Source organism: Bubalus kerabau, unplaced genomic scaffold, assembly GCF_029407905.1.
Source record: "Bubalus kerabau isolate K-KA32 ecotype Philippines breed swamp buffalo unplaced genomic scaffold, PCC_UOA_SB_1v2 scaffold_25, whole genome shotgun sequence".
NCBI classification, from domain to species: domain Eukaryota; kingdom Metazoa; phylum Chordata; class Mammalia; order Artiodactyla; family Bovidae; genus Bubalus; species Bubalus kerabau.
In genome coordinates this window covers 2,093,490-2,165,578 of record NW_026577879.1, presented here as the reverse complement: position 1 = coordinate 2,165,578, position 72,089 = coordinate 2,093,490, and positions in this window count along the sequence as shown.

Below are 72,089 nucleotides of genomic sequence, written 5' to 3'. Positions count from 1 at the left end.
GTTCAACTGGCTGACAGGTGCTAATGAAGCGGCTGACAGGTGCTGATCAATTGGCTGACAGGTGCTGATCAACTAGCTGACAGGTGCTAATCAAGTGGCTAATAGGCCGTGATCAAGCTGCTGACAGGTGATTTTCAGGCGGCTGACTGGTGCTTATCGCGCGGCTGCATTGGCGCTTTTCAATCGGCTGAGTGGGCAGTGGTCAAGCAGCTGACAGGCACTAATCAAGCGGCTGACAGGTGCTGATAAAGTCGTTGACAGGTGCTGATCAAGCGACTGATAGTCGCTGATCAAGTGAATGACAGTACTTCTCAAGTGTCTGTCAGGCGCACATCACACGGCTGAGTAGGCGCTGATCGCGGGGCTGAGTAGACACAGATCAAGAGGCTGAGGCGATGATCCTGCGGCTGAGTAAATGATGATCGCGTGGCTGATTAGGTGCTGGTCAAGTGGCTGCCAGGTACTTCTCAAGCGGCTGAAAGGCACTGATCAAGTGGATGACCAGGAGCTGAATGAGCAGCAGAGCAGGAAATGATCAAGCGGCTGAGTGGTGCTGATCAACAGCCTGAGAGGTTCTGATCAAGCGGCTGAGTAGGCGCTGATCATGCAGCTGATAAGGCGATGATCAAGCGGCTGATAGTCGTTGATCAAGTGGATGTCAGGCACAGATCGCATGGCTGAGTAGGCGCTGGTCATGGGGCTGAGTAGGCACAGATCAAGAGGCTGAGGCGATGATCGCGTGGCTGAGTAAATGATCATCGTGTGGCTGATTAGGTGCTGATCAAGAGGCTGACAGGTACTTGTCAAGCGGCTGACAAGCACTGATCGGGCGGCTGTGTAGGCACTGACTGCGGGGCTCAGTAGGCACAGATCAACTGGCTGAAAGATGCTATTCGCGCGGCTCAGTCGGTGCTTTTCAATCGGCTGAGTGGAAAGTGGTCAAGCACTGATCAAGCTGCTGACAGGTGCTTAACAAGCGGCTGACAATTGCTGATCAACTGGCTGACAGGGACTAATCAAGCCACTGATAGGTGCTGATCAAGCGGCTGACAGGTGCTTGTTAACTGGCTGACAGGTGCTAATCAAGCGGCTGATAGGCGCACATCAAGCTGCTGACAGGTGCTGATCAAGTGGCTGACAGTTACTTGTCAAGCGGCTGACAAGCACTGATCGGGCAGCTGTGTAGGCACTGACTGCGGGGCTCAGTAGGCCCAGATCAACTGGCTGAAAGATGGTCTTCACGCGGTTGAGTCTTTGCTTTTCAATCGGCTGAGTGGAAAGTGGTCAAGCGCTGATCAAGCTGCTGACAGGTGCATAACAAGCGGCTGACAATTGCTGATCCAGTGGCTGACAGGGGCTAATCAAGCAGCTGATAGGTGCTGATAAAGCTGCTGACAGGTGCTGATCAAGCGGTTGACAGGTTCTGAAACAGCGGCTAACAGGTGCTGATAATGTGGCTGACAGTTAATGATCAAGCTGCTTATAGGGGCTGCCCTAGCGCCTGACAGTTGCTGATAAAGTGGCTGACAGGTGCAAATGAAGTGGGTGACAGGTGCTGATCAACTGGCTGACAGGTACTGATCAAGTGGCTGATAGGCCCTGATCAAGCTGCTGACAGGTGCTGATTAAGCGGCTGACAGGTGCTAATCAACTGGCTGACAGGGGCTAATCAAGCGGCTGATAGGCGCTGATCAAGCGGCTAACAGGTGCTGATCAACTGGCTGAGAAGTGTTAATTAAGCAGCTGATAGGTGCTGATCAAGCTGCTGAAAGTAGCTGATCAAGCGGCTGACAGGTGCTGATCCAGTGGCTTACAGGTGCTGATCAACTGGCTTAGAGGTGCTGATCAACTGGCTGACAGGTACTTCTCAAGCGGCTGACAGGCACGGACCGGGCGGCTGAGTAGGCGTTCATTGCGGGGCTCAGTAGGCGCAGATCAACTGGGTGAGAGATGCAATTCGCGCGGCTGAGTAGGCACTCTTCAACCTCCAGACAGTTGCTGATCAAGCGGATGACTGACTCTGATAAAGAGGCTGACAGACTATGATCACGTGGCTGTGGAGGGGCTGATTCGCGGCTGAGTAGGCGCTGATCGCGCAGCTGAGAAGGCAATGATCCAGAAGCTGACAGGCGCTGATGAAGCGGCTGGCAGGTGCTGTTTAATCGGCTTACAGGTGCTGATCAAGAGCCTTACAGGTGCTGATCAACTGGCTGACAGGTGCTAATCAAGTGGCTGACAGTTGCTGATCAACTGGCTGACAGTTCCTAATGAAGCGGCTGACAGGTGTTGATCAACATGATGACAGGTGCTAATCAAGCAGCTGATAGGTGCTGATAAAGCTGCTGACAGGTGCTGATCAAGCGGTTGGCAGGTTCTGATACAGCGGCTAACAGGTGCTGATAATGTGGCTGACATTTAATGATCAAGCTGCTTATAGGCGCTGCCCTGGCACCTGACAGTTGCTGATAAAGTGCTGAAAGGTGCAAATGAAGTGGCTGACAGGTGCTGGTCAACTGGCTGACAGGTACTGATCAAGTGGCTGATAGGCCCTGATCATCTTGCTGACAGATGCTTCTCAAGTGGCTGACAGGCGCTTATCGCGTGGATGCGTATGCGTTTATCAATCATCTGAGTGGGCACTGGTCAAGGGGCTGACAGGCACTGATCTAGTGTTTGACCAGGCGCTGAATGACCATCAGAGCAGGAAATGATCAAGCCGCTGAGAGGCGCAGATCAGTCGCCTGAGGGTCACGGATCCTGTGGCTGAGTAGGCTCTGATTACGCAGCTAAGCGGGCACTGATCAAGCTGTTGAGAGTTGCTGATATATTGGCTGACAGGTGCTGATAAAGTGGCTGACAGGTACTGATCAAGCTGCTGACACGCGTTTATCAAGCGGCTGACAGGTGCTGATCAAGTGGCTGACAGGTACTTCTCAAGAGGCTGACACTCACTGATCGGGCGGCTGAGTAGGCGCTGATCGTGGGGCTCAGTAGGAGCACATCAACTGGCTGAGAGATGCTATTTGCGCGGCTGAATAGGCACTGTTCAACCGGCTGACAGGTGCTGATCAAGCAGCTGACAGACACTGAACTCGCGGCTGATTATGCACTGATCGCGCAGCTCAGTAAGTGTTGATCAACCGGTTTACAGGTGCTTGTAAAGCGGCTGACAGGCGCTTATCGCTCGGCTGCGTAGGCGCTTTTCAATCTGCTGAGTGGGCAGTGGTCAAGCGGCTGACTGACACTGATCAAGTGGTTGACCAGGCGCTGAATGAACACCAGAGCAGGAAATGATCAAGCGCCTGACAGGAGAAGATCAACCGGCTGAGCGTCACTGACCGCGTGGCTGAGTGCGCTCTGTTCATGCAGCAAAGTGGGTGCTGATCTAGCGGTTGACAGGTGATAATCAATAGTCAGACAGGTGTTAATCCAGCAGCTGATACAAACTGATCAACCTGCTGACAGGTGCTGATCAAGCGGATGACAGGTGCTGATCAACTGGCTGACAGGTGCTAATGAAGCGACTCTCAGGTGCTGATCAACTGGCTGACAGGTGCTAATCAAGTGGCTGATAGGCCCTGATCAATCTGCTGACAGGTGCTGATCAACTGGCTGACAGGTGCTGATCAAGCAGCTGATACTCGCTGCTCAAGCTGCTGACAGGTGCTGAATATCTGGCTGACAGGTGCTAATCAAGCGTCTGATAGGCAATGATCAATGTGCTGACAGGTGCTGATCAACTGGCTGACTGGTGTTAAACAAGCAGCTGATAGGTGCTGATTGCTCAGCTGAGAATGCAATGATCAAGCAGCTGACAGGCACTGATCAATCGGTAGGCAGGTGCTGATCAACTGGCTGACAAGTGCTAATCAAGTAGCTGATAGGCGATGATCAAGCTGCTGACAGGTTCTGATCAAGAGGCTGACAGGTGCTAATCACACGGCTGATAGGCGATGATCAAGGTGCTGACAGGTGCTGTTCAACTGGCTGACAGGTGCTAATCAAGTGGCTAATAGGCCCTGATCAAGCTGCTGACAGGTGATTTTCAGGCGGCTGACTGGTGCTTATCGCGCGGCTGCATTGGCGCTTTTCAATCGGCTGAGTGGGCAGTGGTCAAGCAGCTGACAGGCACTAATCAAGCGGCTGACAGGTGCTGATAAAGTCGTTGACAGGTGCTGATCAAGCGACTGAGAGTCGCTGATAAAGTGGCTGACAGTACTTCTCAAGTGTCTGTCAGGCGCACATCACACGGCTGAGTAGGCGCTGATCGCGGGGCTGAGTAGACACAGATCAAGCGGCTGAGGCGATGATCGTGCGGCTGAGTAAATGATGATCGCGTGGCTGATTAGGTGCTGGTCAAGTGGCTGCCAGGTACTTCTCAAGCAGCTGAAAGGCACTGATCGGGCGGCTGAGTAGGCGTTGATTGCACGTCTCAGTAGGTGCAGATCAACTGGCTGAGAGATGCAATTCGCACGGCTGAGTAGGCACTCTTCAACTTGCTGACAGGTGCTGATCAAGCGGATGAACGACTCTGATAAAGAGGCTGACAGTCTAAAATCACGCGGCTGTGTAGGGGCTGATTCGCGGCTGAGTAGGCGCTGATCCCGCAGCTGAAAAGGCAATGATCAAGCAGCTAACAGGCACTGATGAAACAGCTAGCAGGCGCTGTTTAAGCGGCTTACAGGTGCTGATCAAGCAGCTGACAAGTGCTGATCAACTAGCTGACAGGTGGTAATCAAGCGGCTGACAGTTGCTGATCAACTGGCTGACAGTTGCTAATGAAGGGGCTGTCAGGTGTTGATCAACATGCTGACAGGTGCTAAACAAGCAGCTGATAGGTGCTGATAAAGATGCTGACAGGTGCCGATCAACTGGCTGAGAGGTTCTGATTAAGCGGCTAAGTAGGTGCTGATCATGCAGGTGATAATGCGATGATCAAGTGGCTAAAAGGCGCTGATCCAGTGGCTTACAGGCGCTTTTCAACTGTTGAGAGGTGCTGATCAACTGGCTGACAGGTGCTAATCAAGCAGCTGATAAGTGCTGATAAAGCTGCTGACAGGTGCTGATCAAGCGGCTGACAGGCGAGGATCAACAGGCTGAGGGTCACTAATCACGTGGCTGAATAGGATCTGATCACGTGTCTGTTAGATCTGATCATGCAGCAAAGTGGTCGCTGATCAAGCAGCTGACAGGCACTGATGAAGCGGCCGGCAGGTGCTTTTTAAGCGGCTTACAGGTGCTGATCAAGCAGCTGACACGTGCTGATCAACTGGCTGACAGTTGCTAATGAAGCATCTGACAGGTGTTGATCAAAATGATGACAGGTGCTAATCAAGCCGCTGACAGGTGCTGATCGCGCCGCTCAATAGGCGCTGATCGAGGGGGTGATTAGGCGCTGATCAAGCGTCTGACAGTCTCTGATCAAGCGGCTGACAGACTATGATCACGCGGTAGTGTAGGGGCTGATTCGTGGCTGAGTAGGCATTGATCGCACAGCTGAGAAAGCACTGATCAAGCGGCTGATAGGCGCTCATCAAGCGGCTGACAGATGCTGATAAACTGGCTGATAGGTACTATTCAAGTGGCTGATAGGCCCTGATCAAGCTTCTGAGAGGTGCTTGTCAAGCGGCTGAGAGGCACTTATCCCGTGGCTACGTAGGCGATTTTCAATCAGCTGAGTGGGCACTGGTCAAGTGGCTGACAGGCACTGATGAAGTGGTTGACCAGGCGCTGAATGACCAGCAGAGCAGGAAATGATCAAGCGGCTGACAGGCGCTGATCAACCGGCTGAGGGTCACGTATCACGTGGCCGAGTAGGATCTGATCACGTAGCAAAGTGGTCGCTGATCAAGCAGTTGACAGTTGCTGATAGAGTGGCTGACAGGTGCTGATAGAGTGGCTGACAGGTACTGATCAAGCCGTTGAATAGGCGCTGATCGCGTTGCTGATTAGGCGATGATAAAGCAGCTGATATGCGCTGATCAAGCGGCTGACAGGTGCTGATAAAGTCGTTGACAGATGTTTATCTAGCGGCTGATAATCGCTGATCAAGCGGCTGACAGTAATTCTCAATCGGCTGTCAGGCACATATTGCATGGCTGAGTAGGCACTGATCGCGGGGTTGAATAGGAACAGATCACCGGCTGAGGCGATGATCGCATGGCTCAGTAAATACTGATAGCGAAGCTAATTAGGTGTTGATCAAGTGGTGTATAGGAGCTTGTCAAGCGGCTGACAGGTGCTGATCGCGCCGCTCAATAGGCGCTGATCGAGGGGGTGTTTAGGCGCTGGTCAAGCGTCTGACACTCTCTGATCAAGCGGCCGACAGACTATGATCACGCGGCTGTGTAGGGGCTGTTTCGCGGCTGAGTAGGGATTGATCGCGCAGCTGAGAAGGCACTGATCAAACGGCTGGAAGGCGCTGTTTAAGCGGCTTTCAGGTGCTGATCAAGCAGCTGACAGGTGCTGATCAACTGGCTGACAGTTGCTAATGAAGCGGCTGACAGGTGTTAATCAACATGCTGACAGGTGCTAATCAAGCAGCTGATAGGTGCTGATAAAGATGCTGACAGGTGCTGATCAAGCTGCTGACAGGTGCTGATTAGCGGCTGACAGGTGCTCATCAACTGGCTGACAGGTGCTAATCAAGCAGCTGATAGGCCCTGATCAAGAGGCTAACAGGTGCTGAACAACTGGCTGAGAAATGTTAATTAAGCAGCTGATAGGCGCTGATCAAGCTGCTGAAAGGTGTAGATCAAGACGCTGACAGGTGCTGATTCAATGGTTTACAAGTGATGATCAACTGGCTGATAGGTGATGATCAAGCGGATAACAGGTGCTGATCAACTGGCTGAGAAGTGTTAATTAAGTAGCTGATACGCGCTGATCAAGCGGCTGACAGGTCCTGATCCAGTGGCTTACAGGTGGTGATCAACTGGCTGAGAGGTGCTGATCAACTGAATGACAGGTACTTCTCAAGCGGCTGACAGGCACGGATCGGGCGGCTGAGTAGGCGTTGATTGCTGGGCTCAGTAGGTGCAGATGAACTGGCTGAGAGATGCAATTTGCGCGGCTGAGTAGGCACTCTTCAACTTGCTGACAGGTGCTGATCAAGCGGATGACCGACTCTGATAAAGAGGCTGACAGACTATGATCACGCGGCTGTGTAGGGGCTGATTCACGGCTGAGTAGTTTCTGATCGCGCAGCTGAGAAGGCAATGATCAAGCACCTGACAGGCACTGATGAAGCGGCTGGCAGGCGCTGTTTAAGCGGCTTACAGGTGCTGATCAAGTAGCTGACATGTGCTTATCAACTGGCTGACAGGTGCTAATCCAGCGGCTGAAAGGTGTTGATCAACATGCTGACAGGTGATAATCAAGCAGCTGATAGGTGCTGATAAAGCTGCTGACAGGTGCTGATCAAGCGGCTGACAGGTGCTGATTAAGCAGCTGACAGGTGCTAATCAACTGGCTAGACAGGTGCTAATCAAGCGGCTGATAGGCGCTGATCAACAGGCTGACAAGTCTTGGTCAAGCGGCTGAGTAGGCGCTGATCGTGCAGCTGGTAAGGCGATGATCAAGCGGCTAACAGGCGCTTATCCAGTGGCTTACAGGTTCTGATCAACTGGCTGACAGCTGCTGATCAACTGGCTGACAGGTGCTAATCAAGCAGCTTATAGGCGCTGATCAAGGTGCTGACAGGTGCTGATCAACTGGCTGACTGGTACTGATCAAGCGGCTGAGTAGGCGCTGATCATGCAGCTGATTATGTGATGATAAAGCGGCTAACAGGCGCTGATCAAGCGGCTGACAGGTGATGATAAAGTGGTTGACAGGTGCTGATCAAGCGGCTGATAGTCGTTGATCAAGTGGCTCTCAGGCACAGATCGCATGGCTGAGTAGGCGCTGGTCATGGGGCTGAGTAGGCACAGATCAAGAGGCTGAGGCGATGATCGCGCGGCTGAGTAAATGATCATCGTGTGGCTGATTAGGTGCTGATCAAGAGGCTGACAGGTACTTGTCAAACGGCTGACAAGCACTGATCAGGCGGCTGTGTAGGCACTGACTGCGGGGCTCAGTAGGCACAGATCAACTGGCTGAAAGATGCTATTCGCGCGGCTGAGTCAGTGCTTTTCAATCGGCTGAGTGGAAAGTGGTCAAGCGCTGATCAAGCTGCTGACAGGTGCTTAACAAGCGGCTAACAATTGCTGATCAACTGGCTGACGGGGCTAATCAAGCAGCTGATAGGTGCTGATAAAGCTGCTGACAGGCGCTGATCAAGCATCTGACAGGTGATGATAAAGTGGTTGACAGGTGCTGATCAAGCGGCTGATAGTCATTGATCAAGTGGCTCTCAGGCACAAATCGCATGGCTGAGTAGGCGCTGCTCGAGGGGCTGAGTAGGCACAGATCAAGAGGCTGAGGCGATGGTCGCGGGGCTGATTAAATGATCATCGCTTGGCTGATTAGGTGCTGATCAAGAGGCTGACACGCGTTTATCAAGCTGCTGACAGGTGCTGATCAAGCTGCTGACAGGTGCTGATTAAGCGGCTGACAGGTGCTAATCAACTGGCTGACAGGTGCTAATCAAGCAGCTGATAGGCGCTGATCAAGCGGCTCTCAGGTGCTGATCAACTGGCTGAGAAGTGTTAATTAAGCAGCTGATAGGCGCTGATCAAGCGTCTGAAAGGTGCTGATAAAGTAGTTGACAGATGCTGATCTAGCGGTTGATGATCGCTGATCTAGCGGCTGATTATCACTGATCAAGCGAGTGACAGTACTTCTCAATCGGATGTCAGGCACATATCGCACGGCTGAGTAGGCACTGATCGCGGGGCTGAGTAGGCACAGATCATGCAGCTGAGGCCATGATCGCATGGCTCAGGAAATACTGAGAGTGAAGCTAATAAGGTGTTGATCAAGTGGTGTATAAGTTCTTGTCAAGCGCCTGACAGGTGCTGATCGCCCTGCTCAATAGGCGCTGATGGAGGGGGTGATTAGGCGCTGATCAAGCGCCTGACAGTCTCTGCTCAAGCGGCTGGCAGACTATGATCACGCGTCTGTGTAGGGGCTGATTCGCGGCTGAGTAGGCGCTGATAGCCCAGCTGAGAAGGCAATGATCAAGCAGCTGACGGGCACTGATGAAGCCGGTTATATGTGCTGATCAAGCAGCTGACAGGTGCTGATCAACTGGCTGAGAGGTGCTAATGAAGCGGCTGACAGGTGTTGATCAACATGCTGACAGGTGCTAATCAAGCAGCTGATAGGTGCTGAAAAGCTGCTGACAGGTGCTGATCAAGCGGCTGACAGGTGCTGATCAACTGGCTGACAGATTCCGATCAAGCGGCTGAGTAGGCGCTGATCGCGCAGCTGATTAGGCAATGATAAAGTGGCTGACAGGCGCTGATCAAGTGGCTGACAGGTGCTGATCAAGTCGTTGACAGATCTTGATCTAGCGGCTGATCATCGCTGATCAAGCAGCTGACAGGCGCTGATCAAGCGGCTGAAAGGTGCTGATAAAGTCGTTAATAGATGCTGATCTAGCGGCTGATAATCGATGATCAAGCGACTGACAGTACTTCTCAATCGGCTTTCAGGCACATATCGCATGGCTGAGTAGACATTGATCGCGGGGCTGAGTAGGCACAGATCATGCGGCTGAGGCGATGATCGCATGGCTCAGTAAATACTGATAGCGAAGCTAATTAGGTGTTGATCAAGTGGTGTATAGGAGCTTGTCAAGCGGCTGACAGGTGCTGATCACGCCGCTGCATAGGCGCTGATCGAGGGGGTGATTAGGCGCTGATCAAGTGCCTGACAGTCTCTGATCAAGCGGCTTACAGACTATGATCACGCGGCTGTTTAGGGGCTGATTCGCAGATGAGTAGGCATTGATCCCGCAGCTGAGAAGGCAATGATCAAGAGGCTGTCAGGTGCTGTTTAAGCGGCTTTCAGGTGCTGATCAAGCAGCTGACAGGTGCTGATCAACTGGCTGACAGTGGCTAATGAAGCGGCTGACAGCCGCTGATCAACTGGCTGACAGTTGCTAATGAAGCGGCTGAAAGGTTTTGATCAACATGCTGACAGGTGCTGATTAAGCGGCTGACAGGTGCTGATAAAGCTGCTGACAGGTGCTGATCAAGCTGCTGACAGGTGTTTAACAAGCATCTAACAATTGCTGATCAACTGGCTGACAGGGGCTAATCAAGCGGCTGATAGGCGCTGATCAAGGGGCTGACAGGTGCTGATCAACTGGCTGACAGGTGCTAATCAAGCGGCTGATAGGCACTCATCAAGCAGCTGGCAGGTGCTGATCAAGTGGCTGATAGGCCCTGATCAAACTTCTGACAGGTGCTGGTCAAGCGGCTGAGAGGCCTTTATCGCGCGGCTGTGTAGGCGCTTTTCAATCAGCTGATTGGGCACTGGTCAAGTGGCTGACAGGCACTGATGAAGTGGTTGACCAGGCGCTGAATGACCAGCAGAGCAGGAAATGATCAAGCGGCTGACAGGCGCTGATCAACCGGCTGAGGGTCACGGATCACGTGGCTGAGTAGGAACTGATCACGCAGCAAAGTGGTCGCTGATCAAGCAGTTGACAGGTGCTGATAGAGTGGCTGACAGGTGCTGATAAAGTGGCTGACAGGTACTGATCAAGCCGTTGAGTAGGCGCTGATCGCGCAGCTGATTAGGCGATGATAAAGCGGCTGACAGGCGCTGATGAAGTGGCTGACAGGTGCAGATAAAGTCGTTGACAGATGTTGATCTAGCGGCTAATAATCGCTGATCAAGGGGCTGACAGGTGCTGTTAAATCTTTGACAGATGCTGATCTGGCGGCTGATAATCGCTGATCAAGCGGCTGACAGTAATTCTCAATCGGCTGTCAGGCACATATCGCACAGCTGAGTAGGCAGTGATCGCGGGGTTGAGTAGGCACAGATCATGCGGCTGAGGCGAGCATCGCATGGCTCAGTAAATACTGATAGCGAAGCTAATTAGGTGTTGATCAAGTGGTGTATAGGAGCTTGTCAAGCGGCTGACAGGTGCTGATCACGCTGCTGAATAGGCGCTGATCGAGGGGGTGATTAGGCGCTGATCAAGCGTCTGACAGTCTCTGATCAAGCGGCCGACAGACTATGATCACCCGGCAGTGTAGGGGCTGTTTCTCGGCTAAGTAGGCATTGATGGCGCAGCTGAGAAGGCACTGATCAAGCGGCTGGCAGCACTGTTTAAGCGGCTTACAGGTGCTGATCAAGCAGCTGACAGGTGCTGATCAACTGGCTGACAGTTGCTAATGAAGCGGCTCACAGGTGTTGATCAACATGCTGACAGGTGCTAATCAAGCAGCTGATAGGTGCTGATAAAGCTGCTGACAGATGCTGATCAAGCTGCTGACAGGTGCTGATTAAGCGGCTGACAGGTGCTAATCAACTGGCTGACAGGTGCTAATCAAGCAGCTGATAGGCGCTGATCAAGCGGCTCTCAGGTGCTGATCAACTGGCTGAGAAGTGTTAATTAAGCAGCTGATAGGCGCTGATCAAGCGTCTGAAAGGTGCTGATAAAGTAGTTGACAGATGCTGATCAAGCGGTTGATGATCGCTGATCTAGCGGCTGATTATTACTGATCAAGCGAGTGACAGTACTTCTCAATCGGATGTCAGGCACATATCGCACGGCTGAGTAGGCACTGATCGCGGGGCGGAGTAGGCACAGATCATGCAGCTGAGGCCATGATCGCATGGCTCAGGAAATACTGAGAGTGAAGCTAATAAGGTGTTGATCAAGTGGTGTATAAGTTCTTGTCAAGCGCCTGACAGGTGCTGATCGCCCTGCTCAATAGGCGCTGATGGAGGGGGTGATTAGGCGCTGATCAAGCGCCTGACAGTCTCTGCTCAAGCGGCTGGCAGACTATGATCACGCGTCTGTGTAGGGGCTGATTCGCGGCTGAGTAGGCGCTGATAGCCCAGCTGAGAAGGCAATGATCAAGCAGCTGACGGGCACTGATGAAGCCGGTTATATGTGCTGATCAAGCAGCTGACAGGTGCTGATCAACTGGCTGAGAGGTGCTAATGAAGCGGCTGACAGGTGTTGATCAACATGCTGACAGGTGCTAATCAAGCAGCTGATAGGTGCTGAAAAGCTGCTGACAGGTGCTGATCAAGCGGCTGACAGGTGCTGATCAACTGGCTGACAGATTCCGATCAAGCGGCTGAGTAGACGCTGATCGCGCAGCTGATTAGGCAATGATAAAGTGGCTGACAGGCGCTGATCAAGTGGCTGACAGGTGCTGATCAAGTCGTTGACAGATCTTGATCTAGCGGCTGATCATCGCTGATCAAGCAGCTGACAGGCGCTGATCAAGCGGCTGAAAGGTGCTGATAAAGTCGTTAATAGATGCTGATCTAGCGGCTGATAATCGCTGATCAAGCGACTGACAGTACTTCTCAATCGGCTTTCAGGCACATATCGCATGGCTGAGTAGACATTGATCGCGGGGCTGAGTAGGCACAGATCAAGCGGCTGAGGCGATGATCGCATGGCTCAGTAAATACTGATAGCGAAGCTAATTAGGTGTTGATCAAGTGGTGTATAGGAGCTTGTCAAGCGGCTGACAGGTGCTGATCACGCCGCTGAATATGCGCTGATCGAGGGGGTGATAAGGCGCTGATCAAGTGCCTGACAGTCTCTGATCAAGCGGCTTACAGACTATGATCACGCGGCTGTTTAGGGGCTGATTCGCAGATGAGTAGGCATTGATCCCGCAGCTGAGAAGGCAATGATCAAGAGGCTGTCAGGTGCTGTTTAAGCGGCTTTCAGGTGCTGATCAAGCAGCTGACAGGTGCTGATCAACTGGCTGACAGTGGCTAATGAAGCGGCTGACAGCCGCTGATCAACTGGCTGACAGTTGCTAATGAAGCGGCTGAAAGGTTTTGATCAACATGCTGACAGGTGCTGATTAAGCGGCTCACAGGTGCTGATAAAGCTGCTGACAGGTGCTGATCAAGCTGCTGACAGGTGTTTAACAAGCATCTAACAATTGCTGATCAACTGGCTGACAGGGGCTAATCAAGCCACTGGTAGGCGCTTATCAAGCGGCTGACAGGTGCTGGTCAACTGGCTGACAGGTGCTAATCAAGCGGCTGATAGGCACTCATCAAGCGGCTGACAGGTGCTGATCAAGCGGCTGATAGGCGCTGATCAAGGGGCTGACAGGTGCTGATCAACTGGCTGACAGGTGCTAATCAAGCGGCTGATAGGCACTCATCAAGCAGCTGGCAGGTGCTGATCAAGTGGCTGATAGGCCCTGATCAAACTTCTGACAGGTGCTGGTCAAGCGGCTGAGAGGCACTTATCGCGCGGCTGTGTAGGCGCTTTTCAATCAGCTGATTGGGCACTGGTCAAGTGGCTGACAGGCACTGATGAAGTGGTTGACCAGGCGCTGAATGACCAGCAGAGCAGGAAATGATCAAGCGGCTGACAGGCGCTGATCAACCGGCTGAGGGTCACGGATCACGTGGCTGAGTAGGAACTGATCACGCAGCAAAGTGGTCGCTGATCAAGCAGTTGACAGGTGCTGATAGAGTGGCTGACAGGTGCTGATAAAGTGGCTGACAGGTACTGATCAAGCCGTTGAGTAGGCGCTGATCGCGCAGCTGATTAGGCGATGATAAAGCGGCTGACAGGCGCTGATGAAGTGGCTGACAGGTGCTGATAAAGTCGTTGACAGATGTTGATCTAGCGGCTAATAATCGCTGATCAAGGGGCTGACAGGTGCTGTTAAATCTTTGACAGATGCTGATCTGGCGGCTGATAATCGCTGATCAAGCGGCTGACAGTAATTCTCAATCGGCTCTCAGGCACATATCGCACGGCTGAGTAGGCAGTGATCGCGGGGTTGAGTAGGCACAGATCATGCGGCTGAGGCGAGCATCGCATGGCTCAGTAAATACTGATAGCGAAGCTAATTAGGTGTTGATCAAGTGGTGTATAGGAGCTTGTCAAGCGGCTGACAGGTGCTGATCACGCTGCTGAATAGGCGCTGATCGAGGGGGTGATTAGGCGCTGATCAAGCGTCTGACAGTCTCTGATCAAGCGGCCGACAGACTATGATCACCCGGCAGTGTAGGGGCTGTTTCTCGGCTAAGTAGGCATTGATGGCGCAGCTGAGAAGGCACTGATCAAGCGGCTGGCAGCACTGTTTAAGCGGCTTACAGGTGCTGATCAACTGGCTGACAGTTGCTAATGAAGCGGCTGACAGGTGTTGATCAACATGCTGACAGGTGCTAATCAAGCAGCTGATAGGTGCTGATAAAGCTGCTGACAGATGCTGATCAAGCTGCTGACAGGTGCTGATTAAGCGGCTGACAGGTGCTAATCAACTGGCTGACAGGTGCTAATCAAGCAGCTGATAGGCGCTGATCAAGCGGCTCTCAGGTGCTGATCAACTGGCTGAGAAGTGTTAATTAAGCAGCTGATAGGCGCTGATCAAGCGTCTGAAAGGTGCTGATAAAGTAGTTGACAGATGCTGATCTAGCGGTTGATGATCGCTGATCTAGCGGCTGATTATCACTGATCAAGCGAGTGACAGTACTTCTCAATCGGATGTCAGGCACATATCGCACGGCTGAGTAGGCACTGATCGCGGGGCTGAGTAGGCACAGATCATGCAGCTGAGGCCATGATCGCATGGCTCAGGAAATACTGAGAGTGAAGCTAATAAGGTGTTGATCAAGTGGTGTATAAGTTCTTGTCAAGCGCCTGACAGGTGCTGATCGCCCTGCTCAGTAGGCGCTGATGGAGGGGGTGATTAGGCGCTGATCAAGCGCCTGACAGTCTCTGCTCAAGCGGCTGGCAGACTATGATCACGCGTCTGTGTAGGGGCTGATTCGCGGCTGAGTAGGCGCTGATAGCCCAGCTGAGAAGGCAATGATCAAGCAGCTGACGGGCACTGATGAAGCCGGTTACATGTGCTGATCAAGCAGCTGACAGGTGCTGATCAACTGGCTGAGAGGTGCTAATGAAGCGGCTGACAGGTGTTGATCAACATGCTGACAGGTGCTAATCAAGCAGCTGATAGGTGCTGATAAAGCTGCTGACAGGTGCTGATCAAGCGGCTGAGAGGTGCTGATCAACTGGCTGACAGATTCTGATCAAGCGGCTGAGTAGGCACTGATCGCGCTGCTGATTAGGCAATGATAAAGTGGCTGACAGGCGCTGATCAAGGGGCTGACAGGTGCTGATCAAGTCGTTGACAGATCTTGATCTAGCGGCTGACAATCGCTGATCAAGCAGCTGACAGGCGCTGATCAAGCGGCTGAAAGGTGCTGATAAAGTCGTTAATAGATGCTGATCTAGCGGCTGATAATCGCTGATCAAGCGACTGACAGTACTTCTCAATCGGCTTTCAGGCACATATCGCATGGCTGAGTAGACATTGATCGCGGGGCTGAGTAGGCACAGATCATGCGGCTGAGGCGATGATCGCATGGCTCAGTAAATACTGATAGCGAAGCTAATTAGGTGTTGATCAAGTGGTGTATAGGAGCTTGTCAAGCGGCTGACAGGTGCTGATCACGCCGCTGAATATGCGCTGATCGAGGGGGTGATTAGGCGCTGATCAAGTGTCTGACAGTCTCTGATCAAGCGGCTTACAGACTATGATCACCCGGCTGTTTAGGGGCTGATTTGCAGATGAGTAGGCATTGATCCCGCAGCTGAGAAGGCAATGATCAAGAGGCTGTCAGGTGCTGTTTAAGCGGATTTCAGGTGCTGATCAAGCAGCTGACAGGTGCTGATCAACTGGCTGACAGTGGCTAATGAAGCGGCTGACAGCCGCTGATCAACTGGCTGACAGTTGCTAATGAGGCGGCTGAAAGGTTTTGATCAACATGCTGACAGGTGCTGATTAAGCGGCTGACAGGTGCTGATAAAGCTGCTGACAGGTGCTGATCAAGCTGCTGACAGGTGTTTAACAAGCATCTAACAATTGCTGATCAACTGGCTGACAGGGGCTAATCAAGCGGCTGATAGGCGCTGATCAAGGGGCTGACAGGTGCTGATCAACTGGCTGACAGGTGCTAATCAAGCGGCTGATAGGCACTCATCAAGCAGCTGGCAGGTGCTGATCAAGTGGCTGATAGGCCCTGATCAAACTTCTGACAGGTGCTGGTCAAGCGGCTGAGAGGCACTTATCGCGCGGCTGTGTAGGCGCTTTTCAATCAGCTGATTGGGCACTGGTCAAGTGGCTGACAGGCACTGATGAAGTGGTTGACCAGGCGCTGAATGACCAGCAGAGCAGGAAATGATCAAGCGGCTGACAGGCGCTGATCAACCGGCTGAGGGTCACGGATCACGTGGCTGAGTAGGAACTGATCACGCAGCAAAGTGGTCGCTGATCAAGCAGTTGACAGGTGCTGATAGAGTGGCTGACAGGTGCTGATAAAGTGGCTGACAGGTACTGATCAAGCCGTTGAGTAGGCGCTGATCGCGCAGCTGATTAGGCGATGATAAAGCGGCTGACAGGCGCTGATGAAGTGGCTGACAGGTGCTGATAAAGTCGTTGACAGATGTTGATCTAGCGGCTAATAATCGCTGATCAAGGGGCTGACAGGTGCTGTTAAATCTTTGACAGATGCTCATCTGGCGGCTGATAATCGCTGATCAAGCGGCTGACAGTAATTCTCAATCGGCTGTCAGGCACATATCGCACGGCTGAGTAGGCAGTGATCGCGGGGTTGAGTAGGCACAGATCATGCGGCTGAGGCGAGCATCGCATGGCTCAGTAAATACTGATAGCGAAGCTAATTAGGTGTTGATCAAGTGGTGTATAGGAGCTTGTCAAGCGGCTGACAGGTGCTGATCACGCTGCTGAATAGGCGCTGATCGAGGGGGTGATTAGGCGCTGATCAAGCGTCTGACAGTCTCTGATCAAGCGGCCGACAGACTATGATCACCCGGCAGTGTAGGGGCTGTTTCTCGGCTAAGTAGGCATTGATGGCGCAGCTGAGAAGGCACTGATCAAGCGGCTGGCAGCACTGTTTAAGCGGCTTACAGGTGCTGATCAACTGGCTGACAGTTGCTAATGAAGCGGCTGACAGGTGTTGATCAACATGCTGACAGGTGCTAATCAAGCAGCTGATAGGTGCTGATAAAGCTGCTGACAGATGCTGATCAAGCTGCTGACAGGTGCTGATTAAGCGGCTGACAGGTGCTAATCAACTGGCTGACAGGTGCTAATCAAGCAGCTGATAGGCGCTGATCAAGCGGCTCTCAGGTGCTGATCAACTGGCTGAGAAGTGTTAATTAAGCAGCTGATAGGCGCTGATCAAGCGTCTGAAAGGTGCTGATAAAGTAGTTGACAGATGCTGATCTAGCGGTTGATGATCGCTGATCTAGCGGCTGATTATCACTGATCAAGCGAGTGACAGTACTTCTCAATCGGATGTCAGGCACATATCGCACGGCTGAGTAGGCACTGATCGCGGGGCTGAGTAGGCACAGATCATGCAGCTGAGGCCATGATCGCATGGCTCAGGAAATACTGAGAGTGAAGCTAATAAGGTGTTGATCAAGTGGTGTATAAGTTCTTGTCAAGCGCCTGACAGGTGCTGATCGCCCTGCTCAATAGGCGCTGATGGAGGAGGTGATTAGGTGCTGATCAAGCGCCTGACAGTCTCTGCTCAAGCGGCTGGCAGACTATGATCACGCGTCTGTGTAGGGGCTGATTCGCGGCTGAGTAGGCGCTGATAGCCCAGCTGAGAAGGCAATGATCAAGCAGCTGACGGGCACTGATGAAGCCGGTTACATGTGCTGATCAAGCAGCTGACAGGTGCTGATCAACTGGCTGAGAGGTGCTAATGAAGCGGCTGACAGGTGTTGATCAACATGCTGACAGGTGCTAATCAAGCAGCTGATAGGTGCTGATAAAGCTGCTGACAGGTGCTGATCAAGCGGCTGAGAGGTGCTGATCAACTGGCTGACAGATTCTGATCAAGCGGCTGAGTAGGCACTGATCGCGCTGCTGATTAGGCAATGATAAAGTGGCTGACAGGCGCTGATCAAGGGGCTGACAGGTGCTGATCAAGTCGTTGACAGATCTTGATCTAGCGGCTGACAATCGCTGATCAAGCAGCTGACAGGCGCTGATCAAGCGGCTGAAAGGTGCTGATAAAGTCGTTAATAGATGCTGATCTAGCGGCTGATAATCGCTGATCAAGCGACTGACAGTACTTCTCAATCGGCTTTCAGGCACATATCGCATGGCTGAGTAGACATTGATCGCGGGGCTGAGTAGGCACAGATCATGCGGCTGAGGCGATGATCGCATGGCTCAGTAAATACTGATAGCGAAGCTAATTAGGTGTTGATCAAGTGGTGTATAGGAGCTTGTCAAGCGGCTGACAGGTGCTGATCACGCCGCTGAATATGCGCTGATCGAGGGGGTGATTAGGCGCTGATCAAGTGTCTGACAGTCTCTGATCAAGCGGCTTACAGACTATGATCACCCGGCTGTTTAGGGGCTGATTTGCAGATGAGTAGGCATTGATCCCGCAGCTGAGAAGGCAATGATCAAGAGGCTGTCAGGTGCTGTTTAAGCGGCTTTCAGGTGCTGATCAAGCAGCTGACAGGTGCTGATCAACTGGCTGACAGTGGCTAATGAAGCGGCTGACAGCCGCTGATCAACTGGCTGACAGTTGCTAATGAGGCGGCTGAAAGGTTTTGATCAACATGCTGACAGGTGCTGATTAAGCGGCTGACAGGTGCTGATAAAGCTGCTGACAGGTGCTGATCAAGCTGCTGACAGGTGTTTAACAAGCATCTAACAATTGCTGATCAACTGGCTGACAGGGGCTAATCAAGCGGCTGATAGGCGCTGATCAAGGGGCTGACAGGTGCTGATCAACTGGCTGACAGGTGCTAATCAAGCGGCTGATAGGCACTCATCAAGCAGCTGGCAGGTGCTGATCAAGTGGCTGATAGGCCCTGATCAAACTTCTGACAGGTGCTGGTCAAGCGGCTGAGAGGCACTTATCGCGCGGCTGTGTAGGCGCTTTTCAATCAGCTGATTGGGCACTGGTCAAGTGGCTGACAGGCACTGATGAAGTGGTTGACCAGGCGCTGAATGACCAGCAGAGCAGGAAATGATCAAGCGGCTGACAGGCGCTGATCAACCGGCTGAGGGTCACGGATCACGTGGCTGAGTAGGAACTGATCACGCAGCAAAGTGGTCGCTGATCAAGCAGTTGACAGGTGCTGATAGAGTGGCTGACAGGTGCTGATAAAGTGGCTGACAGGTACTGATCAAGCCGTTGAGTAGGCGCTGATCGCGCAGCTGATTAGGCGATGATAAAGCGGCTGACAGGCGCTGATGAAGTGGCTGACAGGTGCTGATAAAGTCGTTGACAGATGTTGATCTAGCGGCTAATAATCGCTGATCAAGGGGCTGACAGGTGCTGTTAAATCTTTGACAGATGCTCATCTGGCGGCTGATAATCGCTGATCAAGCGGCTGACAGTAATTCTCAATCGGCTGTCAGGCACATATCGCACGGCTGAGTAGGCAGTGATCGCGGGGTTGAGTAGGCACAGATCATGCGGCTGAGGCGAGCATCGCATGGCTCAGTAAATACTGATAGCGAAGCTAATTAGGTGTTGATCAAGTGGTGTATAGGAGCTTGTCAAGCGGCTGACAGGTGCTGATCACGCTGCTGAATAGGCGCTGATCGAGGGGGTGATTAGGCGCTGATCAAGCGTCTGACAGTCTCTGATCAAGCGGCCGACAGACTATGATCACCCGGCAGTGTAGGGGCTGTTTCTCGGCTAAGTAGGCATTGATGGCGCAGCTGAGAAGGCACTGATCAAGCGGCTGGCAGCACTGTTTAAGCGGCTTACAGGTGCTGATCAAGCAGCTGACAGGTGCTGATCAACTGGCTGACAGTTGCTAATGAAGCGGCTGACAGGTGTTGATCAACATGCTGACAGGTGCTAATCAAGCAGCTGATAGGTGCTGATCAAGCTGCTGACAGATGCTGATCAAGCTGCTGACAGGTGCTGATTAAGCGGCTGACAGGTGCTAATCAACTGGCTGACAGGTGCTAATCAAGCAGCTGATAGGCGCTGATCAAGCGGCTCTCAGGTGCTGATCAACTGGCTGAGAAGTGTTAATTAAGCAGCTGATAGGCGCTGATCAAGCGTCTGAAAGGTGCTGATAAAGTAGTTGACAGATGCTGATCTAGCGGTTGATGATCGCTGATCTAGCGGCTGATTATCACTGATCAAGCGAGTGACAGTACTTCTCAATCGGATGTCAGGTACATATCGCACGGCTGAGTAGGCACTGATCGCGGGGCTGAGTAGGCACAGATCATGCAGCTGAGGCCATGATCGCATGGCTCAGGAAATACTGAGAGTGAAGCTAATAAGGTGTTGATCAAGTGGTGTATAAGTTCTTGTCAAGCGCCTGACAGGTGCTGATCGCCCTGCTCAATAGGCGCTGATGGAGCGGGTGATTAGGCGCTGATCAAGCGCCTGACAGTCTCTGCTCAAGCGGCTGGCAGACTATGATCACGCGTCTGTGTAGGGGCTGATTCGCGGCTGAGTAGGCGCTGATAGCCCAGCTGAGAAGGCAATGATCAAGCAGCTGACGGGCACTGATGAAGCCGTTTATATGTGCTGATCAAGCAGCTGACAGGTGCTGATCAACTGGCTGAGAGGTGCTAATGAAGCGGCTGACAGGTGTTGATCAACATGCTGACAGGTGCTAATCAAGCAACTGATAGGTGCTGATAAAGCTGCTGACAGGTGCTGATCAGGCGGATGACAGGTGCTGATCAACTGGCTGACAGATTCTGATCAAGCGGCTGAGTAGGCGCTGATCGCGCAGCTGATTAGGCAATGATAAAGTGGCTGACAGGCGCTGATAAAGTGGCTGACAGTCGCTGATCAAGTGGCTGACAGGTGCTGATCAAGTCGTTGACAGATCTTGATCTAGCGGCTGATAATCGCTGATCAAGCAGCTGACAGGCGCTGATCAAGCGGCTGAAAGGTGCTGATAAAGTCGTTAATAGATGCTGATCTAGCGGCTGATAATCGCTGATCAAGCGACTGACAGTACTTCTCAATCGGCTTTCAGGCACATATCGCATGGCTGAGTAGACATTGATCGCGGGGCTGAGTAGGCACAGATCATGCGGCTGAGGCGATGATCGCATGGCTCAGTAAATACTGATAGCGAAGCTAATTAGGTGTTGATCAAGTGGTGTATAGGAGCTTGTCAAGCGGCTGACAGGTGCTGATCACGCCGCTGAATATGCGCTGATCGAGGGGGTGATTAGGCGCTGATCAAGTGTCTGACAGTCTCTGATCAAGCGGCTTACAGACTATGATCACGCGGCTGTTTAGGGGCTGATTCGCAGATGAGTAGGCATTGATCCCGCAGCTGAGAAGGCAATGATCAAGAGGCTGTCAGGTGCTGTTTAAGCGGCTTTCAGGTGCTGATCAAGCAGCTGACAGGTGCTGATCAACTGGCTGACAGTGGCTAATGAAGCGGCTGACAGCCGCTGATCAACTGGCTGACAGTTGCTAATGAAGCGGCTGAAAGGTTTTGATCAACATGCTGACAGGTGCTGATTAAGCGGCTGACAGGTGCTGATAAAGCTGCTGACAGGTGCTGATCAAGCTGCTGACAGGTGTTTAACAAGCATCTAACAATTGCTGATCAACTGGCTGACAGGGGCTAATCAAGCGGCTGATAGGCGCTGATCAAGGGGCTGACAGGTGCTGATCAACTGGCTGACAGGTGCTAATCAAGCGGCTGATAGGCACTCATCAAGCAGCTGGCAGGTGCTGATCAAGTGGCTGATAGGCCCTGATCAAACTTCTTACAGGTGCTGGTCAAGCGGCTGAGAGGCACTTATCGCGCGGCTGTGTAGGCGCTTTTCAATCAGCTGATTGGGCACTGGTCAAGTGGCTGACAGGCACTGATGAAGTGGTTGACCAGGCGCTGAATGACCAGCAGAGCAGGAAATGATCAAGCGGCTGACAGGCGCTGATCAACCGGCTGAGGGTCACGGATCACGTGGCTGAGTAGGAACTGATCACGCAGCAAAGTGGTCGCTGATCAAGCAGTTGACAGGTGCTGATAGAGTGGCTGACAGGTGCTGATAAAGTGGCTGACAGGTACTGATCAAGCCGTTGAGTAGGCGCTGATCGCGCAGCTGATTAGGCGATGATAAAGCGGCTGACAGGCGCTGATGAAGTGGCTGACAGGTGCTGATAAAGTCGTTGACAGATGTTGATCTAGCGGCTAATAATCGCTGATCAAGGGGCTGACAGGTGCTGTTAAATCTTTGACAGATGCTCATCTGGCGGCTGATAATCGCTGATCAAGCGGCTGACAGTAATTCTCAATCGGCTGTCAGGCACATATCGCACGGCTGAGTAGGCAGTGATCGCGGGGTTGAGTAGGCACAGATCATGCGGCTGAGGCGAGCATCGCATGGCTCAGTAAATACTGATAGCGAAGCTAATTAGGTGTTGATCAAGTGGTGTATAGGAGCTTGTCAAGCGGCTGACAGGTGCTGATCACGCTGCTGAATAGGCGCTGATCGAGGGGGTGATTAGGCGCTGATCAAGCGTCTGACAGTCTCTGATCAAGCGGCCGACAGACTATGATCACCCGGCAGTGTAGGGGCTGTTTCTCGGCTAAGTAGGCATTGATGGCGCAGCTGAGAAGGCACTGATCAAGCGGCTGGCAGCACTGTTTAAGCGGCTTACAGGTGCTGATCAAGCAGCTGACAGGTGCTGATCAACTGGCTGACAGTTGCTAATGAAGCGGCTGACAGGTGTTGATCAACATGCTGACAGGTGCTAATCAAGCAGCTGATAGGTGCTGATAAAGCTGCTGACAGATGCTGATCAAGCTGCTGACAGGTGCTGATTAAGCGGCTGACAGGTGCTAATCAACTGGCTGACAGGTGCTAATCAAGCAGCTGATAGGCGCTGATCAAGCGGCTCTCAGGTGCTGATCAACTGGCTGAGAAGTGTTAATTAAGCAGCTGATAGGCGCTGATCAAGCGTCTGAAAGGTGCTGATAAAGTAGTTGACAGATGCTGATCTAGCGGTTGATGATCGCTGATCTAGCGGCTGATTATCACTGATCAAGCGAGTGACAGTACTTCTCAATCGGATGTCAGGCACAAATCGCACGGCTGAGTAGGCACTGATCGCGGGGCTGAGTAGGCACAGATCATGCAGGTGAGGCCATGATCGCATGGCTCAGGAAATACTGAGAGTGAAGCTAATAAGGTGTTGATCAAGTGGTGTATAAGTTCTTGTCAAGCGCCTGACAGGTGCTGATCGCCCTGCTCAATAGGCGCTGATGGAGCGGATGATTAGGCGCTGATCAAGCGCCTGACAGTCTCTGCTCAAGCGGCTGGCAGATTATGATCACGCGTCTGTGTAGGGGCTGATTCGCGGCTGAGTAGGCGCTGATAGCCCAGCTGAGAAGGCAATGATCAAGCAGCTGACGGGCACTGATGAAGCCGGTTATATGTGCTGATCAAGCAGCTGACAGGTGCTGATCAACTGGCTGAGAGGTGCTAATGAAGCGGCTGACAGGTGTTGATCAACATGCTGACAGGTGCTAATCAAGCAACTGATAGGTGCTGATAAAGCTGCTGACAGGTGCTGATCAACTGGCTGACAGATTCTGATCAAGCGGCTGAGTAGGCGCTGATCGCGCAGCTGATTAGGCAATGATAAAGTGGCTGACAGGCGCTGATAAAGTGGCTGACAGTCGCTGATCAAGTGGCTGACAGGTGCTGATCAAGTCGTTGACAGATCTTGATCTAGCGGCTGATAATCGCTGATCAAGCAGCTGACAGGCGCTGATCAAGCGGCTGAAAGGTGCTGATAAAGTCGTTAATAGATGCTGATCTAGCGGCTGATAATCGCTGATCAAGCGACTGACAGTACTTCTCAATCGGCTTTCAGGCACATATCGCATGGCTGAGTAGACATTGATCGCGGGGCTGAGTAGGCACAGATCATGCGGCTGAGGCGATGATCGCATGGCTCAGTAAATACTGATAGCGAAGCTAATTAGGTGTTGATCAAGTGGTGTATAGGAGCTTGTCAAGCGGCTGACAGGTGCTGATCACGCCGCTGAATATGCGCTGATCGAGGGGGTGATTAGGCGCTGATCAAGTGTCTGACAGTCTCTGATCAAGCGGCTTACAGACTATGATCACGCGGCTGTTTAGGGCCTGATTCGCAGATGAGTAGGCATTGATCCCGCAGCTGAGAAGGCAATGATCAAGAGGCTGTCAGGTGCTGTTTAAGCGGCTTTCAGGTGCTGATCAAGCAGCTGACAGGTGCTGATCAACTGGCTGACAGTGGCTAATGAAGCGGCTGACAGCCGCTGATCAACTGGCTGACAGTTGCTAATGAAGCGGCTGAAAGGTTTTGATCAACATGCTGACAGGTGCTGATTAAGCGGCTCACAGGTGCTGATAAAGCTGCTGACAGGTGCTGATCAAGCTGCTGACAGGTGTTTAACAAGCATCTAACAATTGCTGATCAACTGGCTGACAGGGGCTAATCAAGCGGCTGATAGGCGCTGATCAAGGGGCTGACAGGTGCTGATCAACTGGCTGACAGGTGCTAATCAAGTGGCTGATAGGCACTCATCAAGCAGCTGGCAGGTGCTGATCAAGTGGCTGATAGGCCCTGATCAAACTTCTGACAGGTGCTGGTCAAGCGGCTGAGAGGCACTTATCGCGCGGCTGTGTAGGCGCTTTTCAATCAGCTGATTGGGCACTGGTCAAGTGGCTGACAGGCACTGATGAAGTGGTTGACCAGGCGCTGAATGACCAGCAGAGCAGGAAATGATCAAGCGGCTGACAGGCGCTGATCAACCGGCTGAGGGCCACGGATCACGTGGCTGAGTAGGAACTGATCACGCAGCAAAGTGGTCGCTGATCAAGCAGTTGACAGGTGCTGATAGAGTGGCTGACAGGTGCTGATAAAGTGGCTGACAGGTACTGATCAAGCCGTTGAGTAGGCGCTGATCGCGCAGCTGATTAGGCGATGATAAAGCGGCTGACAGGCGCTGATGAAGTGGCTGACAGGTGCTGATAAAGTCGTTGACAGATGTTGATCTAGCGGCTAATAATCGCTGATCAAGGGGCTGACAGGTGCTGTTAAATCTTTGACAGATGCTGATCTGGCGGCTGATAATCGCTGATCAAGCGGCTGACAGTAATTCTCAATCGGCTGTCAGGCACATATCGCACGGCTGAGTAGGCAGTGATCGCGGGGTTGAGTAGGCACAGATCATGCGGCTGAGGCGAGCATCGCATGGTTCAGTAAATACTGATAGAGAAGCTAATTAGGTGTTGATCAAGTGGTGTATAGGAGCTTGTCAAGCGGCTGACAGGTGCTGATCACGCCGCTGAATAGGCGCTGATCGAGGGGGTGATTAGGCGCTGATCAAGCGTCTGACAGTCTCTGATCAAGCGGCCGACAGACTATGATCACCCGGCAGTGTAGGGGCTGTTTCTCGGCTAAGTAGGCATTGATGGCGCAGCTGAGAAGGCACTGATCAAGCGGCTGGCAGCACTGTTTAAGCGGCTTACAGGTGCTGATCAAGCAGCTGACAGGTGCTGATCAACTGGCTGACAGTTGCTAATGAAGCGGCTGACAGGTGTTGATCAACATGCTGACAGGTGCTAATCAAGCAGCTGATAGGTGCTGATAAAGCTGCTGACAGATGCTGATCAAGCTGCTGACAGGTGCTGATTAAGCGGCTGACAGGTGCTAATCAACTGGCTGACAGGTGCTAATCAAGCAGCTGATAGGCGCTGATCAAGCGGCTCTCAGGTGCTGATCAACTGGCTGAGAAGTGTTAATTAAGCAGCTGATAGGCGCTGATCCAGCGTCTGAAAGGTGCTGATAAAGTAGTTGACAGATGCTGATCTAGCGGTTGATGATCGCTGATCTAGCGGCTGATTATCACTGATCAAGCGAGTGACAGTACTTCTCAATCGGATGTCAGGCACATATCGCACGGCTGAGTAGGCACTGATCGCGGGGCTGAGTAGGCACAGATCATGCAGCTGAGGCCATGATCGCATGGCTCAGGAAATACTGAGAGTGAAGCTAATAAGGTGTTGATCAAGTGGTGTATAAGTTCTTGTCAAGCGCCTGACAGGTGCTGATCGCCCTGCTCAGTAGGCGCTGATGGAGGGGGTGATTAGGCGCTGATCAAGCGCCTGACAGTCTCTGCTCAAGCGGCTGGCAGACTATGATCACGCGTCTGTGTAGGGGCTGATTCGCGGCTGAGTAGGCGCTGATAGCCCAGCTGAGAAGGCAATGATCAAGCAGCTGACGGGCACTGATGAAGCCGGTTATATGTGCTGATCAAGCAGCTGACAGGTGCTGATCAACTGGCTGAGAGGTGCTAATGAAGCGGCTGACAGGTGTTGATCAACATGCTGACAGGTGCTAATCAAGCAGCTGATAGGTGCTGATAAAGCTGCTGACAGGTGCTGATCAAGTGGCTGACAGGTGCTGATCAACTGGCTGAGAGGTGCTAATGAAGCGGCTGAAAGGTTTTGATCAACATGCTGACAGGTGCTGATTAAGCGGCTGACAGGTGCTGATAAAGCTGCTGACAGGTGCTGATCAAGCTGCTGACAGGTGTTTAACAAGCATCGAACAATTGCTGATCAACTGGCTGACAGGGGCTAATCAAGCCACTGATAGGCGCTTATCAAGCGGCTGACAGGTGCTGGTCCACTGGCTGACAGGTGCTAATCAAGCGGCTGATAGGCACTCATCAAGCGGCTGACAGGTGCTGATCAAGCGGCTGATAGGCGCTGATCAAGGGGCTGACAGGTGCTGATCAACTGGCTGACAGGTGCTAATCAAGCGGCTGATAGGCACTCATCAAGCAGCTGGCAGGTGCTGATCAAGTGGCTGATAGGCCCTGATCAAACTTCTGACAGGTGCTTGTCAAGCGGCTGAGAGGCACTTATCGCGCGGCTGTGTAGGCGCTTTTCAATCAGCTGATTGGGCACTGGTCAAGTGGCTGACAGGCACTGATGAAGTGGTTGACCAGGCGCTGAATGACCAGCAGAGCAGGAAATGATCAAGCGGCTGACAGGCGCTGATCAACCGGCTGAGGGTCACGGATCACGTGGCTGAGTAGGAACTGATCACGCAGCAAAGTGGTCGCTGATCAAGCAGTTGACAGGTGCTGATAGAGTGGCTGACAGGTGCTGATAAAGTGGCTGACAGGTACTGATCAAGCCGTTGAGTAGGCGCTGATCGCGCAGCTGATTAGGCGATGATAAAGCGGCTGACAGGCGCTGATGAAGTGGCTGACAGGTGCTGATAAAGTCGTTGACAGATGTTGATCTAGCGGCTAATAATCGCTGATCAAGGGGCTGACAGGTGCTGTTAAATCTTTGACAGATGCTGATCTGGCGGCTGATAATCGCTGATCAAGCGGCTGACAGTAATTCTCAATCGGCTGTCAGGCACATATCGCACGGCTGAGTAGGCAGTGATCGCGGGGTTGAGTAGGCACAGATCATGCGGCTGAGGCGAGCATCGCATGGCTCAGTAAATACTGATAGCGAAGCTAATTAGGTGTTGATCAAGTGGTGTATAGGAGCTTGTCAAGCGGCTGACAGGTGCTGATCACGCTGCTGAATAGGCGCTGATCGAGGGGGAGATTAGGCGCTGATCAAGCGTCTGACAGTCTCTGATCAAGCGGCCGACAGACTATGATCACCCGGCAGTGTAGGGGCTGTTACTCAGCTAAGTAGGCATTGATGGCGCAGCTGAGAAGGCACTGATCAAGCGGCTGGCAGCACTGTTTAAGCGGCTTACAGGTGCTGATCAAGCAGCTGACAGGTGCTGATCAACTGGCTGACAGTTGCTAATGAAGCGGCTGACAGGTGTTGATCAACATGCTGACAGGTGCTAATCAATCGGCTGATAGGCGCACATCACACGGCTGACAGGTGCTGATCAAGCGGCTGATAGGCGCTGATCAAGCGCCTGAAACGTGATGATCAAGCGGCTGACAGGTGCTGAATCAGTGGCTTACAGGTGGTGATAAACTGGCTGAGAGGTCCTGATCAACTGGCTGACAGGTACTTCTCAAGCGGCTGACATGAACTGATCGCGCGGCTGAGTAGGCGCTGATTGCGGTGCTCAGTAGGCGCAGATCAACTGGCTGAGTGATGCAATTCGCGCGGCTGAGTAGGCACTCTTCAACCCGCTGACAGGTGCTGATCAATCGGATGACCGACTCTGATAAAGAGGCTGACACATTATGATCACGCGGCTGTGGAGGGGCTGATTCGCGGCTAAGTAGGCGCTGATTGCGGAGCTGAGAAGGCAATGATCAACAGCTGACAGGCACTGATGAAGCGGCTGGCAGGCGCTGTTTAAGCGGCTTACAGGTGCTGATCAAGCAGCTGACAGATGCTGATCAACTGGCTGACAGGTGCTAATCCAGCAGCTGACAGTTGTTGATTAACAGGCTGACAGGTGCTAATGAAGCAGCTGATAGGTTCTGATAAAGCTGCTGACAGGTGCTGATCAAGCGGCTGACAGGTGCCGATCAAGTGGCTGACAGGTTCTGATCAAGAGTCTGAGTAGGCGCTGATCGTGCAGGTGATAAGGCGATGATCAAGCGGCTAACAGGCGCTGACCCAGTGGATTACAGGTGCTGGTCAACTGGCTGAGAGGTGCTGATCAACTGGCTGACAGTTGCTAATGAAGCGACTGACAGCTGCTGATCAACTGGCTGACAGTTGCTAATGAAGCGGCTGACAGGTGTTGATCAACATGATGACAGGTGCTAATCAAGCAGCTGATTGGTGCTGATCAACCTGCTGACAGGTGCTGATCAAGCTGCTGAAAGGTGCTGATTAAGCGGCTGACAGGTGCTAATCAAATGGCTCACAGGTGCTAATCAAGCGGCTGATAGGCGCTGATCAAGCGGCTAACAGGTGCTGATCAACTGGCTGAGAAGTGTTAATTAAGCAGCTGATAGGCGCTGATCAAGCGTCTGAAAGGTGCTGATAAAGTCGTTGATAGATGCTGATCTAGCGGTTGATGATCGCTGATCTAGCGGCTGATTATCGCTGATCAAGCGAGTGACAGTACTTCTCAATCGGATGTCAGGCACATATGGCACGGCTGAGTAGGCACAGATCATGCAGCTGAGGCGATGATCGCATGGATCAGGAAATACTGAGAGTGAAGCTAATTAGGTGTTGATCAAGTGGTGTATAAGTTCTTGTCAAGTGGCTGACAGGTGCTGATCACCCTGCTCAATAGGCGGTGATGCAGGGGGTGATTAGGCGCTGATCAAGCACCTGACAGTCTCTGATCAAGCGGCTGACAGACTATGATCACGCGGCTGTGTAGGGGCTGATTCGCGGCTGAGTAGGCGCTGATAGCCCAGCTGAGAAGGCAATGATCAAGCAGCTGACGGGCACTGATGAAGCTGCTTATAGGTGCTGATCAAGCAGCTGACAGGTGCTGATCAACTGGCTGACAGGAGCTAATGAAGCGGCTGACAGGTGTTGATCAACATGCTGACAGGTGCTAATCAAGCAGCTGATAGGTGCTGATAAAGCTGCTGACAGGTGCTGATCAACTGGCTGACAGCTTCTGATCAAGCAGCTGAGTAGGCGCTCATCGTGCAGCTGATAATGTGATCATCAAACAGCTAACAGGCGCTGATCCACTGGATTACAGGTGCTGATCATCTGGCTGAGAGTTGCTGATCAACTAGCTGACAGGTGCTAATCAAGCAGCTGATTGGCGCTGATCAAGCTGCTGATAGGTGCTGATCAACTGGATGACTGGTACTGATCAAGTGGCTGAGTAGGCGCTGATCAGGCAGCTGATTAGGCGATGAGAAAGCGGCTAACAGGTGCTGATCAAGTGGCTGACAGGTGATGATAAAGTGTTTGAAAGGTGCTGCTCAAGCGGTTGAGAGTCGTTGATCAAGTGGCTATCAGGCACAGATCACATGGCTGAGTAGGCGCTGGTCGTGGGGCTGAGTAGGCACAGATCAAGAGGCTGAGGCAATGATCACGCGGCTGAGTAAATGACCATCGCGTGGCTGATTAGGTGCTGATCAAGAGGCTGACACGCGTTTATCAAGCTGCTGACAGGTGCTGATCAAGTGGCTGACAGGTACTTGTCAAGCGGCTGAGTAGGTGCTGATCAAGCTGCTGACAGGTGTTGATCAACTGGCTGACTGGTACTGATCAAGCGGCTGAGTAGGTGCTGATCAGGCTGCTGTTTAGGCGATGATAAAGCGGCTAACAGGCGCTGATCAAGCGGCTGACAGGTGATGATAAAGTGGTTGACAGGTGCTGATCTAGCGGCTGATAATCGCTGATCAAGCGGCTGACAGGTGCTGGTCAAGTTGCTGACAGGTGCTAATCAAGCGGCTGATAGGCGCTCATCAAGCAGCTGACAGATGCTAATCAAGCGGCTGATAGGCGCTGATCAAGGCGCTGACAGGTGCTGATCAACTGGCTGATAGGTAGTATTCAAGTGGCTGATAGGCCCTGATCAAGCTTCTGACAGGTGCTTGTCAAGCGGCTGAGAGACACTTAACGCGCAGCTGTGTAGGCGCTTTTCAATCAGCTGAGTGGCCACTGGTCAAGTGGCTGACAGGCACTGATGAAGTGGTTGACCAGGGGCTGAATGACCAGGAGAGCAGGAAATGATCAAGTGGCTGACAGGCGCTGATCAAGTGGCTGACAGGTGCTGATAAAGTCGTTGACAGATGTTGATCTAGCTGCTGATAATTGCTGATCATGCGGCTGACAGGCGCTGATCAAGCGGCTGAAATGTGCTGATAAAGTCGTTGACAGATGCTGATCTACCGGCTGATAATCGCTGATCATTCGGCTGACAGTACTTCTCAATCGGCTGTCAGGCACATATCGCACGGCTGGGTAGGCACTGATTCCGGGGCTGAGAAGGCACTGATCAAACGGCTGGCAGGCGCTGTTTAAGTGGCTTACAGGTGCTGATCAAGTAGCTGACAGGTGCTGATCAACTGGCTGACAGTTGCTAATGAAGCGGCTAACAGGTGTTGATCAACATGGTGACAGGTGCAAATCAAGCAGCTGATATGTGCTGATCAAGCTGCTGACAGGTGCTGATCAAGCTGTTGACAGGTGCTGATTAAGCGGCTGACAGGTGCTAATCAACTGGCTAGACAGGTGCTAAATAAGCGGCTGATAGGCGCTGATCAAGCGGCTCACAGGTGCTGATCAACTGGATGAGAAGTGTTAATTAAGCAGCTGATAGGTGCTGATCAAGATGCTGAACGGTGCTGATGAAGCGGCTGACAGGTGCTGATCCAGTGGCTTACAGGCGCTGATCAACTGGCTGACAGTTGCTGATCAAACGGCTAACAGGTGCCGATCAACTGGCTGAGAAGTGTTAATTAAGTAGCTGATACGCGCTGATCAAGCGGCTGACAGGTCCTGATCCAGTGGCTTACAGGTGGTGATCAACTGGCTGAGAGGTGCTGATCAACTGAATGACAGGTACTTCTCAAGCGGCTGACAGGCACGGATCGGGCGGCTGAGTAGGCGTTGATTGCTGGGCTCAGTAGGTGCAGATCAACTGGCTGAGAGATGCAATTTGCGCGGCTGAGTAGGCACTCTTCAACTTGCTGACAGGTGCTGATCAAGCGGATGACCGACTCTGATAAAGAGGCTGACAGACTATGGTCACGCGGCTGTGTAGGGGCTGATTCGCGGCTGAGTAGGCGCTGATCGCGCAGCTGAGAAGGCAATGATCAAGCAGCTGACAGGCACGGATGAAGCGGCTGGCAGGCGCTGTTTAAGCGACGTGGCTCAGTCCGTGCTTTTCAATCGGCTGAGTGGAAAGTGGTCAAGCGCTGATCAAGCTGCTGACAGGTGCTTAACAAGCGGCGGACAATTGCTGATCAACTGGCTGACAGGGGCTAATCAAGCCACTGATAGGCGCTGATCAAGCGGCTGACAGGTGCTGATCAACTGGCTGATAGGTACTATACAAGTGGCTGATAGGCCCTGATCAAGCTTCTGACAGGTTCTTGTCAAGCGGCTGAGAGGCACTTATCGCGCGGCTGCGTAGGTGCTTTTCAATCAGCTGAGTGGGCACTGGTCAAGTGGCTGACAGGCACTGATGAAGTGGTTGACCAGGCGCTGAATGACCAGCAGAGCAGGAAATGATCAACCGGCTGAGGGTCACTGATCACGTGGCTGAGTAGGATCTGATCACGTGGCTGAGTAGGATCTGATCACGCAGAAAATTGGTCGCTGATCAAGCAGTTGACAGGTGCTGATATAGTGGCTGACAGGTGCTGATAAAGTGGCTCCCAGGTAGTGATGAAGCAGTTGAGTAGGCGCTGATCGCGCAGCTGATTAGGTGATGATAAAGCGGCTGACAGGCGCTGATCAAGCAACTGACAGGTGCTGATAAAGTCGTTGACAGATGTTGATCTAGCGGCTGATACTCGCTGGTCAAGCGGCTGAAAGGTGCTGATAAAGCCGTTGGCAGATGCTGATCTAGCGGCTGATGATCGCTGATCAAGCGGCTGACAGTACTTCGCATTCGGCTGTCAGGCACATATTGCACGGCTGATTAGGCCCTGATCGCGGGGCTCAGTAGGCACAGATCATGCGGCTGAGGCGATGATCACATGGCTCAGTAAATACTGATAGTGAATCTAATTAGGCGTTGATCAAGTGGTTTATAGGTGCTTGTCAAGCAGCTGACAGGTGCTGATTGGGCCGCTCAGTAGGCGTTGATCGAGGAGGTGATTATGCGCTGATCAAGCGTCTGACAGTCTCTGATCACGCGGCTGTGTAGGGGCTCATTCAAGGCTCAGTAGGCATTGATCGTGCAGCTGAGAAGGCACTGATCAAGCGCTGACAGGCATTGATGAAGCGACTGGCAGGCGTTGTTTAAGAGGCTTACAGGTGCTGATCAAGCAGCTGACAGGTGCTGATCAACTGGCTGACAGTTGCTGATCAACTGGCTGAGAGTTTCTAATGAAGCGGCTGACAGGTGTTGATCAACATGCTGACAGGTGCTAATCAAGCAGCTGGTAGGTGCTGATAAAGCTGCTGACAGGTGCTGATCAAGCGGATGACAGGTGCTGATCAACTGGCTGATAGGTACTATTCAAGTGGCTGACAGGCCCCGATCAAGCTTCTGACAGGTGCTTGTCTAGCGGCTGAGAGGCACTTATCACGCGGCTGCATAGGTGCTTTTCAATCAGCTGAGTGGGCAATGGTCAAGTGGCTGACAGGCACTGATGAAGTGGTTGACCAGGCGCTGAATGACCAGCAGAGCAGGAAATGATCAAGCGGCTGACAGGCGCTGATCAACAGGCTGAGGGTCACTGACCACGTGGCTGTGTAGGATCTGATCATGCAGCAAAGTGGTCGCTGATCAAGCAGCTGACAGGCACTGATGAAGCGGCTGGCAGGCGCTGTTTAACCGGCTTACAGGTGCTGATCAAGCAGCTGACAGGTGCTGACCAACTGGCTGATAGGTGCTGATCAAGCGGCTAACAGGTGCTGATCAATTGGCTGAGAAGTGTTAATTAAGTAGCTGATAGGCGCTGATCAAGCTGCTGATAGGTGCTGATCAAGCGGCTGACAGGTACTTCTCAAGCGGCTGACAGGCACTGATCGGGTGGCTGAGTAGGCGCTGATTGCTGGGCTCAGTAGGTGCACATCAACTGGCTGAGAGATGCAATTCGCGCGGCTGAGTAGGCACTCTTCAACTTGCTGACAGGTGCTGATCAAGCGGATCACCGACTCTGATAAAGAGGCAGACAGACTATGATCACGCGGTTGTGGAGGGGCTGATTCGCGGCTGAGTAGGCGCTGATCGCGCAGCTGAGAAGGCAATGATCAAGCACGTGACAGGCACTGATGAAGCGGCTGGCAGGCACTGTTTAAGCGGCTTACAGGTGCTGATCAAGCAGCTGACAGGTGCTGATCAACTGGCTGACAGTGGCTAATGAAGCGGCTGACAGGTGTTGATCAACATGCTGACAGGTGCTAATCAAGCAGCTGATAAGTGCTGATAAAGCTACTGACAGGTGCTGATCAAGTGGCTGACAGGTGCCGATCAACTGGCTGACAGGTTCTGATCAAGCAGCTGAGTAGGCGCTGATCGTGCACCTGATAAGGCGATGATCAAGCGGCTAACAGGCGCTGATCCAGTGGCTTACAGGTGCTGATCAACTGGCTGAGAGGTGCTGATCAACTGGCTGACAGGTGCTAATCAAGCAGTTGATAGGCGCTGATCAAGCAGCTGACAGGTGTTGATCAACTGGCTGACTGGTACTGATCAAGCGGCTGAGTAGGTGCTGATCAGGCTGCTGTTTAGGCGATGATAAAGCGGCTAACAGGCGCTGATCAAGCGGCTGACAGGTGATGATAAAGTGGTTGACAGGTGCTGATCTAGCGGCTGATAATCGCTGATCAAGCGGCTGACAGGTGCTGGTCAAGTTGCTGACAGGTGCTAATCAAGCGGCTGATAGGCGCTCATCAAGCAGCTGACAGATGCTAATCAAGCGGCTGATAGGCGCTGATCAAGGCGCTGACAGGTGCTGATCAACTGGCTGATAGGTAGTATTCAAGTGGCTGATAGGCCCTGATCAAGCTTCTGACAGGTGCTTGTCAAGCGGCTGAGAGACACTTAACGCGCAGCTGTGTAGGCGCTTTTCAATCAGCTGAGTGGCCACTGGTCAAGTGGCTGACAGGCACTGATGAAGTGGTTGACCAGGGGCTGAATGACCAGGAGAGCAGGAAATGATCAAGTGGCTGACAGGCGCTGATCAAGTGGCTGACAGGTGCTGATAAAGTCGTTGACAGATGTTGATCTAGCTGCTGATAATTGCTGATCATGCGGCTGACAGGCGCTGATCAAGCGGCTGAAATGTGCTGATAAAGTCGTTGACAGATGCTGATCTACCGGCTGATAATCGCTGATCATTCGGCTGACAGTACTTCGCAATCGGCTGTCAGGCACATATCGCACGGCTGGGTAGGCACTGATTCCGGGGCTGAGAAGGCACTGATCAAACGGCTGGCAGGCGCTGTTTAAGTGGCTTACAGGTGCTGATCAAGTAGCTGACAGGTGCTGATCAACTGGCTGACAGTTGCTAATGAAGCGGCTAACAGGTGTTGATCAACATGGTGACAGGTGCAAATCAAGCAGCTGATATGTGCTGATCAAGCTGCTGACAGGTGCTGATCAAGCTGTTGACAGGTGCTGATTAAGCGGCTGACAGGTGCTAATCAACTGGCTAGACAGGTGCTAAATAAGCGGCTGATAGGCGCTGATCAAGCGGCTCACAGGTGCTGATCAACTGGATGAGAAGTGTTAATTAAGCAGCTGATAGGTGCTGATCAAGATGCTGAACGGTGCTGATGAAGCGGCTGACAGGTGCTGATCCAGTGGCTTACAGGTGCTGATCAACTGGCTGACAGGTGCTGATCAAACGGCTAACAGGTGCCGATCAACTGGCTGAGAAGTGTTAATTAAGTAGCTGATACGCGCTGATCAAGCGGCTGACAGGTCCTGATCCAGTGGCTTACAGGTGGTGATCAACTGGCTGAGAGGTGCTGATCAACTGAATGACAGGTACTTCTCAAGCGGCTGACAGGCACGGATCGGGCGGCTGAGTAGGCGTTGATTGCTGGGCTCAGTAGGTGCAGATCAACTGGCTGAGAGATGCAATTTGCGCGGCTGAGTAGGCACTCTTCAACTTGCTGACAGGTGCTGATCAAGCGGATGACCGACTCTGATAAAGAGGCTGACAGACTATGGTCACGCGGCTGTGTAGGGGCTGATTCGCGGCTGAGTAGGCGCTGATCGCGCAGCTGAGAAGGCAATGATCAAGCAGCTGACAGGCACGGATGAAGCGGCTGGCAGGCGCTGTTTAAGCGACGTGGCTCAGTCCGTGCTTTTCAATCGGCTGAGTGGAAAGTGGTCAAGCGCTGATCAAGCTGCTGACAGGTGCTTAACAAGCGGCGGACAATTGCTGATCAACTGGCTGACAGGGGCTAATCAAGCCACTGATAGGCGCTGATCAAGCGGCTGACAGGTGCTGATCAACTGGCTGATAGGTACTATACAAGTGGCTGATAGGCCCTGATCAAGCTTCTGACAGGTTCTTGTCAAGCGGCTGAGAGGCACTTATCGCGCGGCTGCGTAGGCGCTTTTCAATCAGCTGAGTGGGCACTGGTCAAGTGGCTGACAGGCACTGATGAAGTGGTTGACCAGGCGCTGAATGACCAGCAGAGCAGGAAATGATCAAGCGCCTGACAGGAGAAGATCAACCGGCTGAGAGTCACTGATCACGTGGCTGAGTAGGATCTGATCACGTGGCTGAGTAGGATCTGATCACGCAGAAAATTGGTCGCTGATCAAGCAGTTGACAGGTGCTGATATAGTGGCTGACAGGTGCTAATAAAGTGGCTCCCAGGTAGTGATGAAGCGGTTGAGTAGGCGCTGATCGCGCAGCTGATTAGGTGATGATAAAGCGGCTGACAGGCGCTGATCAAGCAACTGACAGGTGCTGATAAAGTCGTTGACAGATGTTGATCTAGCGGCTGATACTCGCTGGTCAAGCGGCTGAAAGGTGCTGATAAAGCCGTTGGCAGATGCTGATCTAGCGGCTGATGATCGCTGATCAAGCGGCTGACAGTACTTCGCATTCGGCTGTCAGGCACATATTGCACGGCTGATTAGGCCCTGATCGCGGGGCTCAGTAGGCACAGATCATGCGGCTGAGGCGATGATCACATGGCTCAGTAAATACTGATAGTGAATCTAATTAGGCGTTGATCAAGTGGTTTATAGGTGCTTGTCAAGCAGCTGACAGGTGCTGATTGGGCCGCTCAATAGGCGTTGATCGAGGAGGTGATTATGCGCTGATCAAGCGTCTGACAGTCTCTGATCACGCGGCTGTGTAGGGGCTCATTCAAGGCTCAGTAGGCATTGATCATGCAGCTGAGAAGGCACTGATCAAGCGCTGACAGGCATTGATGAAGCGACTGGCAGGCGTTGTTTAAGAGGCTTACAGGTGCTGATCAAGCAGCTGACAGGTGCTGATCAACTGGCTGACAGTTGCTAATGAAGCGGCTGACAGGTGTTGATCAACATGCTGACAGGTGCTAATCAAGCAGCTGATAAGTGCTGATAAAGCTACTGACAGGTGCTGATGAAGCGGCTGACAGGTGCCGATCAACTGGCTGACAGGTTCTGATCAAGTAGCTGAGTAGGCGCTGATCGTGCACCTGATAAGGCGAAGATCAAGCGGCTAACAGGCGCTGATCCAGTGGCTTACAGGTGCTGATCAACCGGATGACAGGTGCTGATCAACTGGCTGACAGGTGCTAATGAAGCGACTCTCAGGTGCTGATCAACTGGCTGACAGGTGCTAATCAAGTGGCTGATACACCCTGATCAATCTGCTGACAGGTGCTGATCAAGCAGCTGATACTCGCTGCTCAAGCTGCTGACAGGTGCTGATCATCTGGCTGACAGGTGCTAATCAAGCGGCTGATAGGCGATGATCAAGGTGCTGACAGGTTCTGATCAAGAGGCTGACAGGTGCTAATCACACAGCTGATAGGCGATGATCAAGGTGCTAACAGGTGCTGTTCAACTGGCTGACAGGTGCTGATCCATTGGCTGACAGGTGCTGATCAACTAGCTGAAAGGTGCTGATCAAGTGGCTAATAGGCCCTGCTCAAGCTGCTGACAGGTGCTGATCAACTGGCTGACAGGTGCTGATCAAGCAGCTGATACTCGCTGCTCAAGCTGCTGACAGGTGCTGATCAACTGGCTGACTGGTACTGATCAAGCGGCTGAGTAGGCGCTGATCATGCAGCTGATTAGGCGATGAGAAAGTGGGTAACAGTCGCTGATCAAGCGGCTGACAGTTGATGATCAAGGGGCTGTCAGGTGCTGATCAAGCGGCTGATAGGCGCTGATTAAGGGGCTGACAGGTGCTGATCAACTGGCTGACAGGTACTTCTCAAGCGGCTGGCAGACACTGATCGGGCGTCTGAGTAGGCACTGATTGCGGGGCTCAGTAGGCACAGATCAACTGGACGAAAGATGCTATTCGCGCGGCTGAGTCAGTGCTTTTCAATCGGCTGAGCGGAAAGTGGTCAAGCACTGATCAAGCTGCTGACAGGTGCTTAACAATCGGCTGACAGGTGCTGGTCAACTGGCTCACAGGGGCTAATCAAGCCACTGATAGGCGCTGATCAAGCGGCTGACAGGTGCTGATCAAGCGACTGATAGGCACTCATCAATCGGCTGACAGGTGCTGATCAAGCAGCTGATAGGCGCTGATCAAGGGGCTGACAGGTGCTGATCAACTGGCTGACAGATGCTAATCCAGCGGCTGACAAGCACGCATCGGGCGGCTGTGTAGGCACTGACTGCGGGGATCAGTAAGCACAGATCAACTGGCTGAAACATGCTATTCACGCGGCTGAGTCGGTGCTTTTCATTCGGCTGAGTGGAAAGTGGTCAAGCACTGATAAATCTGCTGACAGGTGTTAACAAGTGGATGACAATTGCTGATCAACTGGCTGACAGGTGCTAATCAAGCAGCTGATAGGCGCTGATCAAGCTGCTGACAGGTGCTGATCAACTGGCTGACTGGTACTGATCAAGCAGCTGAATAAGCACTGATCATGCAGCTGATTAGGCGCTGATCAAGCGGCTGAGAGGTGCTGGTCAACTGGCTGAAAGGTGCTAATCAAGCGGCTGATAGGCGCTCATCAAGCGGCTGACAGGTGCTGATCAACTGGCTGAGAAGTGATAAATAAGCAGCTGATAGGCACTGATCAAGCTGCAGAAAGGTGCTGATCAAGCGGCTGACAGGTGCTGATCCAGTGGCTTACAGTTGGTGATCAACTGGCTGAGAGGTGCTAATCCAGCCGCTGACAGGTGCTAATCAACTGGCTGACAGGTGCTAATCAAGCAGCCGATAGGTGCTGATCAAGCGGCTAACAGGTGCTGATCAACTGGCTGAGAAGTGATAATTAAGCAGCTGAGAGGCGCTGATCTAGCTGCTGAAAGTTGCTGATCCAGTGGCTTTCAGTTGGTGATCAACTGGCTGAGAGGTGCTGATCTACTGGCTGACAGGTACTTCTCAAACGGCTGACAGTCACTGATCGGGTGGCTGAGTAGGCGGTGATTGCAGGGCTCAGTAGGCGCAGATCAACAGGATGAGAGATGCAATTCGCGCGGCTGAGTAGGCACTCTTCAACCTGCTGACAGGTGCTGATCAAGCAGATGACCGACTCTGATAAAGAGGATGACAGACTATGATCACGCGGCTGTGTAGGGGCTGATTCGCGGCTGAGTAGGCGCTGATGGCGCAGCTGAGAACGCAATGATCCAGCAGCTGACAGGCACTGATGAAGCGGTTGGCAGGCGCTCTTTAAGTGGCTTACAGGTGCTCATCAATCAGCTGAGAGGTGCTGATCAACTCGCTGACAAATGCTAATCAAGTGGCTGACAGTTGCTGATCAACTGGCTGACAGGGGCTAATCAAGCACAGCTAGGCGCCGATCAAGCGGCTGACATGTACTGGTCAACTGGCTGACAGGTGCTGATCAAGCGGCTGATAGGCGCTGATCAAGCGGCTGACAGGTGGTGATCTAGCAGCTGATAGGCGCTGATCAAGTGTCTGACAGACGCTGATCAACTCTCTGATAGGTACTATTCAAGTGGCTGATAGGCCCTGATCAACCTTCTGACAGGTGCTTGTCAAGCGGCTGAGAGGCACTTAACTCGCGGCTGCGTAGGCGCTTTTCAATCAGCTGAGTGGGCAGTGGTCAAGTGGCTGACAGGCACTGATGAAGTGGTTGACCAGGCGATGAATGACCAGCAGAGCAGGAAATGATCAAGCTGCTGATAGGTGCTGATAAACCTGCTGACAGGTGCTGATCAAGCGGCTGACAGGTATTGGTCAACTGGCTGAAAGGTTCTGATCAAGCGGCTGAGTATGTGCTGATCGTGCATCTGATAAGGCGATGATCAAGCGGCTAACAGGCGCTGATCCAGTGGCTTACATGTTCTGATCAACTGGCTGAGAGGTGATGATCAACTCGCTGACAGGTGCTAATCAAGCAGCTTATAGGAGCTTATCAAGGTGCTGACAGGTGCTGATCAACTGGCTGACTGGTACTGATCAAGCGGCTGAGTAGCCGCTTATCATGCAGCTGATTATGTGATGATAAAGCAGCTAAAAGGCGATGATCAAACAGCTGACAGGTGATGATAAAGTGGTTGACAGGTGCTGATCAAGCGGCTGATAGTCGTTGATCAAGTGGCTGTCAGGCAGAGGTCGCATGGCTGAGTAGGTGCTGGTCGTGGGGTTGAGTAGTCACAGATCAAGAGGCTGAGGCCATATTCGTGCGTCTGAGTAAATGATCATCGCTTGGCTGATTAGGTGCTGATCAAGAGGCTGACACGCGTTTATCAAGCTGCTGACAGGTGATGATCAAGTGGCTGACAGGTGCTGATCAAGCGGCTGACAGGTACTTCTCAAGCGGCTGACAGACACTGATTGGGCGGCTGAGTAGGCGCTGATTGCGGGGCTCAGTAGGCACAGATCAACTGGCCAAAAGATGCTATTCGCGAGGCTGAGTCGGTGCTTTTCAATCGGCTGAGTGGAAAGAGGGCAAGCGCTGATCAACCTGCTGACAGGTGCTTAACAAGCGGCTGACAATTGCTGATCAACTGGCTGACAGGGGCTAATCAAGCCTCTGATATGCGCTGATCAAGCGGCTGACAGGTGCTGATCCAGTGGCTTAAAGGTGGTGATCAACTGGTGAGAGGTGCTGATCAACTGGCTGACAGGTACTTCTCAAGTGGCTGACATGCACTGAATGGGCGGTTGAGTAGGCGCTGATTGCGGGGCTCAGTAGGCGCAGATCAACTGTCTAAGAGATGCAATTCACGTGGTTGAGTAGGGAATCTTCAACCTGCTGACAGGTGCTGATCAAGCGGATGACCTACTCTGATAAAGAGGGTGACAGACTATGATCACATGGCTGTGTAGGGGCTGATTCGCGGCTGAGTAGGCACTGATCGCGCAGCTGAGAAGGCAATGATCCAGCAGCTGACAGGCACTGATGAAGCGGCTGGCAGGCGCTGTTTAAGCAGCTTAAAGGTGCTGATCTAGCAGCTGACATGTGCTGATCAACTGGCTGACAGGTGCTAATCAAGCGGCTGACAGGTTCTGATCAACTGGCTGACAGTTGCAAATGAAGCGGCTGACAGGTGTTGATCAACATGCTGACAGGTGCTAATCAAGCAGCTGATAGGTGCTGATAATGCTGCTGACAGGTGCTGATCAAGGGGCTGACAGGTGCTGATCAAGCGCCTGATAGTCGTTGATCAAGTGGCTGTCAGGCGCAGATCACACGGCTGAGTAGGCACTGGTCGTGGAGCTGAGTAGGCACAGATCAAGAGGCTGAGGCGATGATGGCGCAGCTGAATAAATGATCATTGCGTGGCTGATTAGGTTCTGATCAAGAGGCTGACACGCGTTTATCAAGCTGCTAACAGGTGCTGATCAAGTGGCTGACAGGTGCTAATCAAGTGGCTGATAGGCCCTGATCAATCTGCTGACAGGTGCTGATCAACTGGCTGACAGGTGCTGATCAAGCAGCTGATACTCGCTGCTCAAGCTGCTGACAGGTGCTGATCATCTGGCTGACAGGTGCTAATCAAGCGGCTGATAGGCGATGATCAAGGTGCTGACAGGTGCTGATCAACTGGCTGACTGGTGCTAAACAAGCAGCTGATAGGTGCTGATTGCGCAGCTGAGAATGCAATGATCAAGCAGCTGACAGGCACTGATCAATCGGTAGGCAGGTGCTGATCAACTGGCTGACAAGTGCTAATCAAGTAGCTGATAGGCGATGATCAAGCTGCTGACAGGTTCTGATCAAGCGGATGACCTACTCTGATAAAGAGGCTGACAGAGTATGATCACGTGGCTGTGGAGGGGCTGATTCGCGGCTGAGTAGGCGCTGATCGCGCAGCTGAGAAGGCAATGATCCAGCAGCTGACAGGCACTGATGAAGCGGCTGACAGGTGCTGTTTAATCGGCTTACAGGTGCTGATCAAGCTGCTGACAGGTGCTGATCATCTGGCTGACAGGTGCTAATCAAGCGGTTGATAGGTGCTGATTGCGCAGATGAGAATGCAATGATCAAGCAGCTGACAGGTGCTGATCAACTGGCTGACAGGTGCTAAACAAGCAGCTGATAGGTGCTGATTGCGCAGCTGAGAATGCAATGATCAAGCAGCTGACAGGCACTGATCAATCGGTAGACAGGTGCTGATCAACTGGCTGACAAGTGCTAATCAAGTAGCTTATAGGCTATGATCAAGCTGCTGAGAGGTTCTAATTAAGAGGCTGACAGGTGCTGATCAAATGGCTGACAGGTGCTAATGAAGCGGCTGACAGGTGCTGATCAACTAGCTGACAGGTGCTAATCAAGTGGCTAATAGGCCCTGATCAAGCTGCTGACAGGTGATTTTCAGGCGGCTGACTGGTGCTTATCGCGCGGCTGCATTGGCGCTTTTCAATCGGCTGAGTGGGCAGTGGACAAGCAGCTGACAGGCGCTAATCAAGCGGCTGACAGGTGCTCATAAAGTCGTTGACAGGTGCTGATCAAGCGACTGATAGTCGCTGATAAAGTGGCTGACAGTACTTCTCAAGTGTCTGTCAGGCGCACATCACACGGCTGAGTAGGCGCTGATCGCGGGGCTGAGTAGACACAGATCAAGCGGCTGAGGTGATGATCGTGCGGCTGAGTAAATGATGATCGCGTAGCTGATTAGGTGCTGGTCAAGAGGCTGACCCGCGTTTATCAAGCTGCTGACAGGTGCTGATAAACTGGCTGACAGGTACTGATCAAGCTGGTGAGTAGGCCCTGATCATGCAGCTGATTATACGATGATAAAGTGGCTAAAAGGCGCTGATCAAGCGGCTGATAGGCGCTCACCAAGCGGCTGACAGGTGCAGATCAAGCGGCTGATAGGCACTCATCAAGCGGCTGACAGGTGCTGATCAACTGGCTGATAGGTACTATTCAAGTGGCTGATAGGCCCTGATCAAGCTTCTGACAGGTGCTTGTCAAGCGGCTGAGAGGCACTTATCGCGTGGCTGCACAGGCGCTTTTCAATCAGCTGAGTGGGCACTGGTCAAGTGGCTGACGGGCACTGGTCAAGTGGCTGACAGGCACTGATGAAGTGCTTGACCAGGCGCTGAATGACAAGCAGAGCAGGAAATGATCAAGCGGCTGACAGGCGCTGATCAACCGGCTGAGGGTCACTGATCATGTGGCTGAGTAGGATCTGATCACGCAGCAAGGTGATCGCTGATCAAGCAGTTGACAGGTGCTGATATAGTGGCTGACAGGTGCTGATAAAGTGGCTGACAGGTACTGATCAAGCGGTTGAGTAGGCGCTGATCATGCAGCTGATTAGGCGCTGATAAAGCGGCTGACAGGTGCTGATAAAATCGTTGACAGAAGTTGATATAGCGGCTGATAATCGCTGATCAAGCGGCTGACAGGTGCTGATCGCGCCGCACAATAGGCGCTGATGGAGGGGGTGATTAGGCGCTGATCAAGCGTCTGACCGTCTCTGATCAAATGGCTGACAGACTATGATCACGTGGGGGTGTAGGGGCTGATTCGCGGCTGAGTAGGCGTTGATCGCGCAGCTGAGAATGCACTTATCAAGCGGATGACAGGCGCTGTTTAAGCGGCTTACAGGTGCTGATCAAGCAACTGACAGGTGCTGATCAACTGGCTGACAGTTGCTAATGAAGCGGCTGACAGGTGTTGATCAACATGCTGACAGGTGCTAATCAAGCAGCTGATAGGTGCTGATCAAGCTGCTGACAGGTGCTGATTAAGCGGCTGACAGGTTCTAATGAACTGGCTGACAGGTGCTAATCAAGCGGCTGATAGGCGCTGATCAAGCGGCTAACAGGTGCTGATGAACTGGCTGAGAAGTGTTAATTAAGCAGCTGATAGGCGCTGATCAAGCTGCTGAAAGGTGCTGATCCAATGGCTAACAGGTGGTGATCAACTGGCTGAGAGGTGCTGATCAACTGGCTGACAGGTACTTCTCAAGCGGCTGACAGGCACTGATCGGGCGGCTGAGTAGGCGCTGATCATGGGGCTCAGTAGGCGCAGATCAACTGGCTGAGAGATGCACTTCGCGCGGCTGAGTAGGCACTCTTCAACCTGCTGACAGGTGCTGATCAAGCTGCTGACAGGTGCTGATCAACTGGCTGACAGGTGCTAAACAAGCAGCTGATAGGTGCTGATTGCGCAGCTGAGAATGCAATGATCAAGCAGCTGACAGGCACTGATCAATCGGTAGGCAGGTGCTGATCAACTGGCTGACAGGTGCTAATCACACGGCTGATAGGCGATGATCAAGGGGATGACAGGTGCTGTTCAACTGGCTGACAGGTGCTAAACAAGCAGCTGATAGGCGCTGATTGCGCAGCTGAGAATGTAATGATCAAGCTGCTGACAGGTTCTGATCAAGAGGCTGACAGGTGCTGATCAACTGGCTGACAGGTGCTAATCACACGGCTGATAGGCGATGATCAAGGGGCTGACAGGTGCTGTTCAACTGGCTGACAGGTACTAATGAAGCGGCTGACAGGTGCTGATCAATTTGCTGACAGGTGCTGATCAACTAGGTGACAGGTGCTAATCAAGTGGCTAATAGGCCCTGATCAAGCTGCTGACAGGTGATTTTCAGGCGGCTGACTGGTGCTTATCGCGTGGATGCATTGGCGCTTTTCAATCGGCTGATTGGGCAGTGGTCCAGCAGCTGACAAGCGCTAATCAAGCGGCTGACTGGTGCTCATAAAGTCATTGACAGGTGCTGATCAAGCGACTGATAGTCGCTGATAAAGTGGCTGACAGTACTTCTCAAGTGTCAGTCAGGCGCACATCGCATGGCTGAGTAGGCGCTGATCGCGGGGCTGGGTAGACACAGATCAAGCCGCTGAGGTGATGATCGTGCGGCTGAGTAAATGATGATCATGTAGCTGATTAGGTGCTGGTCAAGAGGCTGACACGCGTTTATCAAGCTGCTGACAGGTGCTGATCAACTGGCTGACTGGTACTGATCAAGCTGGTGAGTAGGCCCTGATCATGCAGCTGATTAGACGATGATAAAGTGGCTAACAGGCGCTGATCAAGCGGCTGATAGGTGCTCACCAAGCGGCTGACAGGTGCTGATCAACTGGCTGAGAGCTTCTGATCAAGCAGCTGAGAAGGTGCTGATCATGCATCTGATAAGGCGATGATCAAGCGGCTAACAGGCGCTGATCCAGTGGCTTACAGGTGCTGATCAACTGGCTGAGAGGTGCTGATAAACTGGCTGACAAGTGCTAATCAAGCAGCTTATAGGCGCTGATCAAGGTGCTGACAGGTGCTGATCAACTGGCTGACTGGTACAGATCAAGCGGCTGAGTAGGCGCTGATCATGCAGCTGATTATGTGATGATAAAGCGGCTAACAGGCGCTGATCAAGCGGCTGACAAGTGATGATAAAGTGGTTGACAGGTGCTGATCAAGCGGCTGAGAGTCGTTGATCAAGTGGCTGTCAGGCACAGATCGCATGACTGAGTAGGCGCTTGTCATGGGGCTGAGTAGGCACAGATCAAGAGGCTGAGGCGATGATCGTGCGGCTGAGTAAATGATGATCGCGTGGCTGATTAGGTGCTGGTCAAGTGGCTGCCAGGTACTTCTCAAGCGGCTGACAGGCACTGATCAAGTGGATGACCAGGAGCTGAATGACCAGCAGAGCAGGAAATGATCAAGCGGCTGACTGGTGCTGATCAACTGCCTGACAGGTTCTGATCAAGCGGCTGAGTAGGCGCTGATCGTGAAGCTGATAAGGCGATGATCAAGCGGCTGATAGTCGTTGATCAAGTGGCTGTCAGGCACAGATCGCATGGCTGAGTAGGCGCTGGTCATGGGGCTGAGTAGGCACAGATCAAGAGGCTGAGGCGATGATCGCGTGGCTGAGTAAATGATCATCGTGTGGCTGATTAGGTGCAGGTCAAGAGGCTGACACGCGTTTATCAAGCTGCTGACAGGTGCTGATCAACTGGCTGACTGGTACTGATCAAGTGGCTGAGTAGACGCTGATCATGCAGCTGGTTAGACGATGATAAAGTGGCTAAAAGGCGCTGATCAAGCGGCTGATAGGCGCTCATCAAGCGGCTGACAGGTGCTGATCAAGCGGCTGATAGGCGCTCATAAAGCGGCTGACAGGTGCTGATCAAGTGGCTGATAGGTACTATTCAAGTGGCTGATAGGCCCTGATCAAGCTTCTGACAGTTGCTTGGCAAGCGGCTGAGAGGCACTTATCGCACGGCTACATAGGCCCTTTTCAATCAGCTGAGTGGGCATTGGTCAAGTGGCTGACAGGCATTGATGAAGTGGTTGACCAGGCGCTGAATGACCAGCAGAGCAGGAAATGACCAAGCGGCTGACAGGTGCCGATCAACTGCCTGAGAGGTTCTGATCAAGAGTCTGAGTAGGCGCTGATCGTGCAGCTGATAAGGCGATGATCAAGCAGCTGACAGGTGCTGATCAACTGGCTGAGAGGTGCTGATCAACTGGCTGACAGTTGCTAATGAAGCGGCTGACAGCTGCTGATCAACTGGCTGACAGTTGCTAATGAAGTGGCTGACAGGTGATGATCAACATGCTGACAGGTGCTAATCAAGCAGCTGATTGGTGCTGATCAAGCTGCTAACAGGTGCTGATCAAGCTGCTGAAAGGTGCTGGTTAAGCGGCTGACAGGTGCTAATCAACTGGCTCACAGGTTATAATCAAGCGGCTGATAGGCGCTGATCAAGCGTCTGAAAGGTGCTGATAAAGTAGTTGACAGATGCTGATCTAGCGGTTGATGATCGCTGATCTAGCGGCTGATTATCACTGATCAAGCGAGTGACAGTACTTCTCAAACGGATGTCAGGCACATATCGCACGGCTGAGTAGGCACTCATCGCGGCGCTGAGTAGGCACAGATCATGCAGCTGAGGCCATGATCGCATGGTTCAGGAAATACTGAGAGTGAAGCTAATAAGGTGTTGATCAAGTGGTGTATAAGTTCTTGTCAAGCGCCTGACAGGTGCTGATCGCCCTGCTCAATAGGCGCTGATGGAGGGGGTGATTAGGCGCTGATCAAGCGCCTGACAGTCTCTGCTCAAGCGGCTGGCAGACTATGATCACGCGTCTGTGTAGGGGCTGATTCGCGGCTGAGTAGGCGCTGATAGCCCAGCTGAGAAGGCAATGATCAAGCAGCTGACGGGCACTGATGAAGCCGGTTATATGTGCTGATCAAGCAGCTGACAGGTGCTGATCAACTGGCTGACAGGTGCTAATCAAGTAGCTGATTGGTGCTGATCAAGCTGCTGACAGGTGCTGATCAAGCGGCTGACAGGTGCCGATCAACTGGCTGACAGGTTCTGATCAAGCGGCTGAGTAGACGCTGATCGTGCAGTTGATAAGGCGATGATCAAGTGGATAACAGGTGCGGATCCATTGGCTTACAGGTTCTGATAAACTGGCTGAGAGGTGCTGGTCAACTGGCTGACAGGTGCTAATCAAGCAGCTGATAGGCGCTGATCAAGCTGCTGACAGCTGCAGATCAACTGGCTGACTTGTACTGATCAAGCGGCTGAGTAGGCGCTGATCATGCAACTGATTAGGCGATGATAAAGCGGCTAACAGGCGCGGATCCATTGGCTTACAGGTTCTGATCAACTGGCTGAGAGGTGCTGGTCAACTGGCTGACAGGTGCTCATCAAGCAGCTGAGAGGTGCTGATCAACTCGCTGACAAGTGATAATCAAGCGGCTTACAGTTGCTGATTAACTGGCTGACAGGGGCTAATCAAGCACTGCTAGGCGCTGATCAAATGGCTGACAGGTACTGGTCAACTGGCTGACAGATGCTGATCAAGTGGCTTATAGGCGCTGATCAAGCGGCTGACAGGTGCTGATCTAGCGGCTAATAGGCGCTGATCAAGGGTCTGATAGGCGCTGATCAACTGGCTGATAGGTACTATTCAAGTGGCTGATAGTCCCTGATCAAGCTTCTGACAGGTGCTTGTCAAGCCGCTGAGAGGCACTTAGGGCGCGGCTGCGTAGGCGCTTTTGAATCAGCTGAGTGGGCACTGGTCAAGTGGCTGACAGGCACTGATGAAGTGGTTGACCAGGCGCTGAATGACCAGCAGAGCAGGAAATGATCAAGTGGCTGAAAGGCGCTGATCAACAAGCTGAGGTTCACGGATCACGTGGCTCAGTAGGATCTGATCACGCAGCAAAGTGGTCGCTGATCAAGCAGTTGACAGGTGCTGATAGAGTGGCTGACAGGTGCTGATAAAGTGGCTGACAGATACTGATCATGTTGTTGAGTAGGCACTGATCTCGCAGCTGATTAGGCGCTGATCAAGCAGCTGACAGGTGCTGATAAAGTCATTGACAGATGTTGATCTAGCAGCTGATAATCACTGATCAAGCGGCTGACAGGTTCTGATCAAGCCCCTGACAGGTGCTAATTAAGCGGCTGACAGGTGCTAATCAACTAGATGACAGGTGCTAATCAAGCGGCTGATAAGCGCTGATCAAGCGGCTAACAGGTGCTGATAAACTGGCTGAGAAGTGTTAATTAAGCAGTGATAGGCGCCGATCAAGCTGCTGAAAGGTGCTGATCAAGCAGCTGACAGGTGCTGATCCAGTGACTTACAGGTGCTAATCAAGCAGCTGACAGTTGCTGTTCAACTGGCTGACAGTTGCTAATGAAGCGGCTGACAGGTGTTAATCAACATGCTGACAGGTGCTAATCAAGCAGCTGATAGGTGCTGATAAAGCTGCTGACAGGTGCTGATCAAGAGGCTGACAGGTGCCGATCAACTGGCTGACAGGTTCTGATCAAATGGCTGAGTAGGCGCTTATGGTGCAGCTCATAAGGCGATGATCAAGCCGCTAACAAGCGCTGATCCAGTGGCTTACAGGTGCTGATCAACTGGCTGAGAGGTGCTGATCAACTGGCTGAGAGGTGCTAATCAAGCAGCTGATAGGCGCTGATCAAGCTGCTGACAGGTGCTGATCAACTGGCTGACTGGTACTGATCAAGCGGCTGAGTAGGCGCTGATCATGCAGCTGATTAGGCGATGATAAAGCGGCTAACAGGCGCTGATCAAGCGGCTGACAGGTGATGATAAAGTGGTTGACAGATGCTGAACAAGCGGCTGATAGTCTTTGATCAAGGGACTGTCAGGTGCAGATCGCATGGCTGAGTAGGCGCTGGTCGTGGGGCTGAGTATGCACAGATCAAGAGGCTGAGGCGATGATCACGGGGCTGAGTAAATGATCATCGCGTGGCTGATTAGATGCTGATCAAGAGGCTGACACGTTTATTAAGCTGCTGACAGGTGCTGATTAAGTGGCTGACAGGTACTTGTCAAGCGGCTGAGAAGCACTGATCGGGAGGTTGAGTAGGCACTGATTGCGGGGCTCAGTAGGCACAGATCAACTGGCTGAAAGATGGTATTCGCGCAGTTGTGTCGGTGCTTTTCAATCGGCTGAGTGGAAAGTGGTCAAGCGCTGATCAAGCGGCTGAGAGGCACTGATCGGGAGGCTGAGTAGGTGCTGATTGCGGGGCTCAGTAGGCGCAGATCAACTGGCAGAGAGATGCAATTCGCGCGGCTGAGTAGGCCCTCTTCAACCCGCTGACAGGTGCTGACCAAGCGGATGACAGACTCTAATAAATAGGCTGACAGACTATGATCACGCGGCGGTGTAGGGGCTGATTCGCGGCTGAGTAGGCGCTGATTCAGCAGCTGAGAAAGCAATGATCAACAGCTGACAGGCACTGATGAAGCGGCTGGCAGGTGTTGATCTACATGCTGACAGGTGCTAATCAAGCAGCTTTTAAGTTCTGATAAAGCTGCTGACAGGTGCTGATCAACTGGCTGACAGGTTCTGATTAAGCAGCTGAGTATGCACTGATCGTGCAGCTGATAAGGCGATGATCTAGGGACTACCTGGCGCTGATCCAGTGGCTTACAGGCGCTGATCAACTGGCTGACAGGTGCTAATGAAGCAGGTGATAGGCGCTGATCAAGATGCTCACAGGTGCTGATCAACTGGCTGACTGGTACTGATCAAGCGGCTGAGTAGGCACTGATCAGGCTGCAGTTTAGGCGATGATAAAGCAGATAACAGGCGCTGATCAAGCAGCCAAAACGTGATCATAAAGTGGTTGACAGGTGCTGATCAAGCGGCTGATAGTCATTGATCAAGTGGCTGTCAGGCGCATATCGCATGGCTGAGTAGGCCCTCGTCGTGGGGCTGAATAGGCACAGATCAAGAGGCTGAGGCGATGATCGTGCGGCTGAGTAAGTGATCATCGCGTGGCTGATTAGGTGCTGATCAAGAGGCTGACACGCGTTTATCAAGCTGCTGACAGGTGCTGATCAAGTGGCTGACAGTACTTGTGAAGCGGCTGACAAGCACTGATCAGGCGGCTGTGTAGGCACTGACTGCGGGGCTCAGTAGGCACAGATAAACTGGCTGAAAGATGCTATTCGCATGGCTGAGTCGGTGCTTTTCAATCGGCTGAGTGGAAAGTGTTCAAGCGCTGATCAAGCTGCTGACAGGTGCTTAACAAGCGGATGATAATTGCTGATCAACTGGCTGACAGGGGCTAATCAAGTCACTGATAGGCGCTGATCAAGAGGCTGACAGGTTCTGGTCAAGTGGCTGACAGGTGCTAATCAAGCGGCAGATAGGTGCTCATCAATCGGCTGACAGGTGCTGATCAAGCGGCTGACAGACGCTGATCAAGGGGCTGACAGGTGCTGATAAAGTGGCTGACAGGTACTGATCAAGGTGTTGAGTAGGCGCTGATTGCGCAGCTCATTAGGCGATGATAATGCGGCTGACAGGCGCTGATCAAGCGGCTGACAGGTGCTGATAAAGTCGTTGACAGATGTTGATCTAGCGGCTGAAAATCGCTGTTCAAGCAGCTGACAGGCGCTGATCAAGCGGCTGAAAGGTGCTGATAAAGTCTTTTACAGATGCTGATCTAGCGGCTGATAATCGCTGATCAACCGGCTGAAAGGTGGTGGTCAAGTTGCTGACAGGTGCTAATCAAGCGGCTGATAGGCGCTCATCAAGCGGCTGACAGGTGCTGATCAAGCGGCTGATAGGCCCTGATCAAGCTTCTGACAGGTGTTTGTCAAGCGGCTGAAAGGCACTTATCGCGCGGCCTGGTAGGCGCTTTTCAATCAGCTGAGTGGGCACTGGTCAAGTGGCTGACAGGCACTGATGAAGTGGTTGACTAGGCGCTGAATGACCAGCAGAGCAGGAAATGATCAAGCGCCTGACAGGAGAAGATCAACCGGCTGAGCGCCACTGACCGCGTGGCTGAGTAGGCTCTCTTCATGCAGCAAAGTGGGTGCTTATCTAGCGGTTGACAGGTGATGATCAATAGACTGACAGGTGTTAATCAAGCAGCTGATACGCACTGATCAACCTGCTGGCAGGTGCTTATCAACCTGCTGACAGGTGCTGATCAACCGGATGACAGGTGCTGATCAGCGGGCTGACAGGTGCTAATGAAGCGACTCTCAGGTGCTGATCACCTGGCTGACAGGTGCTAATCAAGTGGCTGATAGGCCCTGATCAATCTGCTGACAGGTGCTGATCAACTGGCTGACAGGTGCTGATCAAGCAGCTGATACTCGCTGCTCAAGCTGCTGACAGGTGCTGATCATCTGGCTGACAGGTGCTAATCAAGCGGCTGATAGGCGATGATCAAGGTGCTGACAGGTGCTGATCAACTGGCTGACAGGTGCTAAACAAGCAGCCGATAGGTGCTGATTGCGCAGCTGAGAATGCAATGATCAAGCAGCTGACAGGCACAGATCAATCGGTAGGCAGGTGCTGATCAACTGGCGGACAAGTGCTAATCAAGTAGCTGATAGGCGATGATCAAGCTGCTGACAGGTTCTGATCAAGAGGCTGACAGGTGCTGATCAACTGGCTGACAGGTGCTAATCACACGGCTATTAGGCGATGATCAAGGGGCTGACAGGTGCTGTTCAACTGGCTGACAGGTGGTAATGAAGCGGCTGACAGGTGCTGATCAATTGGCTGACAGGTGCTGATCAACTAGCTGACAGGTGCTAATCAAGTGGTTAATAGGCCCTGATCAAGCTGCTGACAGGTGATTTTCAGGCGGCTGACTGGTGCTTATCGCGCGGCTGCATTGGCGCTTTTCAATCGGCTGAGTGGGCAGTGGTCAAGCAGCTGACAGGCACTAATCAAGCGGCTGACAGGGGCTGATAAAGTCGTTGACAGGTGCTGATCAAGCGACTGATAGTCGCTGATCAAGTGGCTGACAGTACTTCTCAAGTGTCTGCCAGGCGCACCTCGCACGGCTGAGTAGGCGCTGATCGCGGGGCTGAGTAGACACAGATCAAGCGGCTCAGGCGATGATCGTACGGCTGAGTAAATGATGATCGCGTGGCTGATTAGGTGCTGGTCAAGAGGCTGACACGCGTTTATCAAACTGCTGACAGGTGCTGATCAACTCGCTGACTGGTACTGATCAAGCTGGTGAGAAGGCCCTGATCATGCAGCTGATTAGACGATGATAAAGTGGCTAACAGGCGCTGATCAAGCGGCTGATAGGCGCTCACCAATCTGCTGACAGGTGCAGATCAAGAGGCTGATAGGCGCTCATCAAGCGGCTGACAGGTGCTCATCAACTGGCTGATAGGTACTATTCAAGTGGCTGATAGGCCCTGATCAAGCTTCTGACAGGTGCTTGTCAAGCGACTGAGAGGAACTTATCGCGCGGCTGCGCAGGCACTTTTCAATCAGCTGAGTGGGCACTGGTCAAGGGGCTGACAGGCACTGATGATGTGCTTGAGCAGGCGCTGAATGACCATCAGAGCAGGAAATGATCAAGCCGCTGACAGGCGCTGATCAGCCGCCTGAGGGTCACTGATCCTGTGGCTGAGTAGGCTCTGATTATGCAGCTAAGCGGGCACTGATCAAGCTGTTGAGAGTTGCTGATATATTGGCTGACAGGTGCTGATCAAGTGGCTGACAGGTGCTAATCCAGCGGCTGACAGTGGCTGATCAACTGGCTGAGAGTTGCTAATGAAGCGGCTGACAGGTGTTGAACAACATGCTGACAGGTGCTAATCAAGCAGCTGATAGGTGCTGATAAACCTGCTGACAGGTGCTGATCAAGCGGCTGACAGGTGCTGATCAACTGGCTGACAGGTTCTGATCAAGCGGCTGAGTAGTGCTGATCGTGCAGCTGATAAGGCGATGATCAAGCGGCTAACAGGCGCTGATCCAGTGGCTTACAGGTTCTGATCAACTGGCTGACAGGTTCTAATCAAGCAGCTTATAGGCACTGATCAAGGTACTGACAGGTGCTGATCAACTGGCTGACTGGTACTGATCAAGCAGCTGAGTAGGCGCTGATCATGCAGCTGTTTATGTGATGATAAAGTGGCTAACAGGCGCTGATCAAGCGACTGACAGGTGATGATATAGTGGTTGACAGGTGCTGATCAAGCGGCTGATAGTCGTTGATTAAGTAGCTGTCAGGCGCAGATCGCGTGGCTGAGTAGGCGCTGGTCGTGGGGCTGAGTAGGCACAGATCAAGAGGCTGAGGCGATGAACGTGGGGCTGAGTAAATGATCATCGCTTGGCAGATTAGGTGCTGATCAAGAGGCTGACACCCGTTTATCAAGCTGCTGACAGGTGCTGTTCAACTGTCTGACAGTTACTAATGAAGCGGCTGAGAGCCGCTGATCAACTGGCTGACAGTTGCTAATGAAGCGGCTGACAGGTGTTGATCAACAAGCTGACAAGTGCTAATCAAGCATCTGATAGGCACTGATAAAGCTGCTGATAGGTGCTGATCAAGCTGCTGACACGTGCTGATTAAGTGGCTGACAGATGCTAATCAACTGGCTGAGAGGTGCTAATCAAGTGGCTGACAGGTGTTGATCAACATGCTGACAGGTGCTAATCAAGCAGCTGATAGGTGCTGATAAAGCTGCTGACAGGTGCTGATCAAGCGGCTGACAGGTGCTGATCAACTGGCTGACAGATTCTGATCAAGCGGCTGAGTAGGCGCTGATCGCGCAGCTGATTAGGCAATGATAAAGTGGCTGACAGGCGCTGATGAAGTGGCTGACAGGTGCTGATCAAGTCGTTGACAGATCTTGATCTAGCGGCTGATAATCGCTGATCAAGCAGCTGACAGGCGCTGATCAAGCGGCTGAAAGGTGCTGATAAAGTCGTTAATAGATGCTGATCTAGCGGCTGATAATCGCTGATCAAGCGACTGACAGTACTTCTCAATCGGCTTTCAGGCACATATCGCATGGCTGAGTAGACATTGATCGCGGGGCTGAGTAGGCACAGATCATGCGGCTGAGGCGATGATCGCATGGCTCAGTAAATACTGATAGCGAAGCTAATTAGGTGTTGATCAAGTGGTGTATAGGAGCTTGTCAAGCGGCTGACAGGTGCTGATCACGCCGCTGAATATGCGCTGATCGAGGGGGTGATTAGGCGCTGATCAAGTGTCTGACAGTCTCTGATCAAGCGGCTTACAGACTATGATCACGCGGCTGTTTAGGGGCTGATTCGCAGATGAGTTGGCATTGATCCCGCAGCTGAGAAGGCAATGATCAAGAGGCTGTCAGGTGCAGTTTAAGCGGCTTTCAGGTGCTGATCAAGCAGCTGACAGGTACTGATCAACTGGCTGACAGTGGCTAATGAAGTGGCTGACAGCCGCTGATCAACTGGCTGACAGTTGCTAATGAAGCGGCTGAAAGGTTTTGATCAACATGCTGACAGGTGCTGATTAAGCGGCTGACAGGTGCTGATAAAGCTGCTGACAGGTGCTGATCAAGCTGCTGACAGGTGTTTAACAAGCATCTAACAATTGCTGATCAACTGGCTGACAGGGGCTAATCAAGCCACTGATAGGCGCTTATCAAGCGGCTGACAGGTGCTGGTCAACTGGCTGACAGGTGCTAATCAAGCGGCTGATAGGCACTCATCAAGCGGCTGACAGGTGCTGATCAAGCGGCTGATAGGCGCTGATCAAGGGGCTGACAGGTGCTGATCAACTGGCTGACAGGTGCTAATCAAGCGGCTGATAGGCACTCATCAAACAGCTGGCAGGTGCTGATCATGTGGCTGATAGGCCCTGATCAAACTTCTGACAGGTGCTTGTCAAGCGGCTGAGAGGCACTTATCGCGCGGCTGTGTAGGCGCTTTTCAATCAGCTGATTGGGCACTGGTCAAGTGGCTGACAGGCACTGATGAAGTGCTTGACCAGGCCCTGAATGACCAGCAGAGCAGGAAATGATCAAGCGGCTGACAGGCGCTGATCAACCGGCTGAGGGTCACTGATCAACTGGCTGACAGGTACTGATCAAGTGGCTGATAGGCCCTGATCAAGTTGCTGACAGATGCTTCTCAAGTGGCTGACAGGGGCTTATCGCGTGGATGCGTATGCGTTTATCAATCAGCTGAGTGGGCACTGGTCAAGGGGCTGACAGGCACTGATCTAGTGGTTGTCCAGGCGCTGAATGACCATCAGAGCAGGAAATGATCAAGCCGCTGACAGGCGCTGATCAGCCGCCTGAGGGTCACTGATCCTGTGGCTGAGTAGGCTCTGATTACGCAGCTAAGCGGGCACTGATCAAGCTGTTGAGAGTTGCTGATATATTGGCTGACAGGTGCTGATCAAGTGGCTGACAGGTACTGATCAAGCTGCTGACACGCGTTTATCAAGCGGCTGACAGGTGCTGATCAAGTGGCTGACAGGTACTTCTCAAGAGGCTGACAGTCACTGATCGGGCGGCTGAGTAGGCACTGATCATGGGGCTCAGTAGGAGCAGATCAACTGGCTGAGAGATGCTATTTGCACGGCTGAATAGGCACTGTTCAAACGGCTGAAAGGTGCTGATCAAGCGGCTGACAGGTACTGATTCAGTTGCTTTCAGTTGGTGATCAACTGGCTGAGAGGTGCTGATCTACTGGCTGACAGGTACATCTCAAACGGCTGACAGGCACTGATCGGGCGGCTGAGTAGGCGCTGATTGCAGAGCTCAGTAGGCGCAGATCAACTGGCTGAGAGATGCAATTCGCGCGGCTGAGTAGGCACTCTTCAACCTGCTGACAGGTGATGATCAAGCAAATGACCGACTCTGATAAAGAGGCTGACACACTATTATCACACGGCTCTGTAGGGGCTAATTCGCGTGTGAGTAGGCGCTGATCATGCAGCTGAGAAGTCAATGATAAAGCAGCTGACAGGCACTGATGAAGCGGCAGGCAGGCGCTGTTTAAGCGGCTTAGAGGTGCTGATCAAGCAGTTGACAGGTGCTGATCAACTGGTGACAGGTGCTAATCCAGCAGCTGACAGTTGGTGATCAACTGGCTGACAGTTGCTAATGAAGCGGCTGACAGGTGTTAATCAACAGGCTGAAAGGTGCTAATCAAGCAGCTGATAGGTGCTGATAAAACTGCTGACAGTTGCTGATCAAGAAGCTGACAGGTGCTGATCAACAGGCTGACAGGTTCTGATCAAGCGGCTGAGTAGGCGCTGATCGTGCAGGTGATAAGGCGATGATCAAGGGGCTAACAGGCGCTGATCCAGTGGCTTACAGGTGCTGATCAACTGGCTGACAGGTGCAGATCAACTGGCTGACAGGTGCTAATCAAGCAGCTGATAGGTGCTGATCAGGCTGCTGACAGGTGCTGATCAACTGGCTGACTGGTACTGATCAAGCGGCTGAGTAGGCGCTGATCATGCAGCTAATTAGGCGATGAGAAAGCGGGTAACAGGCACTGATCCAGCAGCTGAAAGGTGATGATAAAGTGGTTGACAGGTGCTGATCAAGAGGCTGATAATCGTTGATCAAGGGGCTGTCAGGTTCAGATCGCATGGCCGAGTAGGCGCTGGTCGTGGGGCTGAGTAGGCACAGATCAAGAGGCTGAGGCGATGATCGCGCGGATGAGTAAATGATCATCGCTTGGCAGATTAGGTGCTGATCAAGAGGCTGACACGCGTTTATCAAGCTGCTGATAGGTGCTGATCACCTGGCTGAGAAGTGTTAATTAAGAAGCTGATAGGCGCTGATCAAGCTGCTGACAGGCGCTTATCGCTCGGCTGCGTAGGCGCTTCTCAATCTGCTGAGTGGGCAGTGGTCAAGTGGCTGACTGACACTGATCCAGTGGTTGACCGGGCGCTGAATGACCAGCAGAGCAGGAAATGATCAAGCGCCTGACAGGAGAAGATCAACCGGCTGAGCGTCACTGACCGCGTGGCTGAGTAGGCTCTGTTCATGCAGCAAAGTGGGTGCTGATCTAGCGGTTGACAGGTGATGATTAATAGACTGACAGGTGTTAATCAAGCAGCTGATACGCACTGATCAACCTGCTGACAGGTGCTGATCAACCGGATGACAGGTGCTGGTCAACTGGCTGACAGGTGCTAATGAAGCGACTCTCAGGTGCTGATCAACTGGCTGACAGGTGCTAATCAAGTGGCTGATAGGCCCTGATCAATCTGCTGACAGGTGCTGATCAACTGGCTGACAGGTGCTGATCAAGCAGCTGATACTCGCTGCTCAAGCTGCTGACAGGTGCTGATCATCTGGCTGACAGGTGCTAATCAAGCGGCTGATAGGCGATGATCAAGGTGCTGACAGGTGCTGATCAACTGGCTGACAGGTGCTAAACAAGCAGCTGATAGGTGCTGATTGCGCAGCTGAGAATGCAATGATCAAGCAGCTGACAGGCACTGATCAATCGGTAGGCAGGTGCTGATCAACTGGCTGACAAGTGCTAATCAAGTAGCTGATAGGCGATGATCAAGCTGCTGACAGGTTCTGATCAAGAGGCTGACAGGTGCTGATCAACTGGCTGACAGGTGCTAATCACACGGCTGATAGGCGATGATCAAGGGGCTGACAGGTGCTGTTCAACTGGCTGACAGGTGCTGATCAATTGGCTGACAGGTGCTGATCAACTAGCTGACAGGTGCTAATCAAGTGGCTAATAGGCCCTGATCAAGCTGCTGACAGGTGATTTTCAGGCGGCTGACTGGTGCTTATCGCGCGGCTGCATTGGCGCTTTTCAATCGGCTGCGTGGGCAGTGGTCAAGCAGCTGACAGGCACTAATCAAGCGGCTGACAGGTGCTGATAAAGTCGTTGACAGGTGCTGATCAAGCGACTGAGAGTCGCTGATAAAGTGGCTGACAGTACTTCTCAAGTGTCTGTCAGGCGCACCTCGCACGGCTGAGTAGGCGCTGATCGCGGGGCTGAGTAGACACAGATCAAGCGGCTGAGGCGATGATCGTGCGGCTGAGTAAATGATGATCGCGTGGCTGATTAGGTGCTGGTCCAGTGGCTGCCAGGTACTTCTCAAGCGGCTGACAGGCACTGATCAAGTGGATGACCAGGAGCTGAATGACCAGCAGAGCAGGAAATGATCAAGCGGCTGACTGGTGCTGATCAACTGCCTGACAGGTTCTGACCAAGCGGCTGAGTAGGTGCTGATCGCGCCGCTCAATAGGCGCTGATCGAGGGGGTGATTAGGCGCTGATCAAGCGTCTGACAGTCTCTGATTAAGCGGCTGACAGACTATGATCACGCGGCTGTGGAGGGGCTGATTCACGGCTGAGTAGGTGCTGATCGTGCAGCTGAGAAGGCAATGATCAAGCACGTGACAGGCACTGATGAAGCGGCTGGCAGGCACTGTTGAAACGGCTTACAGGTGCTTATCAAGCAGCTGACAGGTGCTGATCAACTGGCTGACAGTTGCTAATGAAGCGGCTGACAGGTGTTGATCAACATGCTGACAGGTGCTAATCAAGCAGCTGATAAGTGCTGATAAAGCTACTGACAGGTGCTGTTCAAGCGGCTGACAGGTGCCGATCAACTGGCTGACAGGTTCTGATCAAGCAGCTGAGTAGGCGCTGATCGTGCACCTGATAAGGCGATGATCAAGCGGCTAACAGGCGCTGATCCAGTGGCTTACAGGTGCTGATCAACTGGCTGAGAGGTGCTGATCAACATGCTGACAGGTGCTAATGAAGCAGCTGATAGGCGCTGATCAAGCTGCTGACAGGTGCTGATCAACTGGCTGACTGCTACTGATCAAGCGGCTGAGTAGGCGCTGATCATGAAGCTGATTAGGCGATGATAAAGTGGCTAACAGGCGCTGATCAAGCGGCTGACAGGTGCTGATAAAGTGGTTGACAGGAGCTGATCAAGCAGCTGATAGTCGTTGATCAAGTGACTGTCTGGAGCAGATCGCATGGCTGAGTAGGCACAGATCAAGAGGCTGAGGCGATGATCACGCGGCTGAGTAAATGATCATCGCATGGCTCATTAGGTGCTGATCCAGAGGCTGACACACGTTTATCAAGCTGCTGAAAGGTCCTGATCAAGCGGCTGACAGGTGCCGATCAACTGGCTGACAGGTACTATTCAAGTGGCTGATAGGCCCTGATCAAGCTTCTGACAGGTGCTTGTCAAGCGGCTGAGAGGCCCTTATCGCACGGCTGCGTAGGCCCTTTTCAATCAGCTGAGTGGGCACTGGTCAAGTGGCTGAGTAGGATCTGATCACGCAGCAAAGTGGTCGCTGATCAAGCAGTTGACAGTTGCTGATATAGTGGCTGACAGGTGCTGATAAAGTAGCTGACAGGTACTGATCAAGCGGTTGAGTAGGAACTGATCGCGCAGCTGATTAGGCGATGATAAAGCGGCTGACAGGTGCTGATAAAGTCGTTGACACATGTTGATCTAGCGGCTGATAATCGCTGATCAAGGGGCTGACAGGCACTGATAAAGCGGCTGAAAGGTGCTGATAAAGTCGTTTGCAGATGCTGATCTAGCGTCTGATGATCGCTGATCAAGCGGCTGACAGTACTTCGCATTCGGCTGTCAGGCACATATCGCACGGCTGATTAGGCACTGATCGCGGGGCTGAGTAGGCACAGATCATGCGGCTGAGCCGATGATCGCATGGCTCAATAAATACTGATAGTGAATCTAATTATGTGTTGATCAAGTGGTTTATAGGTGCTTGTCAAGCAGCTGACAGGTGGTGATTGCGCCGCTCAATAAGCGCTGATGGAGGGGGTGATTAGGCGCTAATCAAGCGTCTGACAGTCTCTGATCAAGCGGCAGACAGATTATGATCACGCGGCTGTGTAGGGGCTGATTCGCGGCTCAGTAGGCATTGATCGCGCAGCTGAGAAGGCACTGATCAAGCGGCTGACAGGCAGTGATGAAGTGGCTGGCAAGCGCTGTTTAAGCGGCTTACAGATGCTGATCAAGCAGCTTACAGTTGCTGATCTACTGGCTGAGAGTTGCTAATGAAGCAGCTGACAGGTGTTGATCAACATGGTGACAGGTGCTAATCAAGCAGCTGATAGGTGCTGATTAAGCTGCTGACAGTTGCTGATCAAGCGGCTGACAGGTGCTGATCCAGTGGCTTACAGTTGGTGATCAACTGGCTGAGAGGTGCTAATCCAGCTGCTGACAGGTGCTAATCAACTGGCTGACAGGTGCTAATCAAGCAGCCGATAGGTGCTGATCAAGCGGCTAACAGGTGCTGATCAACTGGCTGAGAAGTGATAATTAAGCAGCTGAGAGGCGCTGATCTAGCTGCTGAAAGGTGCTGATCCAGTGGCTTTCAGTTGGTGATCAACTGGCTGAGAGGTGCTGATCTACTGGCTGACAGGTACTTCTCAAACGGCTGACAGGCACTGATCGGGCGGCTGAGTAGGCGCTGGTTGCAGGGCTCATTAGGCGCAGATCAACTGGCTGAGGGATGCAATTCGCGCAGCTGAGTAGGCACTCTTCAACCTGCTGACAGGTGCTGATCAAGCAAATGACCGACTCTGATAAAGAGGCTGACAGACTATGATCACACGGCTGTGTAGGGGCTAATTCGCGTGTGAGTAGGCGCTGATCATGCAGCTGAGAAGGCAATGATAAAGCAGCTGACAGGCACTGATTAAGCGGCTTACAGGTGCTGATCCAGCAGTTGACAGGTGCTGATCAACTGGTGACAGGTGCTAATCCAGCGGCTGACAGTTGGTGATCAACTGGCTGACAGTTGCTAATGAAGCAGCTGACAGGTGTTGATCAACATGCTGACAGGTGCTAATCAAGCAGCTGATAGGTGCTGATAAAACTGCTGACAGTTGCTGATCAAGAAGCTGACAGGTGCTGATCAACAGGCTGACAGGTTCTGATCAAGCGGCTGAGTAGGCGCTGATCGTGCAGGTGATAAGGTGATGATCAAGGGGCTAACAGGCGCTGATCCAGTGGCTAACAGGTGCTGATCAACTGGCTGACAGGTGCAGATCAACTGGCTCACAGGTGCTAATCAAGCAGCTGATAGGTGCTGATCAAGCTGCTGACAGGTGCTGATCAACTGGCTGGCTGGTACTGATCAAACGGCTGAGTAGGCGCTGATCATGCAGCTAATTAAGCCATGAGAAAGCGGGTAACAGGCACTGATCCAGCAGCTGAAAGGTGATGATAAAGTGGTTGACAGGTGCTGATCAAGAGGCTGATAGTCGTTGATCAAGTGGCTGTCAGGTGCAGATCGCATGGCCGAGTAGGCGCTGGTCGTGGGGCTGAGTAGGCCCAGATCAAGAGGCTGAGGTGATGATCGCACGGCTGAGTAAATGATCATGGCGTGGCTGATTAGGTGCTGATCAAGAGGCTGACACGCGTTTATCAAGCTGCTGACAGGTGCTGATCACCTGGCTGAGAAGTGTTAATTAAGCAGCTGATAGGCGCTGATCAAGCTGCTGACAGGTGCTGATCAAGCGGCTGACAGGTGCTGATCCAGTGGCTTACAGGTGGTGATCAACTGGCTGAGAGGTTCTGATGAACTGGCTGACTTTTACTTCTCAAGCGGCTGACAGGCACTGATCGGGCAGCTGAGTAGTCGCTGATTGCTGGGATCAGTAGGCACAGATCACCTGGTTGAGAGATGCAATTCACGCGGCTGAGTAGGCACTCTTCAACCTGCTGACAGGTGCTGATCAAGCGGATGACCGACTCTGATAAAGAGGCTGACGGACTATGATCACGCGTCTGTGTAGGGGCTGATTCACGGATGAGTAGGCGCTGATCCCGCAGCTGAGAAGGCAATGATCCAGCAGCTGACAGGCACTGATGAAGCGGCTGGCAGGCGCTGTTTAAGCGGCTTACAGGTGCTGATAAAGTCGTTGACAGATGTTGATCTAGCGGCTGATAATCGCTGATCAACTGCTGACAGGTGCTGATCAACTGGCTGACAGGTGCTGATCAACTGGCTGACAGGTACTAATAAAACGACTCTCAGGTGCTGATCAACTGGCTGACAGGTGCTAATCAAGTGGCTGATAGGCCCTGATCAATCTGCAGACAGGTGCTGATCAACTGCCTGACAGGTTCTGATCAAGCGGCTGACTAGGCGCTGATCGTGCAGCTGATAAGGCGATGATCAAGCGGCTGATAGTCGTTGATCAAGTGGCTGTCAGGCACAGATCGCATGGCTGAGTAGGCGCTGGTCATGGGGCTGAGTAGGCACAGATCAAGAGGCTGAGGCGATGATAGGGCGGCTGAGTAAATGATCATCGTGCGGCTGATTAGGTGCTGATCAAGAGGCTGACAGGTACTTGTCAAGCGGCTGACAAGCACTGATCGGGCTGCTGTGTAGGCACTGACTGCGGGGCTCAGAAGGCACAGATCAACTGGCTGAAAGATGCTATTCGCGCGGCTGAGTCAGTGCTTTTCAATCGGCTGAGTGGAAAGTGGTCAAGTGCTGATCAAGCTGCTGACAGGTGCTTAACAAGCGGCTGACAATTGCTGATCAAGTGGCTTACAGGGGCTAATCAAGCCACTGATAGGCGCTGACCAAGCGGCTGACAGGTGCTGGTCAACTGGCTGACAGGTGCTAATCAAGCGGCTGATAGGTGCACATCAAGCTGCTGACAGGTGCTGATCATGTGGCTGACAGGTACTTGTCAAGCGGCTGACAAATACTGATCGGGCAGCTGTGTAGGCACTGACTGCGGGGCTCAGTAGGCACAGATCAACTGGCTGAAAGATGATATTCACGCGGTTGAGTCTTTGCTTTTCAATCGGCTGAGTGGAAAGTGGTCAAGCGCTGATCAAGCTGCTGACAGGTGCATAACAAGCGGCTGACAATTGCTGATCAAGTGGCTGACAGGGGCTAATCAAGCAGCTGATAGGTGCTGATCAAGCTGCTGACAGGTGCTGATCAAGCGGTTGACAGGTTCTGATACAGCGGCTAACAGGTGCTGATAATGTGGCTGACAGTTCATGATCAAGGTGCTTATAGGGGCTGCCCTAGCGCCTGACAGTTGCTGATAAAGTGGCTGACAGGTGCAAATGAAGTGGCTGACAGGTGCTGATCAACTGGCTGACAGGTACTGATCAAGTTGCTGACAGATGCTTCTCAAGTGGCTGACAGGCTCTTATCGCGTGGATGCGTATGCGTTTACCAATCAGCTGAGTGGGCACTGGTTAAGGGGCTGACAGGCACTGATCTACTGGTGGACCAGGCGCTGAATGACCATCAGAGCAGGAAATGATCAAGCCGCTGACAGGCGCTGATCCGCCCGCTGAGGGTCACTGATCCTGTGGCGGAGTAGGCTCTGATTACGCAGCTAAGCGGGCACTGATCAAGCTGTTGAGAGTTGCTGATATATTGGCTGACAGGTGCTGATAAAGTGGCTGACAGGTACTGATCAAGCTGCTGACATGCGTTTATCAAGCGGCTGACAGGTGCTGATCAAGTGGCTGACAGGTACTTCTCAAGAGGCTGACAGTAACTGATCGGGCGGCTGAGTAGGCACTGATCATGGGGCTCAGTAGGAGCAGATCAACTGGCTGAGAGATGCTATTTGCGCGGCTGAATAGGCACTGTTCAACCGGCTGACAGGTGCTGATCAAGCAGCTGACAGACACTGATCTCGCGGCTGATTAAGCACTGATAGCGCAGCTCAGTAAGTGTTGATCAAGCGGTTTACAGGTGCTTGTAAAGCGGCTGACAGGCGCTTATCGCTCGGCTGCGTAGGCGCCTCTCAATCTGCTGAGTGGGCAGTGGTCAAGCGGCTGACTGACACTGATCCAGTGGTTGACCAGGCGCTGAATGACCAGCAGAGCAGGAAATGATCAAGCGCCTGACAGGAGAAGATCAACCAGCTGAGCGTCACTGACCGCGTGGCTGAGTAGGCTCTGTTCATGCAGCAAAGTGGGTGCTGATCTAGCGGTTGACAGGCCATAATCAATAGACTGACAGGTGTTAATCAAGCAGCTGATACGCACTGATCAACCTGGTGACAGGTTCTGATCAAGCGGATGACAGATGCTGATCAACTGGCTGACAGGTGCTAATGAAGCGACTCTCAGGTGCTGATCAACTGGCTGACAGGTGCTGATCAAGCAGCTGATACTCGCTGCTCAAGCTGCTGACAGGTGCTGATCATCTGGCTGACAGGTGCTAATCAAGCGGCTGATAGGCGATGATCAAGGGGCTGACAGGTGCTGATCAACTAGCTGACAGGTGCTAATCAAGTGGCTAATAGGCCCTGATCAAGCCGCTGACAGGTGATATTCAGGCGGCTGACTGGTGCTTATCACGCGGCTGAATTGGCGCTTTTCATTCGGCTGAGTGGGCAGTGGTCCAGCAGCTGACAGGCACTAATCAAGCGGCTGACAGGTGCTCATAAAGTCGTTGACAGGTGCTGATCAAGCGACTGATTGTCGCTGATAAAGTGGCTGACACTACTTCTCAAGTGTCTGTCAGGCGCACATCGCACGGCTGAGTAGGCGCTGATCGCGGGGCTGAGTAGACACAGATCAAGCGGCTGAGGTGATGATTGTGTGGCTGAGTAAATGATGATCGCATGGCTGATTAGGTGCTGGTCAAGAGGCTGACACGCGTTTATCAAGCTGCTGACAGGTGCTGATCAACTGGCTGACTGGTACTGATCAAGCGGCTGAGTAGGCGCTGATCATGCAGGTGGTTAGACGATGATAAAGTGGCTAACAGGCGCTGATCAAGTGGCTGATAGGTGCTCATCAAGCGGCGGACAGTTGCTGATCAAGTGGATGATAGGTACTATTCAAGTGGCTGATAGGCCCTGATCAAGCTTCTGACAGGTGCTTGTCAAGCGGCTGAGAGGCACTTATTGCACGGCTACATAGGCCCTTTTCAATCAGCTGAGGGGGAATTGTCAAGTGGCTGACAGGCATTGATGAAGTGGTTGACCAGGCGCTGAATGACCAGCAGAGCAGGAAATGATCAAGCGGCTGACAGGTGCTGATCAACTGGCTGACAGTTGCTAATGAAGCGGCTGACAGGTGTTGATCAACATGCTGACAGGTGCTAATCAAGCAGCTGATAGGTGCTGATCAAGCTGCTGACAGGTGCTCATCAAGCTGCTGACAGGTGCTGATTAAGCGGCTGACAGGTGCTAATCAACTGGCTGACAGGTGCTTATCAAGCGGCTGATAGGGGCTGATCAAGCGGCTAACAGGTGCTGATGAACTGGCTGAGAAGTGTTAATTAAGCAGCTGATAGGTGCTGATCAAGCTGCTGAATGGTGCTGATCAAGCGGCTGACAGATGCTGATGCAGTGGCTTACAGGTGGTGATCAACTGGCTGACAGGTGCAGATCAACTGGCTGACAGGTGCTAATCAAGCAGCTGATAGGTGCTGATCAAGCTGCTGACAGGTGCTGATCAACTGGCTGACTGGTACTGATCAAGCGGCTGAGTAGGCGCTGATCATGCAGCTAATTAGGCGATGAGAAAGCGGGTAACAGGCACTGATCCAGCAGCTGAAAGGTGATGATAAAGTGGTTGACAGGTGCTGATCAAGAGGCTGATAGTCGTTGTTCAAGTGGCTGTCAGGGGCAGATCGCATGGCCGAGTAGGCTCTGGTCGTGGGGCTGAGTAGGCACAGATCAAGAGGCTGAGGCGATGATCGCACGGCTGAGTAAATGATCATCGCGTGGCTGATTAGGTGCTGATCAAGAGGCTGACACGTGTTTATCAAGCTGCTGACAGGTGCTGATCACCTAGCTGAGAAGTGTTAATTAAGCAGCTGATAGGCGATGATCAAGCTGATGACAGGTGCTGATCCAGTGGCTTACAGGTGGTGATCAACTGGCTGAGAGGTGCTGATGAACTGGCTGACTTTTACTTCTCAAGCGGCTGACAGGCACTGATCGGGCAGCTGAGTAGTCGCTGATTGCTGGGCTCAGTAGGCGCAGATCACCTGGTTGAGAGATGCAATTCGCACAGCTGAGTAGGCACTCTTCAACCTGCTGACAGGTGCTGATCAACTGGCTGACAGGTGCTAAACAAGCAGCTGATAGGCGCTGATTGCACAGCTGAGAATGTAATGATCAAGCAGCTGACAGGCACTGATCAATCGGTAGGCAGGTGTTGATCAACTGGCTGAAAAGTGCTAATCAAGTAGCTGATAGGCGATGATCAAGGTGCTGACAGGTGCTGTTCAACTGGCTGAGAGGTGCTAAACAAGCAGCTGATAGGCGCTGATTGCACAGCTGAGAATGCAATGATCAAGCTGCTGACAAGTTCTGATCAAGAGGCTGACAGGTGCTGATCAACTGGATGACAGGTGCTAATGAAGCGGCTGACAGGTGCTGATCAATTGGCTGACAGGTGCTGATCAACTAGCTGACAGGTGCTAATCAAGTGGCTAATAGGCCCTGATCAAGCTGCTGACAGGTGATTTTCAGGCGGCTGACTGGTGCTTATCGCGCGGCTGCATTGGCGCTTTTCAATCGGCTGAGTGGGCAGTGGTCAAGCAGCTGACAGGCGCTAATCAAGCGGCTGACAGGTGCTCATAAAGTCATTGACAGGTGCTGATCAAGCGACTGATAGTCGCTGATAAAATGGCTGACAGTACTTCTCAAGTGTCTGTCAGGCGCACATCGCACGGCTGAGTAGGCGCTGATCCTGGGGCTGAGTAGACACAGATCAAGCGGCTGAGGTGATGATCGTGCGGCTGAGTAAATGATGATCACGTGGCTGATTAGGTGCTGGTTAAGAGGCTGACATGCGTTTATCAAGCTGCTGAGAGGTGATGATCAACTGGCTGACTGGTACTGATCAAGCAGCTGAGTAGGCGCTGATCATGCAGCTGGTTAGACGATGATAAGGTGGCTAACAAGCGCTGATCAAGCAGCTGATAGGTGCTCATCAAGCGGCTGACAGGTGCAGATCAAGCGGCTGATAGGTGCTCATCAAGAGGCTGACAGGTGCTGATCAACTGGCTGATAGCTACTATTCAAGTGGCTGATAGGCCCTGATCAAGCTTCTGACAGGTGCTTGTCAAGCGGCTCAGAGGCACTTATCGCGCAGTTGCGTAGGCGCTTTTCAATCAGCTGAGTGGGCACTGGTCAAGTGGCTGACAGGCACTGATGAAGTGGTTGACCAGGCGCTGAATGATCAGCAGAGCAGGAAATGATCAAGCGGCTGACAGGTGCTGATCAACTGGCTGACAGGTGCTAATCAAGCGGCTGACAGTTGCTGATCAACTGGCTGACAGTTGCTAATGAAGCGGCTGACAGGTGTTGATCAACAGGCTGAAAGGTGCTAATCAAGCAGCTGATAGGTGCTGATAAAACTGCTGACAGTTGCTGATAAAGAATCTGACAGGTGCTGATCAACAGGCTGACAGGTTCTGGTCAAGCGGCTGAGTAGGAGCTGATCGTGCAGGTGATAAGGCGATGATCAAGGGGCTCAGTAGGAGCAGATCAACTGGCTGAGAGATGCTATTTGCGCGGCTGAATAGGCACTGTTCAACCGGCTGACAGGTGCTGATCAAGCAGCTGACAGACTCTGATCTCGCGGCTGATTAAGCACTGATAGCGCAGCTCAGTAAGTGTTGATCAAGCGGTTTACAGGTGCTTGTAAAGCGGCTGACAGGCGCACCTCGCACGGCTGAGTAGGCGCTGATCGCGGGGCTGAGTAGACACAGATCAAGCGGCTGAGGTGATGATCGTGCGGCTGAGTAAATGATGATCGCGTGGCTGATTAGGTGCTGGTCAAGAGGCTGACACGCGTTTATCAAGCTGCTGACAGGTGCTGATCAACTTGCTGACAGTTGCTAATGAAGGGGCTGTCAGGTGTTGATCAACATGCTGACAGGTGCTAAACAAGCAGCTGATAGGTGCTAATCAACTGGCTAGACAGGTGCTAATCAAGCGGCTGATAGGCGCTGATCAACAGGCTGAGAAGTCCTGGTCAAGCGGCTGAGTAGGCGCTGATCGTGCAGCTGGTAAGGCGATGATCAAGCGGCTAACAGGCGCTTATCCAGTGGCTTACAGGTGCTGATCAACTGGCTGACAGGTACTTCTCAAGCGGCTGACAGACACTGATGGGGCGGCTGAATAGGCGCTGATTGCGGGGCTCAGTAGGCACAGACCAACTGGACGAAAGATGCTCTTCACGTGGCTCAGTCCGTGCTTTTCAATCGGCTGAGTGGAAAGTGGTCAAGCGCTGATCAAGCTGCTGACAGGTGCTTAACAAGCGGCTGACAATTGCTGATCAACTGGCTGACAGGGGCTAATCAAGCCACTGATAGGCGCTGATCAAGCGGCTGACAGGTGCTGATCAACTGGCTGATAGGCACTCATCAAGCGGCTGACAGGTGCTGATCAAGCGGCTGATAGGCGCTGATCAAGGGGCTGACAGGTGCTGATCAACTGGCTGACAGGTGCTAATCAAGCGGCTGATAGGCACTCATCAAGCAGCTGGCAGGTGCTGATCAAGTGGCTGATAGGCCCTGATCAAACTTCTGACAGGTGCTGGTCAAGCGGCTGAGAGGCACTTATCGCGCGGCTGTGTAGGCGCTTTTCAATCAGCTGATTGGGCACTGGTCAAGTGGCTGACAGGCACTGATGAAGTGGTTGACCAGGCGCTGAATGACCAGCAGAGCAGGAAATGATCAAGCGGCTGACAGGCGCTGATCAACCGGCTGAGGGTCACTGATCAACTGGCTTAGTAGGATCTGATCACGCAGCAAAGTGGACGCTGATCAAGCAGTTGACAGGTGGTGATATAGTGGCTGACAGGTGCTGATAAAGTGGCTGACAGGTACTGATCAAGCGGTTGAGTAGGCACTGATAGCGCAGCTGATTAGGCGATGATAAAGTGGCTGACAGGTGCTGATAAAGTCGTTGACGGATGTTGATCTAGCGGCTGATAATCGCTGATCAAGCGGCTGACAGGTGCTGATCGCGCCGCTTCAATAGGCACTGATGGAGGGGGTGATTAGGCGCTGATCAAGCGTCTGACAGTCTCTGATCAAATGGCTGACAGACTATGATCACGCGGCTGTGTAGGGGCTGATTCGCGGCTGAGTAGGCGTTGATTGCACAGCTGAGAATGCACTTATCAAGCGGATGGCAGGCGCAGTTTAAGCGGCTTTCAGGTGCTGATCAAGCAGCTGACAGGTGCTGATCAACTGGCTGACAGTTGCTAACGAAGCGGCAGACAGGTGTTCATCAACATGCTGACAGGTGCTAATCAAGCAGCTGATAGGTGCTGATCACGCTGCTGACAGGTGCTGATCAAGCTGCTGACAGGTGCTGATTAATCGGCTGACAGGTGCTAATCAACTGGCTGACAGTTGCTAATGAAGCGGCTGACAGGTGTTGATCAACATGCTGACAGTTCCTAATCAAGCAGCTGATAGGTGCTGATAAAGCTGCTGAAAGGTCCTGATCAAGCGGCTGACAGGTGTCGATCAACTGGCTGATAGGTACTATTCTAGTGGCTGATAGGCCCTGATCAAGCTTCTGACAGTTGCTTGTCAAGCGGCTGAGAGGCACTTATCGCGCGGCTGCATAGGTGCTTTTCAATCAGGTGAGTGGGCAATGGTCAAGTGGCAGACAGGCACTGATGAAGTGGTTGACCAGGCGCTGAATGACCAGCAGAGCAGGAAATGATCAAGCGGCTGACAGGCGCTGATCAACCGGCTGAGAGTCACTGATCACGTGCCTGAGTAGGCTCTGATTATGCAGCTAAGCGGGTACTGATCAAGCTGTTGAGAGTTGCTGATATATTGGCTGACAGGTGCTGAAAAAGTGGCTGACTGGTACTGATCAAGCTGCTGACACGCGTTGATCAAGCGGCTGACAGGTGCTGATCAAGCGGATGACACGTGCTGATCAACTGGCTGACAGGTGCTAATGAAGCGACTCTCAAGTGCTGATCAACTGGCTGACAGGTGCTAATAATGTGGCTGATAGGCCCTGATCAATCTGCTGACAGGTGCTGATCATCTGGCTGACAGGTGCTAATCAAGCGGCTGATAGGCGATGATCAAGGTGCTGACAGGTGCTGATCAACTGGCTGACAGGTGCTAAACAAGCAGCTGATAGGTGCTGATTGCGCAGCTGAGAATGCAATGATCAAGCAGCTGACAGGCACTGATCAATCGGTAAGCAGGTGCTGATCAACTGGCTGACAAGTGCTAATCAAGTAGCTGATAGGCGATGATCAAGCTGCTGACAGGTTCTGATCAAGAGGCTGACAGGTGCTGATCAAGAGGCTGAAAGGTGCTAATCACACGGCTGATAGGCGATGATCAAGCTGCTGACAGGTTCTGATCAAGAGGCTGACAGGTGCTGTTCAACTGGCTGACAGGTGCTAATGAAGAGGCTGACAGGTGCTGATCAATTGGCTGACAGGTGCTGATCAACTTGCTGACAGGTGCTAATCAAGTGGCTAATAGGCCCTGATCAAGCTGCTGACAGGTGATTTTCAGGCGGCTGACTGGTGCTTATCGCGTGGCTCCATTGGTGCTTTTCAATCTGTTGAGTGGGCAGTGGTCAAGCAGCTGACAGGCGCTAATCAAGCGGCTGACAGGTGCTGATAAAGTCGTTGACAGGTGCTGATCAAGCGACTGATAGTCGCTGATAAAGTGGCTGACAGTACTTCTCAAGTGTCTGTCAGGCGCACATCGCACGGCTGAGTAGGCGCTGATCGCGGGCCTGAGTAGACACAGATCAAGCGGCTGAGGTGATGATCGTGCGGCTGAGTAAATGATGATCGCGTGGCTGATTAGGTGCTGGTCAAGAGGCTGACACGCGTTTATCAAGCTGCTGACAGGTGCTGATCAACTGGCTGACTGGTACTGATCAAGCGGCTGATAGGCGATGTTCAAGGTGCTGACAGGTGCTGATCAACTGGCTGACAGGTGCTAAACAAGCAGCTGATAGGTGCTGATTGTGCAGCTGAGAATGCAATGATCAAGCAGCTGACAAGCACTGATCAATCGGTAGGCAGGTGCTGATCAACTGGCGGACAAGTGCTAATCAAGTAGCTGATAGGCGATGATCAAGCTGCTGACAGGTTCTGATCAAGAGGCTTACAGGTGCTGATCAAGAGGCTGACAGGTGCTAATCACACGGCTGATAGGCGATGATCAAGGGGCTGACAGGTGCTGTTCAACTGGCTGACAGGTGCTAATGAAGCGGCTGACAGGTGCTGATCAATTGGCTGACAGGTGCTGATCAACTTGCTGACAGGTGCTAATCAAGTGGCTAATAGGCCCTGATCAAACTGCTGACAGGTGATTTTCAGGCGGCTGACTGGTGCTTATCGCGCAGCTGCATTGGCGCTTTTCAATGGGCTGAGTGGGCAGTGGTCAAGCAGCTGACAGGCACTAATCAAGCGGCTGACAGGTGCTGATCAAGTCGTTGACAGGTGCTGATCAAGCGACTGATAGACGCTGATAAAGTGGCTGACAGTACTTCTCAAGTGTCTGTCAGGCGCACCTCGCACGGCTGAGTAGGCGCTGATCGCGGGGCTGA